At 48.3% G+C, this 71,108-nt stretch overlaps 2 protein-coding genes across 3 annotated transcripts in view; one reads left to right on the plus strand and one right to left on the minus strand.

Moving 5' to 3' along the window:
- Positions 1–6,288, plus strand: part of CDCA8 (cell division cycle associated 8) — a 16,804-nt gene extending 10,516 nt beyond the window's left edge. For both annotated transcript variants that reach the window (XM_063103717.1, XM_063103718.1), the window contains exons 7-11: positions 518–582; positions 1,558–1,653; positions 2,798–2,924; positions 3,707–3,793; positions 4,956–6,288. In XM_063103717.1, the coding sequence (XP_062959787.1) occupies positions 518–582; positions 1,558–1,653; positions 2,798–2,924; positions 3,707–3,793; positions 4,956–5,000 (420 nt within the window). In that variant the 3' untranslated portion in view covers positions 5,001–6,288. The remainder of the gene's footprint in view (positions 1–517; positions 583–1,557; positions 1,654–2,797; positions 2,925–3,706; positions 3,794–4,955) is intronic.
- Positions 6,289–14,083: 7,795 nt separating this feature from the next.
- On the minus strand, positions 14,084–55,374 carry EPHA10 (EPH receptor A10). The gene is made up of 17 exons (XM_063105691.1): positions 55,269–55,374; positions 53,068–53,132; positions 51,640–52,318; positions 45,551–45,706; positions 44,426–44,779; positions 32,366–32,499; positions 29,364–29,535; positions 25,326–25,434; positions 18,584–18,645; positions 18,306–18,431; positions 17,017–17,202; positions 16,481–16,542; positions 16,043–16,246; positions 15,585–15,734; positions 15,153–15,346; positions 14,399–14,554; positions 14,084–14,198 (listed from the first exon to the last, which is right to left on the minus strand). The coding sequence occupies exons 1-17, from the start codon at positions 55,372–55,374 to the stop codon at positions 14,084–14,086; spliced, it is 3,030 nt and encodes a 1,009-aa protein (XP_062961761.1).
- Positions 55,375–71,108: the final 15,734 nt, after the last annotated feature.

Raw genomic sequence — 71,108 nt, forward strand, 5'->3', positions numbered from 1 at the left:
GGATGGACACTCGAGGGAAGGTAGCAGGAGGAGCTCCTGAGGCAGATTGCTGAGAGACAGCCAGAGGACGTTGGAAAGATGGATCGATTTGGAAGATGGGAGGAAAGAATTGCCAGAAGATGAGGAGGGATTCCTGTCAGCTGCCTCCCAGGACCCAGGAAGGCGAGGACTGCAGCGCCTTCCTTGCACTGGGTACCTGGGATGCCCTGAGTGCCCTGCACAGCTGCAGTTTATGTAAAGTAGTGGGGGACAAGCTAGGCTGCAATCAGTTCAAAAGATTTACCTTTAATTTTGGCCAAAAGTCTATTTTGAAGACCCAGCCAGTAGAAATTCTTAGTTGGTCAGTTATTTTCTGAATTGGTTAAGTCACTCTATTCTGTGAGATAGACCTTCTTATATTTAGTATTAACTTTCCTTTCCAGAGCTAGTCTCCCTTCCCCTCCTTTTTTTTACCCTCCTTACCTTTCCCTTTTGTTGGGCTTTTCGTAACCTCAGTTTCATGTGATTATGAGTTCAGGTCAAAAGGTGTCCTCCATCCAAGAAGAGAACACAGTCCGTACAAGGAAAACGCAAAAGCAAAAGGTAATGGGTTTGCCACGTTTATATGTGTGTTTTTGGTTTTGTTAGAAAGCCACATACATCATGGCAGAAATAAGGGGTAAAAAGGGCTTTGGTGGCTGGTGTTCTAGTGAAGCTTAAAATCACTGATTTCTTGAGTGTCTGATCTGGAGGAGCCTATAGAAATGGTCTAAACCAATACCTTCTGCAGTTTTTCTGCTTACATTCTCCATCCTCCACCAATTTTTTTTTTAGTGCAAACAGGGAGAGTGAGACCCAGAAAAGTATAGTAAGAACTACATATGATGTTTAGTTGCCTGACATCCCGTGTGCAGAGCTACCCCTTAGTCGGTCACAAAGTGGCTGTCACCTACCTATAATTAGTTTCTTCAAGTGTTCCTACTGGTTCTGCCAAGTAAAGAATCACCAGGGGCTTGAACTGATTATTGATTATGTTGGACTCTACTGTAATCCATCTGGGGGGGAATGAAAAACAGCTTATGAAAGTAGTCACTGGGATGCCTGTCTGTGAAGGAGGGAACTCATTTCTCCCTGAGCAGTGGCAGCAAGACTAACCAGCTCCTAGCGAGGGGACAAGAATTCCAGCTGGGAGAGCCTTCATGTTGTTGAGAGGCTCTATTCTTCCTTGTGTTCTGTTAGCTTGATTGAGAAGTCAGATTCTAGAGGCAGACTGCTTGGGTTCAAAGTTTTGGCTCCACCCTAATTGGCTGTGTGACCTTGGGCAAATGACCTTGGACAAATTCCGTAAACTCAATATGCCTGTGTTTCTGCATCTGTAAAAGAGGATGGAAAAAAAAAAAAAAAAGAGGATGATAACAGTGCTTACTTCCTAGGGTTGTTAGGAGGGTCACATGTTGATGTGCGCAGGGCACCCAGAGCAGTTTCTGACATGATCAGCGCTCTCCAGGTGTCACCTGCCTCTGCTGTTGTCATCGGACCTCAGAGTTGGCGTCCCTGATGGACATTTTTTACCTGTAGGTCAAGCCATGGTAACACTATTACCCCAGCTGTGGGCCGATTAGAGTTGTCTATGGTGAAACCAACTCCAGGCCTGACACCCAGGTTTGACTCGAGGTGAGTATTGAGAAGAGCACTTGGATTTTGGTGGAAGCCCAATAATGAACATTACTTAGAGAGTGTTTAAAAAACTCCTGAATGCTTGGCCTGGGATGCCTTCTCAGAGGATGACAGCCATACAGGCTTCTCATTGTTTGCCTCTCCCCTGAGTGCAGGTTCACTAGCTTTCAGTGGCAAAATGATTATCTGATGAGAGGGAGGTGAATATTCTGCCTCTGATGAATAGAAGGCCTCTATATCACTTTTTTGGCCTTTAAAGATGGGTATGCATTCTCCTGTACCCTTGGTAGGAGTGAAAATTGACAACCACCTTTTTGGAGGCCAACATAAACGAGGATGTTCTTACAGTGTAAGTTAAATACTTTCCATAGCAGCTAGTTGACCAAACAGGAAATGCTGTACATCTGCTACAAAGGAATCGATCTGTATTTGCTGGTAGGGAAAGAGTTTCATGAGTACAGAGCATCCCCAAGCAGGTCACTGAACACGGTATACTGTATGGTCCCATTTGCTTTTATATATTTCATAGAAAGTTTCTGGAAGGGTAGATAAGGAATTAAAGAGTGGTTACCCCTGGGGAATGGAGGAAGAAGTGGTTATCTCTGGGGCTGGGAGAGTGAGGAAAACTTAACTTTCTACTTTTAATTCCCATTTTTCTTTACTATTTGTTTTTTCACATGAACATGTAGCAAAAGATGTTTAGAGAAAAACAGGTAGCAGCATTTTAACTGTCCTAGGATAGTTAGTTTGGAGGTCAGTATAATGATGTAATCGCCACATCATCCTTGCTTGACTCTGGAAAATTCCTCTTGTTAGCCCCTCGGAAACACATTAACAGTTTATTTCTGGCTTTGTAGATGGATCAATGACTTACACCCATATGGAGCTTTGGAGCTAAAATTCAATGGATAGAAGTTGACTTTTGCTAGATGTATGTTTGGTAATTACAACCTCCATTCTCCAGCTGTGTTTAGTCATTACTGCTTAAAACATTTTTTTCCCTAAATTTAGAACTTGCCTTCTTAGAAATGTATGATTTGGAAACTGCAGCTTGAGACCAGATGGGGGTTGGAAGGGCCCATGGAGCTTGGCCTCCTTCCATCTGCCAAGCCATATTCATAGAAATTTTCTCATTCTCTAGAGTCTTCAAGACCCCTGGCCTGCGCACTCCAGCAGCAGGAGAGCGGATTTACAGTATCTCAGGGAACGGCAGCCCTCTTGCTGACAACAAAGAGGTCTTCCTCACTGTGCCAGTGGGCAGTGGAGAGGTAAAGTATTTCCAAGGGAAGCCAAACCACAGTGCTGCTTAGTCAAGCATTTCTCTTCCCTGGGCCTTCGTCCATTGTTCTCCCTCAGAGTCCTTTCACTGGTATCAGTCCTGATCTCCACATTTCCGCAGGACTCAGAACCCAGTTTTCTTTCCCAGGTTAGAGGCCCAGGCTGGGAAGATCCTTGCAGTTCTGTGTTCTATCTTTTCATCAGCTGATATTTGCCCACCTGATTACAGCAGGCCCAAGATGTAAAAGATATGATTCTTGCCCTGGAGAAGCAGTTCAGTAGTCAAAATGAGTTCACAATCACAATGTGTTATGTGCAATAACAGAGATATTAAAAGCAGTGCAGAGGAAAGCACCATTGGGCATGCCCTTAGTCTAGAAAAGGGAAAATGAGCTGCGCCTTCCACTTTGTATAACTTTGAGGGATTCTGAAGCAGACTGAGCTCAGTTTCTCTGGGCCATGTACAGCAAGTTGCTGACCTCAGCCTCTCTGAAAGGAGGATGATTTATTTCAGTTGTGGCCTATAATCGTTTCTAAGCTAATCTGAGAGCCTTTGTACCCAGATAAGCCACCTTCCCAGTGATAGCACTGATGATGTCATTGTCTCCTTGAGCTAACACCCCTTCTGCCTGCCTTGCCACATCTCCATCCCAGCCAGTGTCCACCACCAAGTGTAGGATATCAAGGGGACCCCCTGGGGCACAGTGGGCTCCTGGATGGAGGTTCTATCCTAAAGGACATGCCAATTTAACCTATCCTTCCCTCTACCCAGAGCGTGCGATTATTGGCTAGTGACGTGCAGAGGCTCAATATTGCCCAGCTGGATCCAGAGGCCCTGGGAAACATTAAAAAGCTCTCCGTAAGTCTCAGATTCATCTCCACATGTAGGATGCCTCCAGTAGCTTTCATGGTTTAGCTTTATTTAGGATTGTCTTTTGGGTCTGGGCTAATGTTTTATTCTTAGAATTGTGTTGCCACCTTTTCCCCAAGGGATTTTGACTATTATCCTACTTACATAGCAGCCATTCTGTTCCTAAATTGGTGTTGAGTTTTGGTCATTCCCAGAGTGCCTGTCACACAAGTTCCACAACAGAATCAAAATTCCACCTCATTCAGGCAGTTAGTATCAGGGATATCAGGGCACCATTGACTGCCAGGAACTGAAACTTCCTACAATGGTTCGGAAATGAGAGAAGGGGCTCGTTGTAAGAAATCTCACAGAGTCAAAGAAAGAGCTGAACAGCCAGGCCTCCAGAGTGGTAAGGACCAGGAGCAGCAATTTACGGACTTTCACTTTGGCGTACCGATTCCTTTGGTGTCTCTGTCTATGGGGCATGTGCACTCATTTTTCCTGCACGTCTTTATTCCTCCCTCTCAGCAGATATTCTTCTCCCTGAGGTTGTTGGCTCTGCTCTCCCTTAACATTGATTTGTACATGGCTTTGGGTAACCACATCTCTAACTCTGACTTCATTGCTCCAGTAACCCAGCACGTTTCAATTTCTTGTCTTAGTTTAAATTCTCAAGAGGAAGAATTTAATTGGCTCAGCGTTGGTTAGATGAGTCTCCCTGGTCCAATCAGGCATGGCCTTGGGGATGGGAACACTTAGTGCAAACATGGCTGCCCAAGCTCACCCTTCTGTGGGGTCTGTGAAGAGTACATCCAAGGAAGGGAACAAGGCAGAGCTTTCCCAAACATGTCCTACTGAACATAGACCCAGTGCTAAGATCCCACACACACCCAGCCCCCCAAATCTGTGAAAATCATCCTCTGGCTGGACCTGTAACATTACTGTTCCCAATTATCTCATTTGATACCTTCACTATCTCATTTGAGATGTTGTTTTACTCCTTTGTTCAGATGAGAAACTGGGGTTCAGAAAAGTTAATTTGTGTGTGATAAAAATAGAGAAAGGAGGGGCTGACATCATTCAGGGCTGTGCTCAGGTAGACTAAGTGGCTAAGGGGGCAAGCATGCCATGTGCCATTTTCTCTAAATGACCTATCTCCTTTTCATTTTAGAGCCGTCTTGCCCAGCTCTGCAGCAGCATACGGACCCACAAATGAGAAGCCACACTTTACAGGGTAGACCTTCACTGGATTCTTCTGGAACCCTGAAAAGACTTCTTCCCTTCACGCTTATTGTTTGAGTGTGAAGTTCCAGAGAAGGGAGTAGTGTTCTTCCTGAGGAATTCGGGAAGGGGTAGACACACTGTTTCCACACCAGTTAGATAAGACTTTGTTTTTCATATGTCCCAATCCAAGTGACCCCAGCCACTGCCCACTGCGTCCATGTGATAGAAAATTCCCGTCGTTCTCTCAGTTGATATCTCCCTGTTCTCTGACCTGCTGCCTTCTGCCTATTGTCATTTAGCATCCTCTCTGCCCTGCCCGACCTGCGATGGAGGTGGCATAGAAGAACCCCATGTTCTGGGGGAGACTGCTTCCCACACTCCTCCGACAGCTCTCTGCATCTGGCATTTCTGCTCTGTGTATGATTGGAGATGGGAGTGTAGACTTAAAGAAGTGAGAGCTCTGAGCCAAGAAAGGGCAGGTTCAGAAAGTGGGGGGAACTGTACAGATCAGGCCTGGACAGAATAAGGTGGGTCACAGCAGTGATCCCAGCAGCAGAACATGCATTTCTCCCCTCCCACACTCATTCGGTTCTCGTCCTGTGGGGGTACTAAATGGGGCTTTGGAATCTTTCACCAGCTGTGCCCAGTAATTCTTTTCAAGCTGACTGTGAACAGCTTTTTGTGTTTATCCCTGTTTACCCAAGACCAAAAATTGGTTTTGAGGCAGCTTCCATGTGTTGCTTCTCTACCTCTCTAGTTAGTGAGAACTTGGATAATGGATTTGTAGGGCTTAGATTAGTCTAGGGTTTTGTGTGACTGGCCTCAGAGTCACTATCTCTGAGTTTTCCATGGTCCAGTGATCTCTGCCAGGTCTGTAGACTCTGCAGAGAGCACTTCTCTCTCAAGGGGTTCATCAGGGGGACAGATGTGACTTGTCTGATGGCCTCATTTTACGTGTTTGACATTGACTATTTATGCAGAGTCTGCAGTGAAATCTTTGGGCTTCAGCCAACCTCTCTGCCCCCAAATGATCATGGGCTGTGTTCTGAAAATTTGGGAATTAGAGTTCTCATCCCCGGGCTTGAGGGAACACAGCATTCTCATGTATGGCTCTTTGTTTTATTTGGTATTATTTCATGAGATGACCATTTTAATGTTCAGTCCCTTTCTAGTTGAATTCTGTTCAAGTTGCTTTATTCTCCTTTTCCTGAGACTTTTGTACATATTGTTTTCCTGAGTGATGGTATCTCTAAACTGATTTGTTCTAATCAGCTACTGAAAGGTCCCTGCTTTCAATAAATTCTTGTTTTGTTTTTTATCAATATTCAGCCTGCCTGTCATCTCCAAGCTGTGCTACATGGGATAGGGAGACAGTTTTGGAGCTGAAGCTACAGGAGTAGAGGTCTTTGGACAGTTGCTTTCCTCAGAAGATGTGAAAACCTTTACTAGGCAGAAGCTCTATGATGTCTGAAGGGGGGCACTTCACCCCAAGACCTAGGGCATTGGTAACCTCAACATCCAAGCTGCTTTCCCCCAACACCTTTGTTTCTTTGTGTTTTTGGTTTTTTGTTTTAAAAAACGTGACAAGTAAGGGGATCTTAACCCTTGGCTTGTTGTTGTCAGCACCATGCTCAGCCAGTGAGCAAAACAGAGTTAGAGATGTGGTCCATCCCTATGTAGGGATCCAAACCCATGGCCTTGGTGTTATCAGCACCGCACTCTCCCGAGTGAGCCACGGGCCGGCCCAACCCCCCAACATCTTTGTTCCATGAGCTAGAAATTTATATCTGGGAGGACAAAATCAGGGCATCTATAGTTTACCTATATAGTGAAGTCTCATTAGCTGGGAACAAAGCAGGGGCAAAGGTACGTCATTGATCATGTCTGTCACTTTCCACATTGCCAGGGGCTCTGCCTTCCTGTAACTTTTTCTGCTTTGAAAGTGATTGACATGGGACTAACGATGGAAGAGAGTTCTGTCTGAGAGAAGACAACCTGGGTCATTACTTAGCCAGGTTATTGGATGTTGACAGTGTAAAGAGAAGGAGCCGTTTTGGTCAGTGATAGCATTTGGAAGAAAGGTTACTCACTGCAAGTAAGTCACCCAATCTACAAGTCAACCTACAAGGCTTCAGCATCTTCCTTCATCATCAGTGCAGTGTGAAAAAGAGCCTGACATCAAGGAAACACTTAGGATCCAACATGCTTTACCAGAGCCGGGCTCACCCTGTTTCAGTCCATTTGCACCACTGCCTAAGTGAACCCAGTTGTAGAAATGCATGGTATGCAGCAGGTATAGAAATGTATGGTATGCAGCCTACTCGATGCCTGTGACTGAGAGACTGGCTTGGGAGGTAGAGTTCCCCGTTCCAGGATTTGGGGGTGGGGTGGTGGGGTGGGAGGGCAGGCAGGACTTGCTGGCTGGTACAGGGATCTTGACCTTGGTCTTATGACACCATGCTCTAATTACAATTTTTTTGTGCTTTTTACTTAACTGAGCTACCCGGTCAGCCTCCAGGAATTTTAAACATGAACTGAATTGTCATGGGACTAGGATGTTGCAAAGAAAATTGAAATCTTACTGCCAGCCAACAAACACTGTTTGGGTTGGTTTGTATTTTATTTTTTTCAAATTAATTGCTAACAATTTAAAAATTGGGAGATTGCACAAAGATTGCTAGACTCCAAAAATAAGATCTAGCAATGCAGGCCAACAGTCAGCTGGAGCTGAGTAGCAGCTTTCCTTGGCTCTTAGTCCTCTTCAGTTCAAAGCAATCCCCATGAGATTACTCCTGTCTTGATGTTACTGACCTCATCCCTGTGGACAATTTAGTTTGTACCATCTGAAGTGGAGAGAAAAAAGCAGAGCTGCTGTGGGTTGAAGGGAGGATGGGTGTCTGGAGTCCTCTCCTTCCCCAGGGCCCTTCAGTCACTTTCAAGGAAGGCCAGGTTTTTCCTTTGCCCTACAGGCTCCCTGATATTTCCAAAAGCCCTGCCTGAGGCTTCCTGTTGCAAGAATTCCAAATGTATTATGATAAATGTATAATTTATTATGATGAGTTAGATTAAATTACTCATGAAGAGCTAGTTTGAGGGGTGGGGGGACATATCACCTAAGCATTGTTTTTTCAAAGCATCAGACATACCTTTCACGTTGAAGGAATTCATGTGCCCCTTCACCAATGATAATGAGTTCACATACCAACATACGGCTCATCTCCACAATGTGTCCCTCATCCACTGAAAAAGTATGTCTTCATGTCTATGTGCACATACACTCTAAGCCTGTTTTCCTTTTCTAGACTTACACAATATGATTGTTGTTGACCCATACCTAAAATTCAGCACATCTCATGCTCAAGATTTTATAGTAGATAATGCATGTGGCTTCAGAAATGGAAGGACTGAGAGACACTATTAAGAGAGGGTTCAATCAGAATTGGGGGCTACATTGAGCTCCCCACTTAATGAAAGTCAAATCCAATTTGCCTTGGCTAAGGTGCCATCTCTCTTTACAGGATTAGGCATTTTCTCAGCTCTTTATTATCCCTGCCTTCATTCTCTTACCTATCAAACAAGTCACCTCTCTCCCCCAACCCCTCCCCACCAGCTGTAACCTGCACTTCTTGCCTTCTACGCTTTGCCATCATCTTTCCCTTAGTTGATATTAGAGTCTGTATAGTTGGTGTTTTCTGATCCTCAGACAATGGATATGTTGGAAAACAAACCCTTGGCACCAATATACCAGGAAAGCCCAGCTCCATCTGCAAATTTTCACTGCCCACAAGGACACACTTACTGCATGTCACAATATGCCAAGAACCATCTGGACTGATAGATGACAATCTCTAAGGATACACCTCTTCCAGTTGGATGCAAGGTCACACTGGCAAACCTCATCTTGACTCCCTTGACAGTGCCCCAGCTGATGGTCAAGGAGTGTTGTGGAGATGGAGAGAGGAGAAGGGGCAAGACGAGGCCTAAGTGGGAGGGCTGCAAGGTGTTTACAATGAGAAAACTTAGTTTTGGGTTTTTAGCTTCTCTCAAACTATTACAAGCCACCTTAGTCAAAACATATTAGTTGAGGCTGGGCTTGAGATACCCGTAAACTCCCACGAGGCTAATAGGCATCATGAGTTCCTCTATGAACTGAAACAGTTTCTGAGTTCATTCTGTTGTGTCAAGACCCCAGGGGGCCCAGCTAGTAAAATGGGGTGGGCAATATACTGAAGAGAATAGCGGGGTTCTTTCAAGATACTGGCAGACACTTCAGTTTAATTGGGAAAAGGTTAGAGCGTGGTGTTGTAAAACCAAGGTCAAGGGTTTGCATCCCCACACGAGGCAGCCGCCAAAAAAAAAAAGTTCTACATGACAAAAGGGTACAAAGAGATTTAAAGAGAGGATGCTATATGGTAGGGAGTTTTACTCAGGTCCTGAGCAGTGTAATGGGGTGATTTTAGGAGCTGAGTTTCTGAAGTCCAGAACTCAGGCACTGGTTAACAAATTCAGTGAACTCACTACCCACTTTCCTCTTGGGGGGGGGGGGCATCTCACAACTCCCTAGGGACTAGGTCAGGCAGAGCCATCTCCTGGACTCTCACAACACCTAGAATTTATCCCTATTGCCAAGACTTTTGTGCTTTTTACTTAACTGACTCCCTCACTAGACAGTAAGGTCTTAACTTCCAGTGCCATCCACCTTGTAGATGCCTAGTACATACTTGCTGAATGAGCAAATACCTTGTCAAACCAGAAAAGCAGGCTCACTGCCCAGAGAAGTCCATGTCAATTCCTGACCACATATTGTATGTCTACCTAGTCCCTCTCATTAATAACACCGATAATAAGTGAGCACTTCCTGTGGGCCAGGCACTGTGTTAATTTGGGGGCCCTCCGCTCCCTGGCTGCACACCTCTCCTGGGACAGACATCAAGCAGAGTGATGCTCCTACCATCTCTAACCCACACCCCATTCCCTCCTCCCCATGAGAAGGAGTTGGCTTATCTAATGGAATTGGGAGAAAGAAGGAATGACCTGTTTGAGTCTATGCCATCTGGCTTCTGCAGATCTGTGGCCCACAGGAAAGGTGTCCCCTGGCCTGTCTGCTCCCATTATGCAGGGAGCTCTGTGGGCAGCACTGCCGCTGCAGCCCGTGGCCATCTGCTCAGCCTGGGGCTGGGAGGGTCTAGTTCCAGGGAATGATGGGAAACACACTTTGTCTCCTATACCCTGTGCCTTATTGAAGACGTACAATATACACATTTCAACATCTATGAAATTGGGATGCATCTTCCAACCAGATGGGATGACATGGTTTACTTGGCTGGGATGCTTCTCTTAGTGGCACTTCTTACACTCAATGGCATCTTCGATTCAAAGAAACATGAAAGCAACATTTTCCAGTCAGCCTTATCAAAGGGCTGATATTTTGATCTCCATCTGTCCCAGAGAGTTAGTACTCGATCGGTTCTCAGCACATGAGGGGAGAGAAGTGTTATTTATTGCCACTACCATCCAATTCCCAGCACTAAGCACATCCCAGAGCCTGGACTGTGCAGATGAGGAAGACGCCTCCCCAGCCTGCAAACGTGAACAGCCCAGGCCAGGGAGAGGAGAAGCACTAGCAAGCCAACCGGGCAAGGCACATGCTCACATGGTGCAAGTGTGTCTGCGTGCGTGCCCACGTGTGCTCCAGCTCTCCTCAGCTCACACTTGTCACCGGCTTAGCCCACTCTCCCTGCCTTTGCTGCCCTCCTCCAGGGATTCCCAAACTCCACTCCGCAATCCTCTCATCTGGTCCTGCCCCCACAATTCAGGTCACTGTCATGGGTTGAATTGTCTCCCCTCCCCAGCTCCTACGTTGAAGTCCTAACCCCAGTAATCCCAGTAACCAGTAACTCAAAATGTGACGGTATCTGGAGATAGAGACTTAAAGAGATGATTCAGTTAAATGAGCCTATTAAGGTGGGCCCATATGGACCAGTCCAATATGACCAGTGTCCTTATAAAGGGAGATTTGCACACAGATGCAAAGAGGGAAGGTGATGTGAAGAGACACAGGGAGAAAAGTGGCCATCCACTGGCCAAGGACACAGGCCTGGAGCAGATCCTTCCTTCGCAGCCCTCAAAAGGAACCAACCCTGCGGACACCCTGATCTTGGACTTCCAGCCTCCAGAGCTGTGAGACAATAAATTCCTGTTGTGTAAGCCAGCCAGTTTGCAGTATTTTTTACAGTGGCTCTAGCAAATTAATGCAGTCACTAATAATATCCATACTGACAGCGGCTCTTCCATTCTCTTCTCACTTGGTTTCTCTGTATGTAACGCCAAGATGCACTCTTCCTTGGGCTGTGACATCACAACTCCTTCCTAGCTTCTCTTCCACTCCTCCTCACATTCTGTCTCCTGCTCCCCTTCATCCACTCGTCTCCTACTACTGGCGTTTCCCCAGGGCTCCCCTCTCCTCCACATGCCGGCCCAGTGACCTCCTCCTCACCGTGGCTTCAAGCCCCACCCGTGTGCCAAGGACCCCAAAGCTCTGTCTCTAGCCCATGTCTGTGCTCCAAGTTCCAGATCCAGATATCCACCTACCTCCTAGACATCTCTGCCTGCACATCTCACAAGTTTCTCAACAGTGTGTCCCAAACTGACCTCCATTTCCTGGCCCCCCGCGGCTCACGCACTGTCTATCTCAGGGAAAGGCATCATCCCCTCGAGGATGCCTTCCTTGGTTTACATGCTACACCTTCAGGTCACCCGGTACAGAAACCCTCCCGCACAAGCTACACCATGGTTGAGCAATTGTCACTCAAAGAGGCACCATATCACAGACAAGTTTTTATTACTTGCGTGTAGAACCCAAGAAATATAAAAACATCTGCAGAATTAGTCAAAGGAACCATCTCCCCAATTGGCCCCCTCCCTCCATGTGTGGGCTCAGACTGGGGTGATGGGGGGTTGCAGGCCACCTTCCTCTATCCAGTGCACAAGTTGCATACAAAAATAGATCTGTAGAGGGTTCCCAGAGAGCCATCACTGCATCATGCTGGCACCTGCGCAGGGCAGAGGCCTGGGACCCATCAGGATTCTGAGACCTCACTCCTCAGTGGAGGAGAGATCTACCCTGGACACCGAAGTCCTGCCAACACAGCCAGGGGCCCCTCTGCAGAACAGCTGGGGGAGGGGGAGGGGACTTTGACCTTAAGAGAATGACTGATGTGGCCAGAGATGGGGATGAGGCTCCATCTACCCAAGACAAGACGCTGGTCCCCACATCCCCTGGATGCTGGCCCAGGCTTCCCTGGGGGGAGTGGGAAAGGCAGAGCCTGGAAAGCACCTGGTAGAGAACCCCCCCAACCCTGTCGAAGGTGGAAGCAATTTCTTGGTCTACCCCCGGTACTCCCAAAGTCACTGAGCTGGGGCAGATGCTCAGCAGAGTGGGGAGCAGGGGGATGAGGGAGTCTGGAAGGAGAGACAGAGGAGATGCTGCAGGCAGGGTGAGGCCAAGGCATTGCTGTGGGTCACCATCCCACCACAGGGTGCTCCCCAAAGACGCACTGCACCTTCCAGCCCCTGGGCTCTTTCTCATGCTAGCCCCTCTGCTTGGACTGACTCCTCTCGCCCTAGGTCTACCATCTTGGCCTGCTGAAAACCCCATCCACCTGAAGGGAAGAACCTCCCTCCTCCCACCTGCAAGGCCCCATTCAATTTATGCCTCAGCTAAGAAGCTTTTCCAGACAGCCCTTGATATACACACATCAAGAGTGTCCATCCCCCTCCAGCTCACCCCCACCCCAACCCCTAGGGGTCCCAAGGGGCCCTGGGCCCTGGTGGAGGGTGTTCTTGTGTCAGGAACTTCTTGGTGCCTGAGCACATCCACTGCCTAGTCTGAGCCCTCCAAGGGTAGGCTCTGTGTCTCCTTCACCTCTTGCCTCCAGCCGTTGTCTCCTCTTTCCCACCCCATCCCACCCCACCCACACACAGCCACACCAGAGCAGACATATGTCAGGGGTGACCTGTACAAACTCATCCCTGTGGCCCAACCAACTCAGCTGCCCTCCTGCCACCCTATGAAAATCCTGGCCTCATGATCACCACCGTTTCCAGGGGCCCTTCTAGATAAGGAACTCTGGAGTTGGCTCAGCATGACCACTTGTGCCAGAGCTGCTCAGAAGCCACAGGGAAGAGGCGCGTCATGGGAGGCTGGGTGTTGCCTGAGGGACGGAGCTTCCCAGGGGATCACCTCTAGAGTGTACACTGGGCTGCGTCCAGCAAGAGTGTTGGGGCCTCAAGGCTAGCCCGAGGACTGTCATGCTCTTCCCAGATGTCCTGGCCAGTGAGTTCATAAAAGGAATGCAAATAGCGGCTGAGTGGGGCCCCAGGGAGCAGCAGGACCTTCAGTGGCCTAGCCAGGACTCTGGCCCTGCCCTGAACTATCAGCCCAAGGGAGGGGGAAGCAGAATCAGCTCCTGTGGCTACAGCCCTTGGGGTCCAGCCCTGAGCCCAGCACCACCTTTGTCTGCCTGGGCCTTGGGACCAGTGTTCAGATAGGTCCCAGCCAAGGCACAGGGAGCTAAGGACCCGGCCCCTCCATCCCAGCTGCCAGGCAGTGACGGTCATCGCCAGGTTGAATGGGAGCCCCACAGGAACCCATGCTGTCTGACTGGCCAGTGGGTCTGTAGGAAAAAGGGACACCCATAGGGTAGACCCTAGGCCCCAGTGGGTATGGAAGACAAAAGTACATGAGCCAGAGCAATTTAAATTTCCCGCTTTCACTCCCCATCCCTGCCCCAGCTCTGTCTCTGAGACCCTGAATCTCCTCTACTGTTATCTCAGGGGTCCTCCCCAGGGATTGGGACCTCTTTTCCAGGGACCTGAGTAACCAAGGTCTTGGGATCAGGGAAACGGGAGGAGCAGGCAGTGAAACGGGGATGTTATGGCCCCAAACCAGCGTTGGGCCCAGAAGGAGAAAGAGCTTGCTCACTCCCACACAGGTGGGGCACAGCTCCAGAATCCTTGGCAGGGCTGGGGTCTGGACCCCCTCTGGGGTCCGGCCTTGGAGGAACAGAAGCCTGCTCACACCTGCACCCCCTGGCCCTGCAGCTGGAGCACCCGTGCCCGCAGGGCGCTGATCCCACTGAGGAGGGCTTCTCGATGTTCAGCTGAAGAGATGCCCAAGCTGACCAGGTCCCTGGAACAAGGGCTGGTCAGACCAGATTTGCTCAGCCCCATCTGCTGCTCCTCCCACACAGGTCCTCTGCTCTCCCTCCCTTCCTTTGAACAGGGGAGGCCCCAGAATCAGGACAGGCTAGGGCTTCCTCCCATATAGGCAGGGGCAGGGACCCTGGGTTTCCCAAGCCCCAGGCCTTGACCTTGATTCCTTAGACTCACTGGGCAGTCATCTCAGTCACGGCCTCCAGGCTTCCGTAGCCAGCTGCAGTGAAGCTGTCCTTGTAGCGGCACAGGTCCAGAGCCTCCAGCCACGCACCCACAGAGCCAAAAGAGGGGAAGGTGGAGAAGGCACGGTCCGCCAGGGGGGTAGGAGGCCTGGGGATCAGAGGAGCTGTGGCCAATCGACAGCTGGGATCTCCTGAGGAAAGGCCCACTGGGAAAGACAGGGGAAAGGAAGGGCAACCAAGCCCTAGGGCTACACCTGGCTCACATGGGGGGTCCTATGCATTCCCAGAGAGGTGAAGCTTGCAAGACACTCAGGCAGGTGGAGAGCCGAGCCAGTTAAAGGTACTAGGACTATCTGGAACAATCCTGGGTTAGGATATACCTAGGACAGGATGGGAGGTGACCCGTGTTTGGAACAACTAATATTAATTTCACTTATTTTATTTACTGGAACTGCAAATTTCTTAGAACTATTACTATATATATTTATCCAGTCAGTGGTCATTGTACCTGGGATATGGGGGGCAAAATCCAGGACAAGCAGAAGAGACTAAGACAGATGTGCGGTGAGAGGTACCTGAGGCAGGTGAGAGTAACAGATCTATCTGGGAGAAGTGGTGAGCAGCTGTACATGGATAGGTGGGGGAGTACAGCTGGGGGAGGTGTACTTGGGACACATGGGGAGGCCATTCATGGATAGTGAGAGGATGGCTGAATCTGGTTTGGTTGGGGACAGATAGAAATGTACCTGGGACAGCTGGTTGTAGCACACTTCGGAGGTTCTGGGTCCTGCACCATCTTACTCAGGATGCTGTGGATCTGGGAGAACCTGGGCCGCTCACCTGGGTCCTTCTGCCAGCAGTCAAGCATCAGTCGGTGCAGTGGGGAGGGACAGTTCCTGGGGGGTGGCAGCCGGAAGCCATCCTCCACAGCCTTGATGACCTGGGCCGTGGGGGAGATCAAGCAGAGAGGAGGCTTTAGGTCCCCCCAACACACACACACACACACCAACTCAAGAAGGACTCAGGTAATGGCCAGGTAGGATCGGACGTAGACAGAGAAGAGGAGGAGCCTGGAGCTAGGAGGTCAAGGGTTAATGGGCAGAGGTCAGGGAGCTAGTGCCTGAAGTTAGAGGGAAAGAGGATCCGAAGTTAAGGAGCTGGAGCCACAGGTCACTCACATCTTGGCCAGACATGTCCCAGTAGGGCCGCTCCCCAAAGGCCATCACCTCCCACATGACGACGCCAAAGCTCCACACATCACTGGCAGAGCTGAAGTGGCCAAACTGAAGCGTCTCAGGGGCAGCCCACAGCGCCGGGCTCCGGCCACTCTGCACAGTAGGCAGGTCAGGGCAGGGAGTAGATGAGTCATGCGCACCCCACAGAGCCCCAGCTCCAGCCCCACCTGTCACCCCCAGGCAACCCCGACTCCCAGCTTCATGTCAGGGGAAGGCATGCCCACTGACCACAGGGTGGTGTCCACTCTGGTGTTTATTCGGGACCAACTGGGTGGAGGGACAGGGTGGGGGAGTGACTGTGACACAGCAGGGAAATAGCAGAAGTGGGGAGCGAGGGACTCCAGGGCAGCGTGACGGGCAACACGGGGACAGGCAGCCCAGCTGGGGAAGGGAACCCTCACCATGGTGGTGTAAACAGCTTCTGCTCGGTCCCGGGGCCCCCTCCCAAAGCCAGAGATCTTGCAGATGAGGCCATTGCTGATGAGCACGCAGCGGGCTGCCAGGCCCCGGTGGACGTAGCCTATCTCTGACAGATACTTCATGGCTGACGCCAACCCAGGCAGCAACCCCATCAGCTGCCCGGCTGCCAGCTGCCCCTCGTGCCTCTGTGGGGGCAAGGAGGGGATGGAGGCAGGGGCTGTGCACTCAGATCCTCTGGTGTGGTGTGACACCAGAGAAGTCACTTAGCCTCTGTGGGATTCAGTTTACCCTGTGACCACCAGGGCAGCCTGCTAGTGGGAATGATACTAATTCCAAGCCCCACCAAAGGGAAAAATGAGGGACCAAGAATAATGTAGTCATCAGTACCCACCCCCACAACCAGGGCCCAGGCCACTCACCCTGAGGAAGCCATCCAGGGCCCCGTGGCTCATGTACTCAGTGACAATCATCAGGGTGCTTCCTATGCCCAGGGATGGGAACACACACATGCTCGGGTGCCTGCTCCACCCTGTGTGTGTGCACATCCCCCCACTGGAGCCCCAGACTGCATCTAGATAGCCAGAACCAAGGCCAAGCTCCCCAGTCTTGCCACCTCCTGCCCGGCCCAGAATCCCCTGTGCCAAGGAACAAAAGAGGAGGCATCTGTAGGGGGACAAAGGCCAAGGTCAGGAGCTGCAAGTTTGCTAAGAAAGATCACCCCAGGTCAATGTGACCCACCCCTCAGGGTGTCACTACAAGTCAGAAGGGTCATCCCGGGTCAGAATGGCCACTCCAGGAGAGGGCCCCCTGAGTTGGTGAAAGCACGCTGAGGCCCCTGGCTGGGGTTCCCCCCCATGGCTGAGGGAACAGCCTGGAGGTACAGGAGCACCCCCTCCCACCCTACCATTTCCACCCCCATCCCTGTGGGCCAGGCAGCAGGAAGTGCAGCACCTACCTCGGGTGACGACACCCTCCAGCCGCACGATGTGGCTATGGTCAAACTGGCCCAGGGTGAGGGCCTCGGCCAGGAAGCTGAGCCTCTGCGAGTCGGAGCAGCCATCCCTCAGCGTGTGCACAGCCACGGGCAGCTCCTGGCGGCCAGGGAGCTGCAGGCAGCCATAGCACACCTCCCCAAACCGCCCTGTGGGGAAACAGCACCTCAGAAACCCCCTGGAGGCCACCTCCCTGGCCAATCAGGCAGGCTGAGCTGAGAAAGCGACTCTGGATCATGGGCTGTTTCTGGCCTGGGACTCAGAGCTTCTGAGTTCAAACCTGATAAACTGAGTATAGCAGCAGGGTGACTTGGGGCTTCACCTCTTTCCCTCTCTTGGACTCAGTTTCCTTCTCTGTGAAATAAGGATTCCTCCCTGCCCACCTCAGCAGGAGGTTTCCAAGCCTCAAAGAGAGGACATTGCACATGCCAGCACATCAAAGGTCATTAAACCCAGTGTGACCCAGGACAGATGACAATGACATCTATTCTGTCCCACTGCCCCTTTCTGGCTTCTGTCCAGAGGGTCTGGCAGCAGTGTCAGGGCATAGTGTCAGGCCTCTGAACAAAGCAGTCGCCTTCTCTGAGCACAGGAGGCTGAGGGTTTACAGACAGGGAGAAAGTCAGGCAGGAGAGTGACCCTTAGAGGGTCACTATGGGTCACCTACTGTGGGTAGGGTCACCTACTATGGGCATGCCCTGTGCTGAGTCCTGCGAAATCCCCACATCAGCTTCCTATAAGGTAGATCTCATCCCTATTTTGCAGATGAGAAACTGGGGCTCAGAGCAGAGGAGGGATGCGCCCCTGGTCAGTTGGTCAGTGGTAGAGCCAGAACTAGAATTCAGGTGTGTCTGGTCCCCAAGCTTGCAAAGGCCCTCCCCACTGCTCCAAGAAGGCTGGAGACTAAACTGCCAGTGGCAGTTTGCAGAGGTCAACCCGGAAAGGGCCTGAATGGAGAAGTCTCAGAGTGACCTTGAGGACCTGGAGAGGGTAGAAAGGCAGAGCCACAAACCCCTATGGCATCCCCTTCCCTGGAATATGGTGGGTGAGCGATTTCCTGGGTGGAGGTCGGGCTTGGTGTGGAGGAGGGGTTTCTAGACACGGGGCGGGGACTTGGGTGGAGGCGGGCTTAGAAAATAGAGGTGGGGAAGGCGTGGAGGCGTGGCTGGGGCTGGGGCGTGGCTTGTGGCGTGGGTGGGGCCTAGAGGCGGGGCTTCCGGTGGAGACAAGGCTTCCTGAATGCCCAGCTTGCCTGTTCCGAGGTTCCTGTTCAGCGTGACGCTCTTCGCATCCAGCTCCTTGGCAAACAGATGCACAGCCTGCAGCGGGTCCCCACAGCTCTGGGGGTCCAGGAACGTGCGACGTGTTGGAACTTTGACTGGGAATGCAGGGAGAGAAAGAGATGAGCCTGAGGAAAGGGGCCTCCATCGCTGGGGTGGGAGAGGGGGGTTATGCAAATGCAGCGAGGAAGAGAGCTGAGGAGTGAGGTAAGGGGAGGCCACCCCTCCCCAGCCAGGCCAGAACACTTACAGTGGAAATACAGCTCCTCTTCATCGTGGGTGCCCCCACCTCCTTTGCCATAGCTGCAGGGCCTGGGGGAGGGGTTGTGTGTGCAGTCATTCTTTCAGCCAAGTCCCCCCCAGCCCTTCCTATTTCACCAGCACCAAGGGTGGTACCTCTTTGTCCCTTCAAAAAACAAGGTCTGTGCCCCCAGGGAGAGACCTTCTTGTCCTGCTGGTTTGAAAGCATCTCCATAGTTTGACAACCTCCTCCCCATAGCACACATACCACCCTAGCCCCAGACCTAACCCCTTGCCACCGCCAACATTCCTAATTGTTTTCACTTTGAGACACAATGAAAATTCTTGCAACTCCAGAAGCACCCAAATCCACACCCCTGACTTTAAGCCTAAGGTGCCCCCGCCCACAGTTTGGTGAAAGAGAACGGATAAAACAGACCCTGCAGTCAGGGGCAGCTTCTGGTCTAGTCAGGAAAACTAACAGGGAGAGTTAACCACAAGCCTACTTGCAGGTGCCAGCAAACCAGAAGGGCAGTGCACTGTGGGGACACATGACCTGGTCCAGGGCCATCAAGGATGGCTTTCTGAGACAGAGGCAGCTGTGGACCAGAGGACTGCATCAGAATCAACAAAGCCACATGCTGGCATTGGAGCCCCCTAAGGCAGAGAGAGACTTGCTGGCCCAGATAAAGACTTTGGCTTTTGAAGAGATCCAATCAAGATGGCGGAATAGATGGTTCACAGCGTCACTCTCTCCCACAGATCAACCAATTTACAACTATAAAAATGTAACATCAGCCAAGCCAGGGCCGCTGGAGGAAGAGAGACCTATGGAGTTCATGAAGGCTGGAGAAACTATGATGACAGAAAGAAAAAGCTGCTTTGAGCGTTTCAGGCTGTGGCTGCTTTAAGGCTCGAGCTGATGAGTGCACGGAGCAGGAGCCAGCAGAAGCCACAGCTGTGCCATCCAGATGGAGTTGCTTGGAGGCAGCAGGAGAGAAGAGGGCCCCAAGACAGCAAGACCACTAATAGGGTTCCCATGGATCCATGCAGGAGTGAGGAGCCAGAACAACTGAAAAAAGGGAGCCATTCAGAGGCCATTGAGTCATTGCAAGGGACCGGCACAGGGCCCGTCGAATGGGAAGTGTTTGGAGCACGGGCAGTGGGGGAGACAGGCCCACCAGGTGAACACTGGGACACAGCAAGGACAGCTGATCTGCCCCCCAATCAGTACAGGACCACTCAGAGGAGACTGGTCAGGAATGCAGAATTGCATGGGGTGCAGTTTGACGAAAAAACTCAGGCCCAGATCAGAGATTCTACAGAATACAGATCCACCGGGTCTCTGGAGAGCTGGAAGTACCTATAAGGTCAACCATTAAACCCTGAGCTGCACAAAAAGCCTTCCCTAGGGAAACAGCAGCAAAGTAGCAATTTAAACAACCACACAGCTCAAGTACCGGTTCCCACAGGAAGTTCCCCCGTGTTAGAAGCAAAGGACAAAAAATTAGTTCTGGGCCAGGCACACCACCAGCACCTTGGGGCCTGCCTGGGAACTGGAGGCTTGGATCTGGGGACTGGACCCCAATCCCACTTCCAGGCAAACTGCACCAGTGCATCAGGGCCAGCCTGGGGACCTGAAGCATGGAGAAGAGGATCGGATGCCCCTCCCACAACCAGGCACACCACGCCAGCACCTTGGGGCCTGCCTGGGGACCTGAGGCAAGAAGGGGAACAGTCCTCTCTCCCACAACCAGGCACACTGAGCCAGCACGTTGGGGCCCACCCAGGGACCCAGGGTATGGAGTTGGGGACTGGACCTCTCTCCCACAACCAGGCACAACATGCCAGCTACTCGGAGCCCACCCAGGGAACTGGGGCAAGAAGTGGAATGGTCCTCTCTCCCACAAATGGGCACAACACACCAGTGCTTCAGGGCCCACCCAGGGACCTGAGGCATGGAAAAGGGGACTGGACCTCTCTCCCACAACCAGGCACACCAAGCCAGCACCTCGGGGCCCACTCACGGTCCCGGGACATGGAGAAGGGGACCAGACCAGCCTCTCACAACCAGGCACACCATGCCAGCACCTTGGGCCCTGCCCAGGGAATGGAGAAGGGGACCGGACCACCTTCCAAGGCACACTGAGCCTGCACCTTGGGTCCCACCCAGGGACCCAGAGTATGGAGTCAGGAACTGGACCACCCCCCCACAACCAGGCACAACATGCCAGCACCTCAGAGCCCACCTGGGGAGCTGGGGCATGGAGGAGGGGACTGGACCTCTCTCCCACAGCCAGGCATAACATGCCAGCAACTCGGAGCCCACCCAGGGAACCAGGGCAAGGAGAAGGGGAATGTTCCTGTCTCCCACAACCAGGCACACCACGCCAGTGCTTCAGGGCCCACCCAGGGACCCGAGGCATGGAGAAGGGGACTGGACCTCTCTCCCATAACCAGGCACACTGCACCAGTACCTCAGAGCCTGTCTGGAGTCCTGAGGCATGGAGAACGGGACTGGAACCTCTCTCCCACAACCAGGCACACCAAGCCAGAGCCTCTGGGCCCACCCACTGTCCTGGGGCATGGAGAAGGGGACTAGACCACACTCCCACAACCAGGCACACTGAGCCAGCGCTTCGGGACCCACTCAGGAACCCAGGATATGGAGTCGGGGACCGGACGACCCTCCCACAGCCAGGCACAACATGCCAGTACCTCGGAGACCACCCGGGGACCTGAGGCATGGAAAAGGGGACTGGAACCTCTCTCCCACAACCAGGCACACCACACCAGCGCCTTGGGCCCTGCTCAGGGACCCAGGGCATGGAGAAGGGGACCAGACCACCCTCCCACAACCAGGCACACTGAGCCAGTGCTTTGGGGCCCACCCAGGGACCCAGGATATGGAGTCGGGGACCGGACCACCCTCCCACAGCCAGGCACAACATGCCAGTACCTCGGAGACCACCCGGGGACCTGAGGCATGGATAGGGGACTGGACCTCTCTCCCACAACCAGGCACAACATGCCAGCACCTTGGGGCCTGCCCGGGGACCCAAGGCAAGGAGAAGGGGACCAAACACACCCCCACAACCAGGCATACCGCCAGTGCCAAGGAGCATGCCAAAAACAGCACCCCCACGTGGGTGGCCCACCACAGTTACCACAATAACCATGGCTGCTGCAAAAGCAGCTAGACGCCACAACTACCATGCAGATGGTCCGCCAACCACTGGAGTGCATTCACATAAGAAGAGTCACCAGCAGAGACAAAGAAAAGAAGAGGATGTCTCTTTCCACAAAACCCATTTCAGAGTGACAGAAGAAGCATCTGCTCTATGATAATATTGGGGGACCTGATCACATCTCTCAGCATTGGACAGATCATCTAGGTAACAAGTTAACAGAGTAACCATTATTCTTTCAGAAGGAGAGAAGAAATCTAGGCAATTAGAGGGGGGAGGGGGAGGGAATGGGCGAAGGGGAGAGGTTGGACAAGGGGCATAAAGAATAATTATGATTTGTAACAATATATGCTAGTAATACTGATTTAATCAACATATCTCAATGTTCAACCCCCAAAATATGTATAATCGATTTTGATTCAATAAATAAAATAAATTATTTAAAAAAAAAAAAAAGACTTTGGCTTTTAGGGCCGGCCTGTGGCTCACCTGGAAGAGTGTGGTGCTGATAACACCAAGGCCACGGGTTCGGATCCCTATATAGGGATGGCCGGTTAGCTCACTTGGGAGAGCGTGGTGCTGACAACACCAAGTCAAGGGTTAAGATCCCCTTACCAGTCATCTTTAAAAAAGGAAGAAAAAAAAAAAAAAGACTTTGGCTTTTATTCTGGGAGCAGAGGAGAGCCCCTGGGGGGGTTGGGGCAGGGGAGATCAATTGCATTTTAGAAAGACCATTCTAGCTGTTGAGTGGACGTGGCTGCTGTTGCCCCTGCAGGAGTCGGTAGTGGCTCAGGTCATGGAGTGATCATGGGCATGGACAAAGGTAAGAGGAATCAAGTGATATTAAAGGTGACAGGGGCCACAGGGTTTCCAGATTGCTGGAGGGCAGGAAGGAAGAGGGAGAAGTTGCCCAGAGGAGTTTATGGTGGTGCCATTTACCAAGATGGAGAGATGAAAAGTTCCCATTTAGACCTTTGAGTTTGTGGGGCCTGTTAATAAGCAGGGAGGATCAGTTAGAAGGGAGTTAGATGTGTGTGTGTCTGGAGCTTGGAAGAGAAGTCTTCTCTGAAGATACAAATTTGAGAGCCATGAGCATTGCCCAAGGAGAGGATGCAGCCTGAGAAGAGCAATTAGGAACAAGACTAAGGAACCCCAACATTTAGAGGTTGGGAAGAGGATAAGAAAGCCACAGAGGAGACCACAAAAAAATGCCAGAGGAGTAGAAGGAAAACAGAAGGGCAATGGGGCATAGTGATGGCACAGGAGCTGAGGAAAGGGGAAGGAAAGAGGGGAGGGGGAGAGAGGTCACATGAAGGCCCGAAGAGGAGGGATGAAGGGAGGAGTTTTCAAAAGAGAGATATGATCATATTTAGATACCAATGGGAAGGTGTAGAAAGGCTGTTGTGCCAGATGAAGTGGCCATGGGAGGGTATCAGCAGCACGGGCTCTGGAATCTGACTGCATGGACTTGCTGCCCAGCTTCTCCACTCAGTAGCTGAGCGACTGGGTGGCTCAATTTTCTCTTTAATGAAATCATGATAAAGACAGCCCCACCGGACTATTGCAAAGAGCTTTCTAAGCATGCAATAAATGTTAGCTATTATGTGGGGAAGAGAGGGGCATTATAAGTAATAATGTGTTCCCAAGATGGTGAGGGGTGAGGTTCAGTCATAGGTAGAAGGGCTGATCCTGGCTAGAAGGAAGGCACCTTGTCCAGAGCAAAGGAGGGGGAGGATGGGTGCAGAGGCAGGCAGGTTTGTAGATTTGGTGGAGAGAAGCTGTGGGACCATTGATGAGGCTAAAAAACAGGTGCAGTAGGTGTGACTGAGAGTCGGCTGCAAGGACAGGGCGTCTGCAGGCCAAAAGCAGAACCGGATCACATACATGGGGGTGCAGCAGTCTGAGGCGGGGTGGCCAGGAGGTTGGGTGGAATAGAAGAGAAGGTCCTTGGGAATGAGGAAGTCAAAGAACAGAGAGGTAAGGGGTGGGACAGGCCATCCACTGCCTACCAAAGTCACCCAGGCTGGCGATGGGACTTCTGGGAGTGAGGGGAATACCCAGAGAAGATCGGTAGAGATGAAGGGAAGGTTGAGTGGATGGAGGAGTGACAAGGGTTCATGGTTAAAAGAAAAAGAGAAGCTCCCACTGGACCACACCATCTAGGGAGAAGTGGGTAAACCAGGACGGACTGGGGAGGGAAACTGGAGGTGAGGGGCCACGGCACAGAGCAGGGGCTGCAGGGACGGGTGAGAGGTGCTACAGACAGTCTGCAAAGTCGGGATATGCGTGCCAGAGAAGTCTGCCTCTCTACCCCTCAGCACTGAGCTGGGCAGATTCTCCCCCTCTCAGTGCAGCATGATTCTGAGTAAGTTTTGAAATTCGCCACCAGCTTACTCTGCCTGCTGTAGTGCACCTGCCTCCAAGGCACTCCTGGGCAGCTTCCCCTGTCCTGCAGAGCCTCTGCCTGGAAGACATGCTCCTTGCTCATTTCTCTTTCCTCCTTCTGCCTCCCAGAGCCCCTAAGCACAAAGCTGGGACAAGACACTGTCAGCTCCTGGCTATCTCTGCTTTTCCAACAGGTCCAGCATATGAACCTTTAAGCTCCTTAAGGAAGGAACTCCCTACTCTTGTCCTGCCTTCCTGACTCACCTGGCCCAGGCAGAGTTGGCTCTCAGACCAGCAGGATATTGTCCTCTCCTCCTCAGTCACTTTCAGTGCCTCAGTCAAGGCCAAGCAAATGGCCAGTGCCAAATGAATGCGCACTGTCCCTCCAGCCCACATGCAGTTCCAGGACGCTGAGCCATGCTGAGATGTAGTTCCCCAGCGGGCACATTGCTCTCTTCTGCTCCACCCACTCCAGCCCATCTCACGCAGACTTTCCAACCTCTCCAATCTGCTGACCTCAGCCCCAGCCTGGGACCACCTGGCATGCCTCTGCGTGCAGCACAGCGTGGCCTGAGGAGAAGGAGGGCTATATGCTATGAGGCCTCTGCTGTGTGCAAAAGGACTGGAATCTTCTCTCAACCAGACTCGAGTTCTATGTCTTTCCCCCTCCTCCCATCCTCTTTCTCTGCCCATTCTCCAGCAAGCTGCTTTCTGCTGGCGGTGGGGGGCTTCTGGCTTATGAGTTCTCCTCCCTGTCCTCCCCCCTCCCACGCACACACACAATTTCTGCTTTTCTTCCCTTTGCCTGTGTTCAAGGGCCTCGAGATCCCTTGGGGGCAGGGGCTGGGGGGCCTCTGAGTGCCTCAGGAGAATCCTAATCACACTGGAACAGCTGGAGCATGATTCCATTCTCAGTGATGCCTTCTGACATTTAATGAGTTAAGGAGCTAAATCCCCTTCATCCCAGAGTGGCTGAACTAGCTGCAGTGCTGGCTGCAGCATGAGCAGTGAGTGGGGGAGAGCCAGGACTAGCCATGCCTGGGTCTATACAGCAGTGTGCTCACATGTGCAAATCTGCATGTGTGCAAAGCAGGTGCAGATAGAGGTGCCAGTGAGCACAGGTTAGTGCACAAGGACATGACCCACCAGGGGCCACCCAGGTGGAGACCAGCCACCTACCTCCTCCAAACAGCCAGCACGCTCATCACGGAGCCCAGGACAAGGAGGGCTGAGATGGTCACCACAGTGATGACAACTGCAGGGCTCTGGTCCCTGGACCCTGAGATAGCTGGGAGGAAAAGCACAAGATTGAGACAGGCAGGGGACCAGGCTCCTGGGCAAGCCCCAGGACAGATTCCTGTTCTCACCTCATAGCAGGATTCCCACAGCACCTGTGCCTCCCAGCAGCACAGGGACCAAGGCAGCCCACTGACCACAGTGGCACCTGGAGTCCCAAGAGCTTCCTCTGCTCTGAGAGCAGGGCACCTCCACCATAGCCCAGCTCCAAGAGAGAGGAGCAGGAAACCAGGCAGGTGGGGCCAGGCCTCTATTTATGCCTTTCAGATGGGCAATGAGAGACTTAGAGAGAGGGGTCTAGAAGACCCTAGGCCTTCAGCCCCACCCGTCCACCCATCCATCCATCCATCCATCCATCCAACATATGTGCCAAGCTGGCACTAGTACTGGGGAGACAGCTATGAACGAGCCAGAGTCCTTGCCCTGGAGGAGTACAAGGACCCGTGGGGGAGACAGAAACAAAAACCTTAACTGTAGAATGAAAATAGAAACAGAGAAATGAGCAGAGCTGAGCAGAGGCACAATAACTTCTTCCCAAGGCCAGGGAGGAAGGCTCCCAGAAGAGGGGTCATCCAAACTGGACCTGGAGGATTGACAGGTTTTTGCTGACACTTAGATGCACATGGTAGGTCTGGAAAATGGCAGGTCATCCCGCGTGGCTGGAAAACAGACTGCATGGAGGCAGAGAATGGCCAGAGGGCAGGAGGATGAGGGCACTGGAGGGGACAGAACCCAGAAGGCCTTGAGTGCTACACTAAGGAGTATGAACTTCATCCTGAGGGTCACAGGGAGCCAGGGAGCAGTAGATACTTCCTTCCTGAGCAGAAAAGGAATGAGGGCTTCTGCTGAGCTGGCGGTGAGGATGGAGGGGAGGTGCTTGAGAGAGGTGAAGGTTCGGAGTCACTATTAAAAATGGGGAAAGTACTGGTGGCCCTGAAGATTCCAGTAAGATTGGAAAAGTCCGCCACTGCAGGCAGCCTTAGCATGGGACAGGAGAAGGACGGCCCAAGTGCTGGGACTGACAGGGCAGGTGCAGCAAGACATCCAGGGAATGAGGGCTGGTAGAGCCGGTGACTGTTCCTGACGGGAGAATTTGCAGTGGCTGGGTAGGGACAGTGTGGGGCCAGGAGGGGCTGAGGGCCTGGGAGATGAGGTAGGATCCAGAGAGCTGCCTTTGGGATGTCACAGAGCAAGTGAGGAGGGACAGAAGAAGAAGGGAAAGTTAGATGCCAAGAAGGCCATGGAACCAGGAGGGCCAAAGTGGTCACCATGGTAATGACAACTGGAGGGATTTCAAAGCCCTGGGCTCCAGAGGCAGAGGACAGGGAACAAGGTTTGGCTGGTGGCAGAAGGGGAGAGGAGCTGCCCAAATGTGTCTGAAATGAGGCATCTTTTTTTTTCTTTTTTTTTTCTTAAAGATGACCGGTAAGGGGATCTTAACCCTTGACTTGGTGTTGTCAGCACCACACTCTCCCAGTGAGCTAACCGCCACCCCTATATGGGATCCGAACCCGTGGCCTTGCTGTTATCAGCACCGCACTCTCCCGAGTGAGCCACGGGCCGGCCCTGAAATGAGGCATCTATGTGTGCACAGAAGTGGGGGATGAGATAAAGACGGTTGTGGTGGCCAGCCTCTGAGATGGCCCTCCCGGGTCCCACCTCCTGGTGTCATTCCCCCTGAGTGTGGGCTGAACCTACTGACTCACTTCTGGTGAATACTACATGGCAAAAGTGATGGATGCCACTTCCAAGATTAGATCACAAGAGACGGCGGCTTCTGTCTTGGGTGCCCTCTCGCTCTCCCACTTGCTCACAGTCTCTGAAAGAGTCTAGTTGCTGTGCTGAGTAGCCCTATGGAGAGGCATGTGGGGCAAGCCACAGCATGCCTCCAGCAATCGTCAGGGGGACCTGAGCAGGGAGGCACATTCCTCTCCAGGTGAGCCCTGGATGATCACTGACATGGGTTGAATGTCTGTCTGCTCCAAAGCTCATGTGGAAGACTGGTCCCCAATGCAGCAGTGTTGAAAGGTGGGTCCTTCAGGAGGTGACTGGATCATGAGGGCCCTGTCCTCATGAATGGATTAACCTGGTAATGGGTTAATGGCTTAATGGGTTATCATAGCTGTGGACTGGTGGCTTCATAAAGACAGCAAGTGAGAACATTAACAAATGCTCTCATCCAGCCCATTATGTGCCACCCTGCGTTGCCACGGGACTCTATACAGAGTCCCCACCAAGAAGAAGGCCCTCAACAGATGCACCCCCTCGAGGCTGGACTCCCTGGCTTCCAAAACTGTAAGAAATTTCATTTATTTACAAATCATGCAGTTTCAGGTATTCTGTTATGAGCAACAGAATGGACTAACACAACCGCAGAGAACACCTTGACTGCAGCCATGGGACAGACCCTGAGCCGATGGCACCTAGCTAGGAGGCACCCATATTCCTGACCCACAGAAACTATGAGATAATAAATGTTTGTTGTTTTTAGCTGCTAAATTTTGGGGTAATTTGTACATAGCAACAGATAACTAATTCAGTGGTGAAGATGACTCTTCATCAAGGTCCTGATTTGGGGACACAGCTCAGTGGAAAAAGTGCTCTGCAGATTGGGAGAACCATTCCCCCATAGCAGGGCCACCGCCAGAAATGCTGGGCGTCTGAGCAGTCTCTACTGACTGAGAGGCACCAGATGAATGGAAATCATCAGCCCTTCTCAGCCCCCAGGCCCCAGCTGCTGCCCCCACCATGCTCCTTCCAGCCAAACCCACGAGCCTTTGTTCAGATGGCTTCCTCAACCCCAAATGCCTTCCCTGCCCCTCTCCACTTATTCAGATGTTCCCCAGCCTTCAAGACGTAGCTCTAATCTCCTCTTTCCAGCACCTGGCCGAGGGCTGGCACCAACAGGAAATCGAGCAAGAGTGCTGCCTTCCTTTCCAGAACTCCAACTCCCTCAACATTTTATCTTCACTTCCCTTTGGGCTCAGAGCTTGTCCTATCTTGGATTAGAGTCATGTAGCAGGTTGGAAAGAATTATTAACTTGACAGCTGGTGCCAGAATGCCTCTTAGGGGGAACTGCCTTTGTTCAGGAAAATACTTTGATGAGCTGCTCCGGGTAGATAGAGGTGAGGTCTGCAGGGCTGGGTTAGCAGCAGGCAGAACGACAAGAGAGAACTAAACTGCTCTGCATGCACCGTGAAAGGGAGTTGGGGGTGGGTGGGGGAAAGGAGGAACCACGGGAGGGGAGTGAAGGGGGTAGATAGCACAATACCACGGAGAAGTCGGGGATGGTTTAAGAACAGATAGCTAATGTTCAACTTTTGTTTTGTTTTTATAACAGCTTTATCAAGATATAATTTGCATACCATACAATTCTCATGTTGTTTTGTTTATTGCTGCAGTGCAACCCCCATCTTGACCCCTAACCTTCAGGGAAGGCTTTTTCACACTCTAAGACCTAGTGGGGAAAGGCACAGTACACCATGTTTGGGTCTATATCACGGCAGAGAGAAAGAACCAGAATGGGAAAAAAAATTTAGTGGTCACACCAACAGGTGACTATGACACTCTATAAATTCTTCCCAAGAAAGTGTTGAGAATTTCAGTGAGGGCACAGGATGTTTCTACAAGACATCGGATAGGTGCTAAGAGGCAGGGAGACACCAGCTGAGACATGGGTTATAGTGGCTCATGAACCCCTCTCCTGTGAGCTTCTCCAGGACAGGGACCCAATCTAATTCATGTCAGTGAATAGGCATTCATTAGTGGATTCCAAGTTCATTAATTAATTAGGCTGTAATTAAACTGTTCTGCAGGCTCCCTTAATTGCACAGATAATTCTCCCCCTCTATCTGTCTCTCTGCCTCAGCCCCATCCAGGTTCTCTGCCCAGGTCCCTGTCCACTTGTACACACCACTTACCTTCTCCAGGGGTCTGCACTTCGATGCTGGGGTTGAAGCTCTGGGCCTCCCAGGAGGGCCCCGGGGAAGCTGCCCGGATCTGAAAGACGTAGCGGGTAGCTGGCTTCAGGTTGGTGACGGTGACTGCAGGCGCCCCGGTCTTCACTGTGGAGTATGTCTGCTCACTCTGACCCTGGAGAGGGATGGAGAAGTGAGGCCCAGAGCCAGAGCTAGTTCCATTTTCCTGGGAGAAGGACAGGAGAAAAGGAGCAGGAGGCAGGAGAAGTGCCCTTAGGTGAATGTGGGTTGCGTGGGAGAGCCTGACCCAATCATCCTTGGGGACTCCAGAGATTTTTTCCACAGGATCCCCAGCCCTTCTCTCCATCACAAGTTCCCACCCCACACTCGCTGGTACTTGCAGCTGAGAATAGCCCCACCTCTGCATATGAGACACTGCAGAGAAGACACTAGATCCTCCCTTTCAGGGACTGCAGGATGACAGCCAGCAGGGCCTGGCAGTCCAGGGGGGAGCTGGGCCAGTGCCCTAGCAGTCCTGATGCCTCAGATAAAAGAATACAAAAATGAGCCCCAACACCTGCCCCCTGATGGCTCATGAGGCTGTTCCTTCCCCTTGTCACCTGATTTCCACAACTGTCCCTGCAGCTATTATCTTGCTTTTTTGTTCTGCTTCACAGATAAGGAAACTAGGCTCCGAGAGGTAAAGATGTGCCCAAGGTCCCCAGCTGGAGGTGGGGACCATAACAGCCAACACTGATGAGTGCCTGTCCCGCCGGCTCCAGTGTTACCCTTTACCAGCTCTACCTCCTAGGAGCCTCAGAGCAGCCCTGAGGAGTCAGTGTTTCTATCTCTTTTTATAGTGAGGTTCACATGAAGAAAGGCTCGAGGGGACACCTTCTGTGTCCCTGTAGGTCCTGCTGTTTGCTCCATATCATGCTGCACCTGACTCTACCCCAATACCTCTGATAATGGCAGGTGCTAGAGATGCTCCTCCCGTCATTTCATCTCTGCCCACGCTGAGTTAGAGCCCCTGCCACAGCCACCACCCCCGGAGGGGCACCCCCCACATCCTGTGGCCCCAGTTCTTTGGCCATGGCACACAGGAATCAGGGCAGACTTTGACCCAAGCTGGGCCAATCAGAATCTCCCATCCAGGCATTTGAACAATCTTCTGAAAGACAGTGGTGATGGCTGGAGGACCTATGGGCTGGGGCAGGCTGGCGGTGGGGAGGAGTGGGAGTAAGGCTGCAGCGACATGCGGTGAGCAAGCCCCTCTGCAGAGCAAGCTGGCTGGTGTGCAGACAGAAGTGGAGATGAGAGGCACTGTGGCTCCAGGGAGGAGCTGCCTGACATCTGTCCAGGCCTATTGACACAGCAGTACTTCCAGTCCGTGAGCTCCCTGAGATTTCCCTGAAGCCTTTCAGATATAGCCCCTTTTTGTAACGGTTGCTCTTTCTGAGGGTTTTTGTTCCCAGCAAATTCACATTCCCTAACTAGGGACCTGGGAACATCCACCAGCTCATCCTTTAGACTCTTGCCTATGCTCTGATCCCTAAGTGTGAGTTCAGTGAGTCTTTTCTAAGTGCCTGCTGCATACCTAGCTTTTTCCCAGTGTCCTTCGCTGCTGTCTCCTAAACATCAGTGTTCTGGGCTGGTCGGTCGGCTCAGTTGGTTAGAGCATGGTGTTGTAACACCAAGGTCAAGGGATCAGATCCCTGTACCAGCCACCAGAAAAAAAGTTTTTTTAATAAATAAATAATTAATTAATTAATTAAATTTTAAAAATCAAGGTTCTTCGGGGCTCTGACCTGGCCACTCTTCTCATGCATATTCCCCTTCTAGGTCATCTGCTCTGGTCCCCTGGCTTCAGCTACCACATCTATGCTGAAGGCCCCCAAACCCTCTCTCTCTCTCTCCAGCCCAGGCCTTTTCCTTGAGCATCAGACCTGCAAGTCCACCTGGATGTCCCACAAGTCCCCTGAATGCTACATGAGCAAAACCAAGCTCACTGTCCTGCCCCAAGCCTGCTCCTCCTCTTCAGTGGTCCTCCTTCTCTGCCAGCACACCCTGTCCTCTGGGACACCCAAGTCATACACCCGGCAGTGACTCAGGATTCCCTGTTCAGTCCCGAAACTCACAGCTCTCAGCAGACTTCTAGTATTCAAAAACTATTATCTGATGCAGCAAAGAAGTCCCTTCTGTCACTGAGGAGTGAATGAAGTTCTGATACATGTAGTGCTGAAGCTGAAAGAGGTTTCACTTTAATGAATATAGTTTGCACCCCGGTGAGAAACAGTTTAATGGTAGATTACGTATCAGATTTAAAGACAATAAATTTATGGGGAAAAGAGATAGCAGATTGACATGTAACTCCATTTGTCAAATCATGACTGAACGGCAACCATAGATTGACAATGGATACAAGAGGTAAGCAAATATCAGTAGAAGTATCCTACAGGAATAAATTGGCTATTTGAAGTTTACAATAAAGAGTATTGCATATGTTTTATTATTATTGTAAATGATGTGTTATACATCTTTTATATCAGTAAAATTATAATACTGCATAAACTCATTGTTCTGAAAGCTGGTGGTTAAACATTTACCAGCACAACACCAGACCTAGCCATGTGCTCCCAGGGTCATACATTTCCGTAAAATTTGAAACAAAGTGATATTTCTGTGTTCTTTTTCTTTAAAAGGCTTCAGCAAATGGCATGTGTAAGATTCAGCCTCACAAAATCTGGACCAGCCCCAGAGAAAGCTCTTTGTCAACTGTAAACACGAGGCCAAAGTGGTGAAAATGGAGATGATTGGTGATAAATGCAGACTTGAGGGGGGAGCGTGGAGCCCGGGCTGTGGAGGGGACAGGAAGAAAGGAGAAACTCAAGCCTGGGGGCCAGTTAGGGGACTGGTGGATATGTTCAGAAAGAGGGCGTGAAGAAGCAGCAGCCGAGCAGGCAGGCGAGGGGCAGGCTCCAGGTCTCTCCCAGACCCCGACTCACCTTCTCGTAGTATCGGATCTCGTACTCCGTGCCGTTCGCCCCAGGGGCTCCAGCGGGGATGGGCTCCCGCCACGACAGGGACACGCTCTGGGGCTCCACCCGGTCCCTGCGGATCTCATCCTCCTCCCAGGGCCCTGAAATTAAGTAACGTGCGATTCTCCACCTGGAGCGATTCTCCACCTGGGCAGGGCTGGGGGGGCGGGGAGAGGGGCTGGAAGGGAGGGGCACTCGGGGCTGTGGGGAGGGGCTAAGGGAGCTAAGGGGTGTGACCAAAGGGGATGTGGGGCGGGGCTAGGGAATGTCTGAAGGGCGTGGCCAATAGTGCAGGGGGCGGGGCTAGAGAGCCTGAGGGGCGGGTCCTGGCGGCTGTGGGGCGGAGCTAGTGAAGCCTGAAGGGTGTAGCCAAAGGGGCAAAGTCTGTGTGAGACCAGAGAGAAGTGAGGCCCCTCTCCCCCCACGGCCCTCTCCCTCATTGCCTCCTAGTGGGAAAAGGACGGACCTCCTGCTGCTTGACTACTTCCTACACCCCAGCTTCCCTCGTGATGGTTGGTTCTAATTCCCCAGGCTCTTTCTATCCTTTCTGTGGTTTGGAGACATAAGAGAGCACTTAGAGGCTAGGAGACCAGTTAATGGTATGGTCGAGAGGTAATACACTCAAAAAAGTAGAAATAGAAGGAAATTACCCCAACATAATAAAGGCCATGTTTGAAAAGCCCACAGTGAACATCATACTCAAGAAGGAAAGACTGGAAGCTTTCCCTCTAAAATCAGGAAAAAGGCAAGGATGCTCCCTCTCACCACTTCTATTCATCATAATGCTGGAAGTTCTAGACAGAGCAATTAGGCAAGACAAAGAAACAAAAGGTATCCAAATTGGAAAGGAAGAAGCAAATGTATCTCTGTTCACAGGTGGTATGATCTTACATGTAGAAAACCCTAAAGATTCCACAAAAAAAGTTTAAAACTAATAAACAAATACAGTAAAATTGCAGGACACAAAACCAACACACAAAAATCAATTGTGTTTCTATACATTAACCATGAACAATTCAAAAAGGAAACCAAGAAAACAATCCCATTTACAATAGCATCAAAAAGAAATAAAGTTAGCCAAAGAGGCTAAAGACTTGTACACTGAAAACTATAAAACATTGCCAAAAGAAATTAAACACAAATAAATGGAAAGACACCCTGTGTTCATGGAGTAGAATACTAATATTGTTAAAATGTCCATATTACCAAAAGTGATTTACAGATTCAATGCAATCCTTATCAAAATTCCAGTGGCACTTTTGCAAAAACAGGAAAAACAACCCCTAAAAATTGTATGAAATCTCAAAGGACCATGAATAGCCAACATCATCTTGGGAAAGAAAAACAAAGCTGGGGGCCTCACACTTCCTGACTTCAAAACATATTACAAAGCTACAGTAATCAAAACAGTATGGTACAGACACATAGACCAATGGAACAAAATAGAGAGTCCAGAAATAAACCTTCACATATATGCTCAAATGATCTTCCTCAAGAGTACTATGGGGAAAAGATGGTCTCTTTACCAAATCATGCTGGGAAAAGTGGATATTCACATGCAAAAGAATGAAGTTGCACCCTCACTTTACACTACAAACAGAAATGAACTCAGAATGGATTAAAGACTTGAACATAGACCTAAAACTATAAAACTCCTAGAAGAAAATACAAAGGAAAAGCTTCATGAGATTGATTCGGAAATAATTTCTTTTTTTTTTTTTCCGGAAATAATTTCTTAGATAAGACACCAAAAGCACAGGCAACAAAAACAAAAATAGACAAATGAAACTACATCAAACTTAAAAACTTCTACACAGCAAAGGAAACAATAAACAGAATGAAAAGGTAAACTACAGAATGAGAGAAAATATTTTCTAATCATATATCTAAGGAGTTAATATCCAGAATATATAAAGAAGTCCTACAACTCAATTACCAACAACAAATAACCGAATTAAAAAATGGACAAAAGACTTGAATAGACATTTCTCTAAAAAAAGATATACAAATGGCCAACAAATATATGAAAAGAGGCTCAACATCACTAATCATTAGAGAAATGCAAATCAAAACTACAATGGGATACCACCTAACAACCGTTAGGATGATCACTATTAAAACAAAACAAAACAAAACAAAAAAACAGAAAATAACAAGTGTTGGTGAGGATGTAGAGAAATTGCAACATTTGTGCACTGTTGGAAGGAATGCAAAATGGTGCAGACACTATGGAAAACAGTATGGAATTTCCTCAAAAAATAAAATGTAGAATTACCATATTGTTTTAGTCTGTTTTGTGTTGCTATAACAGAAATACCTGAGACTGGGTAATTTATAAAGAAGAGAGGTTTATTTGGCTTACGATTCTGGGACAGCTGCATCTGGCATGGGCCTCAGACTGCTTCTACTCATGGCAGAAAGTGGCAGGCAGCCGGTGGGTACGAGCAGATCACATGGTGAGAGGAAGCAAGAGAGAGAGAGGAGGTGCCAGGGTCTTTTTAAACAACCAGCTCTCACGGGAACTAATAGAGCAAGAACTCACTCATTAATCCCCCTTCCCCCAGGGAGAGCATTAATCCATTCATGAAGGATCCGCCCCCGTGACTCAATCAGTTTCCAACACTGCCACATTAGAGATCAAATTTCCACATGAGTTTTGGAGGGAACAACACATCCAAACTCCATCACATATGATCCAGCAATCTCGCCTCTGGGTGTCTATCCGAAAGAACTGAAAACATCTTGAAGAGATATTTGCTCACCCATGTTTGTTGCAGCATTATTCACAATAGCCAAGAGGCAGAAGCAATCTAAATGACCATCAATGGATGAATGGATAAAGAAAATGTATATACAGACAATGGTATATTATTCAGTTCTTAAAAAGAAGGAAATCCTGTCATATTCTATATCATGGATCAACCTTGACATTATGCTTAGTGAAATAAACCAGTTACAAAAAGACAAATACTGCATGATTCCACTTATAAGAAGTATCTAAAGTAGTCAAACTCTTTGAAACGGAAAGTAGAATGATGGTTTTCAGGGGAAGCAGGGAGGGAGGAAAGGTGAGTTGTTCCATGGGTATAGAGCTTCAGTTTTGCAAGATGAAAAAGTTCTAGAGACCTGTTGCACAATGGGCATATAGTTAACCCTAGTGTACTGTACACTTAAAATTGGTTAATATAGTAAATTTTATGTTGTGTTTTTTACGATGATAAAAAAAAAATATCGTGCACAGGTCACAACCCAAAGTAATCAAGTCATAATCTCTGTGGGGTGGGGCTCAGGTATTAGTATTTTTTTTCAAGGTTTCTTAGTGTCTCCAGTGTGCAGACAATTATGAAAACCACTGGTTTAGATAATGTCAGATGAACAGTAGTGCGCACGCGTGCACACACACACACACACACCACACACACACACGAAGAGGTAATAATGCCTGAGGTCACTGGGAGAAAAGAGCATGAGTTCACTTTGAGTGTGTTGAGCCAAGGAGCTTCCAAGAGAAGATGCAGGAAAGGCAGTGGGTTCCAGGACTCCAAAAGGGTGTCTGGGAGGGAGATAGAGACTCAGGAGCCATCAAAGGTGACTGGATGAAACTGCCCAGAGAAAATGCATAGAACGAGAAGATAAAAAGCTTTTAAGAAATAAGGGCCGGCCAGTGTCTCACTTGGGAGAGTGTGGCGCTGATAACACCAAGGCCACGGGTTTGGATCCCTATATAGGGATGGCCGGTTAGCTCACTTGGGAGAGCGTGGTGCTGACAACACAAAGTCAAGGGTTGGGATCCCCTTACCAGTCATCTTTAAAAAAAAAAAAAAGAAAGAAAGAAGTCCAAGAAGCACCAACATTTAAGAGAGGCAAAGGAAGAGAAGCTTGAAAAGGAGAAGCCAGAAAGGTAGGAGGAAAGCCAATGCAAACAAGATCACAGAAGCCAGGGAAGATGGCATTTATGAAGGCTCTCACCTGACTCTTCTGGTTATTAGCTGGTTATTGGTCCACAAGCAAGTGATTTCACTCTTTAACCCTTGGTTTCCTCACGTGTAAGATGGAAACAATAATGACGCCTCACAGACTTGCTGTGAGAATGTTATGAAGTAATGTATGTGAAGGGCTTAACACAACAATTCACACACAGCAAGCACTCAATACAAATTTGCCAGCAAGAGGAGCCAGTGGTCAGCAGTGTCACGTGCTGATGGTAAGACGAAGATTCAAAATGCCTGCTGAGGGCTGGCTGGTGGCTCACTTGGGAGAGCAGATGCTGATAACACCAAGGGCAAGGGTTCGGATCCCTGTACCAGCAATGCGAAGGTTCCTGGTGACTTCAGGGGATTGGGGGAAGTAGATATCAGATAGCAGCAGGGCAAGGAAGTGGAGACAGGGCACACCAGCCTCACTCTTTGTAAAGTGTATGAATGTGGCTTCCAGTCTTACATGGTACCCATCTAGCAGCCCAATCTTGAGTCTCTCCCAAATTCCAATTAAAACATAAAGATAGAATTGAAAACCCACAACATCACCATAAACTAGACTTGACAGCTGATTGCCAGAATGGGTGACAGGGAGTGAAGTGGCATATTTCTAACTGTGATAAAGCCAGTGGAACTAGATCAAAAGGTGTAATTGTAGTGAATCCCCACGCTATGCTTCCCACAGAGTGGCACTGCCTCCCATTCTAAAAATAACTTGAAAAATCCTTTATACCTCCCTCCAGTGTGTGATCCTATAAAAAAGCAAGTGGACAATGTACGACTGTCACTCTACCACATGGTTGCTTTTGAGGAAAAGTGCCCTTCCCTATCCCCCAGGAGTGCCTCTCAGCCTAAATTCACTTTGAGATGGCAGCTCCCAGAAAAGACCTGGGCACAAAGGCAAGAGGACTGATGAAGCATTCTAGGAGGTGGCGCAGTCCCTTGTAAACACAGGTGGGGGCCAGAGAGAGGAAGAGGCTAGGGTTGTCATTTTTGAACTGCATTTGTTGAAAGCATCAGATGGCCAGGATATAGAGGTAGGAGATGGTCCCATTTCAGCCCCACAGAGATACACTAGATGAAAGCCTGATAAACCCTGGGAGTGGAGCTGAAAGCTGAGCCCAAGCACCTGCTCTCTTGCTGTGGATTTGTAATGAAATTCAGCCAGCACCCAGGTGGGGACAAGAGTACTGCAGACACTCCTGGAAACCTACTCAACAGGCATGGCCCCCTTCCCTCCTGGCAGAGCACAATTGTCGATTCAGGGTCTTTGTCTCCCCATAGATGTCTCGGGTAAATTCCAGTTGTTCTAAGACATTCATGTACCCTCATTCTCTTTGCCAGTGAGTGGTTTAGGGTTGAGTTTACAATCCAGTTCTAGCCAACAAAAGAAGTTAGCTAAGGGGAAAGGGGTTCCTGGGAAAGCTTTCTTGCTTTTAAAAAGATACCTACAAGGAAGAAACAGTTCTTTTTCTGCCTCTGGATAGTAAGGATGTGATGTCTAAAGCTGCTGCAGCTAACTTGCCACCACAGGGGAGCCAGCCGATGTGATAAGGAAGGCAGAGAGGAAAGATGGAAAGAACCTGGGTCCTTGAGGACACTGCTGAGCTGCTGGATTATCCAAGCTCTAACTGTAGTATTATGTGAGCTAAGAAATCATTTTAGTCAAAATCAATTGGGTTGAGATTTACTGTTACTTGCAGCTGAAATCCTCACAACAAAACCAAAGGGCAATTCACGCATATTAATATTATTTTTTGGCAAATACCAGCTATCTCCTTATTCAAGAACAAGTAAATAGAAAACACCAAGAAACTGGGCATATGAAAAATATTTCAGAATAAGGGAACAGTAACATTATTCTGAAGACTCAGGAGGAGCAGATCTTTAAAAGTGATTTAGTATGACAGTAGAGGAACAAGCAAGGATACTTTTGGCATCTCCAAGAACAGGAAAGTAAACACAGCCTCCACCAAATAGGTGCATAGGGCCATGAAGAGAAAACAGGTGGAGAAGAAAAGGAAAAAAGATGAGATGAGATGAAAGTGGAGAAGGTGAGAAAGGCTTGTGGGGAAACTAAAAGTGCATGAGCAAATTTGAAATATTTAAAAGAAAATTCATTACGAAGATCTTTAACAAAATCACAAGCAAAATGGTAGCTTACACCTCTCTGAGTTTTTGGAACATCAAATAGAAAATAAGAAGAAAATACAAGAGTTGAATGATATATTATATCTAAGACATATAGATGGTCCCCAACTTCTGATGGTTTGACTTTATGATCATGCAAAAGTGATATAACCATTGTTTTTCACTTTAGTACAGTAGTCAATAAATTACATGAGACATTTCAATACTTTATTACAAAAGAGGCTTTGTGTTAGATGGTTTTTCCCAGCTGTGGGCTAACGTAAGTGTTCTAAGCACGTTTAAGGTAGGCTAGGCTAAGCTACGATGTTCAGTACGTTAGGGGTAGTAAATGCATTTTCAACTTACAATATTTCAACTTATGGGTTTATCAGGAACATAACCCTATCCTAAGTCAAGGAGCATCCGTGTGTGTGTGTGTGTGTGTGTGTGTGTGTGTGTGTGTGTACATATACAGGGGAGGAGAGACAGAACTACATTACAAAATAACCCACATTGTTTTACTTATTTATTTATTTAGGTGGTTGGCCAGTAAAGGGATCTGAACCCTTGACCTTGGTGTTACAAGGCTGCATTCTAACCAAATGAGCCAACCAGCCAGCCCAATGCAGACTGTTTTAAAGTAGCCATGAAATAGTTAAAATTTTTACCATACCTTATAACACAAAGAAAGCCTCAATAGTTATTTCTTTTTTTAAAAAAAGAGTAAAAATTATACAACCTCTTTCTCTAACTATGGAGCAGTAAAATCAGAAACAAAAAGATAAACAAAATAAAAGCAAGTCATCTGGAAATGAAAACACATCCCCTAAAATAATTCACATCAAAACTACAATATTAGAAGAAAACATAGGTATAACTCTTCATGACCTTGGATTAAGCAATGGTTTTTCAGAGATGACACCAAAAGCACAGGCAACCAAAGAAAAAAGAGATAAATTAGACTTCATCAAAATTAAAAGCTTTTGTGGTTCAAAGGATATCCCCAAGAAAGTGAAAGCCAACCCACAGAGTGGGAGAAGATATTTGCAAATCATGTGAATATATCTAATATTGCTTGTATGGATTGAATTGTGTCCACCAAAAAAGATACGTTGAAGTCCTGATCCACAGTACCTCAGAATGTGACCTTATTTTGAAACAGGGACTTTACAGATGTAATCAAGTTAAAATGAAGTCATTCAGGTGGGCCGTAACCTAATATGACTTATGTCCTCACAAAAAGGAAAAATTTGGACACCGAGCTGTCTCCGTGTTCTATGTGTGTCTATGTCGTGCGTAGGAAGATGTGAAGACACAGGGAGAAGACAGTCATGTGACTGGAGTTATGTATCTACAAGCCAAGGAATGCCAAGGATTGCCAGCAGACACCAGAGACTAAGAGAGACAAGGAAGGATTCTCCCCTAGAACCATCAGAGAGAGCATGGCCCTGCTGACACCATGATTTCAGACTTCCAGCCTCCAGAACCATGAAACAATACATTTCTTTTGTTTTAAGCCACCCAGTTTTTGACACCTAGTTATAGCAGCCCTAGGAAACTAATACAAGGGTCTGGTATCCAGGAAAAAATACACACACACACACACACACACACACACACACACACACACACACATACATATAAACTCACATCTTAGTGACAAAAAGAAAACTCAGCACATGAACAGATGTTCAACATCACTAGTCATTAGGGAAATGCAAATCAAAACCACAATGAGACACAACTTCACATTCACTAGGATGGCTATAGTCAAAGACAAGTAATAACAAGTGCTGGTGAGGATGTGGAGAAACTGGAACCCTTGTACATTGCTGGGAGGAATGTAAAATGGTACGTTGCTTTGGAAAACAGGCAATTCCTCCCAAAGTTAGTCAGTTCCTCAAAAAGTTTAAAAAGTTACCATGTTATTAGCCAGCTTAGGCTACCATGACAACTACAGACTGGGTGGCTTAAACAAGAAAAATGCATTTTCTTACAATTCTGGAGGATAGAAGTCTAAGATCAAGATGCCATAAGATTTGTATTCTGCTGAGGGTTCTCTTCCTGACTTGCAGACGGTCACTTCCTCGCTGTGTCCTCACATGGCCTTTCCTCCGTGCACATGTGAACAGAAAGCTAGCAAGCTGTGGTGTCTCCTCCTTTTCTCATAAGGACACCAGTCCTATTGGATTAGGGCCCACTCTTATGATCTCACTTAACCTTAATTACCGTCTTATAGGCATTACCTCCATATACAGTCATGCTGGGGTTTAGGGTTTCAACATCTGAATTTGGGGGTGGGGGGACATGATTCAGTCCACAGCCATATGATTTAGCAAGTACACTCCTGGGTATATACCCAAGAGAACTAAAAACATATGTTTATACAAAAACTAACATACAAATATTCATAGCAGCACTAGTCATAATGGACAAAATATAGAAACAACTATTGGGTATTTAAACTGTTCCATCAACTGATGAGTGGATAAACAAAATTGTGGTATATCCATGCAATGGAATATTATTTGACCATAAAAAGGAATGAAGTACTGATACATGTTACAACATGGATGAACCTTAAAAACATTATGCTAAGTGAAGAAGCAAACATGAAAGTTCACATACTATATTATTCCATGTATCAAAATACCCAGAAGAGGCACATCCATAGAAATGGAATACACATTAGTGTTTAATTTTGGCTGGAAGGGGTGGAGGGTATGGGGAATGAATGATAATGGGTTTCCTTTTGGGGGGATGAAAATGCTCTAGAATTAGCACTGGTTGCACGACCACGTGAATATATGAAAAACCACTGAATTGTACCCTTTAAAAGGATGAATTTTATGAATTTTATGAAGTATACCTCAAAAAAAGAAACCCTACAATACTAACAATGTGATAATATTTTGTATAAAAATGTATTGGATATGAGCAAAGCTATACTCAGAGGAAAATTCATAGGTTTAAAAAATTAAAACAAAAAATAACTAAGCACTGTACTCACCTAAAAAATACTTCAGAATAAAAAAGAAAAAGAAAGAAAAAAAATAAAACAAGCAATAAAAGTAAAAGACAATTTTTTTAAAAAGACCAGGAAAGGGGCCGAGCCTGTGGCGCACTCGGGAGGGTGCTGCGCTGGGAGCGCGGCGACGCTTCCAGCGGCCGCGGGTTCGGATCCTATATAGGAATGGCCGGTACACTCACTGGCTGAGTGCCGGTCACGAAAAAGAAAAAAAAAAAAAAAAAAAGACCAGGAAAGGAGGATAGTATTAATAAAAATAAAATGACAAGTACGTGACAAAAATAAAGAACAGTGGAATTGATAGATTCAAGGACAGATTCCTTGTCATAACCAATAAAATAAGATTCTAGCAAGGATAATTAAGAAAAAAGATATATTGTGAGCCATCCCATGAAGAAAAAGGAAAACAAAGGAAAAAAGAGAAAAGAGAGACATCACAAACATACAACTCAATGAGAAGGTTAACTACAGATACTAAAGAAGGTTTTAAAGTATATATACCTAATAATAAATTAGAAAAGATGATCAAAAGATTTTCAGAAAAGCACAAACTAATAAAACTGATTCAAGAAGAACTTACAGAAAAGATTGAAAATATCAAACTTTCCCCCCTCAAAAGGTGCAGGGCCCAGATAGTCTCTCGGGCAGTTTTTCATGCCTTCGAGGAATATATAATTATGCTATTTAAACTGTTTCAGAGCAGAGAAACAGAAGAAATTCTTCCTGATGTCTTTTCCAAAGCCAGCATTACCATAGCCAAAACTTGACTAGGAACAATAAAAAACACTAGACTAATCTCTCTTATATATGTAGATGGAAAAATCTTAAGATATAAGAAATGAACTCAGCAAAATTAAAAGAATAATATACTCATATCCAGCAGGGTATAATCCAGGAAGGCAGAGAGTTCACAACGAAAAATCCATTAATAGAATTCATCATACTGACAGGTATGCTTAAGACAGCATTTTATAAAATTAACATCCATTCCTGATTTTGAAAAAAAGTTCAGTGAAAAGCAAAGGCATCATATAGCCCAGAGATTAAAAGCACCGGGCTTTGGTGGCAAACAGACCTGTGTTCAGTAACTGGTCTCTCTAGGCCTCTCCAACCTGTTTCATCATTTGAAAGGTGAGTATAAGGGCTGGCCCATTACCTCGGTTGGTTGGAGGATGTTGTTCTAACACCAAGGTCAAGTGTTCAGATCCCCGTACTACCAGCCACCAAAAAAGAAAAAGAAAGAAAAAGAAGATGAATATCAATGAATTAATGTAAAAAATTATATTGCACGGTGTCAAACACAGAGCAGCATTCAATCAGTGGGAGATTCATATTTTCACTAATAAAATGGAAATAGAAGAATATGTCCTTTATATGATTTATAAATCCATATGTATCAAAACAAGTTAAGATTGTTAATAAGAAATGCCAAATAAGAATTGGTATTACATATATTGTACAAAAGGGATTTTATAGTAGATAGTTAGAGATTTGGATATAGAGATAGAGATAGAAAAAAAGTCTGGAAGTATATACTCCAGGATACTAATAGTTATTCATGTCTGAGTGATAGAAATATGGCTTTTTTTCCTCTTTCTAAACTCAATTTTTTAAAAACGTAAATGCAATAATTAGTGTTATAATATTTCTCTTAGAAAAAAGGCGATATTAAAACACAGTAGAGGTCATAAAGAACAGAACTGTTTTTCCGGAAAACCAAATAGGGAAATCTCTCCCCAAAGGCAGAAGAATTAAGAGCGAAAAATGATAAAGGAAGAGACAAGACTTGAGAATCAGAAAATGATGTACAACCTAAAGCTTAGAGATATTCTTAAGAGAGATATTAGAGTTATCAGAAGTTCTAATCAAAGAAATAGCTGAAGAAAACTTTTCCAGGAATAAAAAGTTGTGCAGATCAAAAGGTTTACTGTATTCCAGCCAAACTCCATGAAAAGAAATTCATACTGGTTAAATTTTCTTTTTCATCAGGAGGTTAAGAAATTATTCAAACATCGTGTTGTATACACATAAATACCCACGTTATTTACAAAAGGATGAAAATAACCCTAGCCTCAGACTTCTCTGCAGTACAACTACCAGAAGACAGGGAAGTAGGGTCACAAACCAAGCATATCTCCTCAGCTACGAAAAGACTCAGAAACCACACCACTCATTTATCTTTCTTGCAAAGGACTCTTGAAAGATGACTTGAAGGTATTCCCCCCGCTGAGAGACAAGTCAGAAGTAAACGTCAAGAATGAGGAGGGTGGGGTATAAAAAGGCTGTGGGTCTTCATTTATTCATCTCATTTGCAGACGCAGAAAATTATTGGCCGGTGGATCCTATCGCCCCTACAGTCTGACTCTACATGCTTTCCCGCCCTTTTCCAGGACCAGAAAAGGGTGGCCAATGCAGCAGGGGGACACACGACAGGACGCCTCTTTCTGAGACAGAAGGGAACAAAGTATGATTCTGCTTCCTACTGACATTTTTGAAAAAGAAAGGCAAAAGATCTTGCACCTCTTTTTCCCTGGGAAATCAGAGGCGAGGCAAAGTGCAGAGCTGGGTGTGGGACGACGGCTTTCCGCGAGGTGACCAGCAGCAAAGGGAGCGCCCGCTGGCTCCTGCGGACTTACTGAAATGCTCACATCCTCTTTGGCAAGTAGCAAGGAGTCACCTGCATCCTCAGTCCCTCCCCGGGGACCTGGGGAAGGCGGCTGACTCTCGGTGGGGGACACTTCGTCTCCTGGAGAGATGCTGGGTGCTCGCACAGATGGCGGTTGATCTGGGGTGGGTGGCTGCGACGGGGCTCCCGCTAGGACGGAAGGGGATGGCCCGGGGGGCGCGGGTGCAGAGGTGCGGGGGGTCTCCCGGGCGCGCGCGCGGCCTTACCCCCGGGCCCGGTGGAGACGGTGACCTGCGCGTAGGTGGTTCCCGCGGCGGCGGCGCCGGGGCCCGAGACGCCGTTGAGCGCGGCCACGCGCACGGTGTAGCGCGCTCCGGGCCGCAGGTGGAGCAGCGTGGCGGCGCGCTCGCGCAGCCCGGCCTGGCGCGGCACGAAGGCCACGCGCGGCCCGCACGGCTCGCACGCGCCCGTCGGGCCCTCGAGGCCGCAGCGCAGGCACAGCAGCGAGTACGTGACGTCCGAGCGGCCGCCCGAGTCGGCCGGCGGCAGCCAGCGCAGCCGCAGCGCCAGCGGCGAGCGGCTCAGGCTGTACTGCAGGTCCCGCGGCGCCGACGGCGGCCCTGGGCGGCACGGGGCGGGGCGCGGTCAGCGGGCGGGCGGGCGGGCGGGGGGCCTGGCCCGGACGCGGGGACCGCGAGGGCGGAGGGGCGGGGCCAGGAGACAGGAGGGGACAGGGGCTCATCCACCCCCCAACCCCCCACACTCAATGATGGGGGGAGCACGAAGGGGCAGGTGAGGGGGGAGGGACGGGGGCGGGGGAACCGGGGCTCATCTACCGTTCGGGGGGGGGGTGGGGACGGGGACCTGGGGTCGGCCAGGGAGGAGGGAAGAGGGGCGGTCAGCGAGGGGTCGGGCGTGGATGAGCCAGGATGAGGGCTCATCCCCGTCTTGGCTCATCCATTCCCCGGTGAGGGGAGAGCGACGTGGCGTGGGGGCCGGGGAGGGGGCGGGACGTGAGGGGGGGGTCAGTCAGTGGGGGGGGCCGGAGGAGGTTCGTGAGGGGACCAGATGGGGACATGGGGACAGAAAGCAGAGGGCGTGAGGGCGGGTCCCCCTCCTGTCGGATGGGCAGGCTAACGGGCGAGCAGGGCAGGGGCGCTCCACTCGCTGATCCGCCGAGCATCCCAGCCTCAACCCTCGCTCTGGACTTTCCCGTCGTCCTGGTTCTTCCAGTGCCGGCCCCGGCCCCCCTCCCCACCCGGGCTCCCCTCCCTCCACCCCGCCTTCCGGGTCTCCGCCCCCCACGCCCGCCCTCGCCGCCACCTGGATCACGCCTGTCTTGGCCGCCCCCACCCCCCTCCCTCCGCAGGGCAGCCAGGAGGGAGACTCACGGGTGCAGGAAGCCGAGGGCGGGTCGGTGGGCGAGCGCGCGTAGCTGTCCTGGCACACGCAGAACGTGGAGGCGTTTTCCAGGGCCCGGCTGTGCTCTGGGCACGGCGAGCAGAGGGGCCGCCGTGGGGACACCTTGTAAAACCCTGGGGGACAGGCTGCGGGGAGGGGGCGGTGAGAAGGAGGGGCTCCCCCACAGCTTCTCCCCCCACCCCTTTCCTGCCTGCCCCCATTAGAGCGGGGTTTATCTCCTGGAATTGTGATAGGGAAAGAGGGGGAGGACTCAGGTGCTCCAGCACTGCCCCACGAGGTGGCAAGGCAGCTCCCGAACACCCAGTATTACCTAGCCCTTAGTAAACGCTCAATGTGGGCAGGGAACATTGAAATCTTTTACTTCTGTTAATTCATTTAATCCTGACAATGGCCTGTGAGGTGCGTACTTTATCCCCGTTTTAAAAATGAGGAAAGCAAGCCTCCTGGGAGAGGTTAAGCTGCCCAGCGTCCCACAGCTTGTGAGATTCCAACCCCAGCCAACTGGTTGCGCAGCCACAGGGCGCTGCCCTAATGCCCCCTGGAAGAAACTGAGCCAAACTAGGCAGTCCTGATGGGAGCAAGAGAGTAGAAGAGAGGTGCCTCAGCGCTGGTCCACAGTTACCCAGGGACAGACACACACACATTCCCACTTACACAGAGACAAACACTGACACAAATACACACACACATTGTTGCCAAAGCTCTTCCCCTCCCCCACCGTCATTTGGGGTTAGTGTATCCTAAATGCCCAACTTGGTTCCAGTTTGAAAGTGGAGCCAGCCAGGTGGAGGGGGTGGAGAGAAGAGGGACAGTGAACGTTCCCTGGGCCATGCGTCAGACCTGGCTGTAGTCTTGACAGCTACTCAGTTACTTTGCTTCTCTGGCTTCCTTCAGCTCACCCAGAACAGGGGTTGTTAAGAGCACGGGCTTTTCTATCTGAACAACCCGGGTTTGTAGCTGAGTCGCACCACTTGTTTGCTGTGTGGCCTTGGGCATGTCTGTTGACCTCTCTGAGCCTTGTGTAGGATACCTACTTCAAAAGGGTTGTTGGGGGATTAACTGAGTTAAAACGTGTAAACCGCGTAGCTGTACTGCTTTACGCAATAATGGTAGTCATTACTGTTCCTCCCTCACAGGCCTGAAGCAGAAACTGTTAAACACTCATTTTAAAAAATTTCTCACCAGCTGGGCTAGGGAGGAAAGCAATGGCTCCTGGCCCCTCCTCTCTGAGCTTGGGTGGTTCTCATTTTGTTCCCTACCCCACCCCACCCCCTTTACTTTAGTTGGTGATGGAAGGCTGACTGCTCTCCAGCTCCAAGAAGACATAGTACAGCAGAAGGGATGCAGACTAGCCCTCAGGAAGAACTGTCAGCCTGTCTGGGAGAAGAGGGGAGCGGGCTGAGGATTTCCATTGTCTGGAAGGCTTAGACTTGGGAGGGTCCTTCTTGCCTAGAGTCCTGGGCAACACAGCTTTGGGGAGGGCTTCAGCAGCCAGGAGCCTTCAGAAGTCTCTGCTTTCAGAACAAAGCGTGGGCCCAGTTAACACTGTGGTCTAGTGGGCAGAAGTGACCCAGGCTGAGACTTGGAAGGCTGGGATTCTAGTGTTAGCTAGACCACTCTTTGTGCCTCACTGGCCTCAAGAAACCATAAGCCAAGTGGAAACAATCACCATGGCCTTCCCACCTCTATTGTGAAAAAAGAGAGATGGTGAGGGACCCAGAGAGGTGATTGCAGGGTCCTCCAGCAATAGGGAAAGCATGCTGGAGGCTCCCTTCTCCTGTGATAGGAGGGAGTCTGTTCTAGAGATGGGTGGTCCCAGCAGAGACAGCAGTGGTTAGTATGAGAGGCTCTGTTTAGAAGAGGTGTGTATTGAACAGCAGACTCAGAAAGGGATTCCCAACAGCGACTGCCAGCCCCTCTCTTCCTCGAGGTCAGAGTCAGAATTTCAGAGGTCATCTAGTTCAGCTCTCACCTGCCTGGTCCTCCAGCAGCTCTCCTAGCAGTAGCCACAGTCTTTGTTCATACACATCATAATGGGGAGTTCGCCCCCTTCTGAGGATACCTTTGCTGAACAATGCTGACAGGGAGTGCTTCTTATGATGAGCCCAAATTAGCCTCCCCCTCATGCCACCCCATCACAGAGTCTCAGGGTGCCCTCAGAGAACATATTCTTGTGTCTCTTGGCTCCTAGGCAGTCCTACAGAGATTTGAAGATACAGGTTATATGCCCTGATCTGCCCCTTGCCCCAAGAGAAACCCCAATTCTTTCACTAATTCTTCTAGAGGCTAGGAGAGGGGAATAAGTCAGGGTCACTAAAGAGAGAAACACAAAGAAGAAAATATTTTTGCTCTGTCCCCTCCTCCACAACCATCTGCCTTTAGAGAGGTGTCAGTACTTAGCTGCAGAAGATACTTGGAAGGCCTTGGCTTTCTGAATACAAATCTGACCATTTCACTTCCCTTCCTAAGACTCCCCGCCCCCCAAGTTCCCCACTGCCAATAACTCTACCCACACCACACTGAACTCTTCCTTTCACACCTTTGGGTCTTGTTCTATAACTTCTTAAACCCCTTTTCTCCTGGCAAACTTCTATACTTCTCCAAACCCCAGTTTAAATAACACCTCCCTTGTGAAGCTTTTCCCGATATCCTCTCCTGCTCTCCGCTCCCCAAGGCAGAGCTGATGGCATTATAAGTGGCCTTTCTCTAGTCTCAGCTCAGCACAATTCAGAAATGGAATCGAGTTCCTAAGTACCTCTCTCTCTCCCCCCAGAGTGTGAATCCAAACCTCCTCCAGCCCCTGATCCATTCATCCAACAAATATTTTTGATCATTTACTATGAGCTAGGTGCTGTTGTAGGCTCTAAAAATATACAGCAATGAATAAAACAGGCAAGGATCTTGCTGTTCACTGGTACAGATGCTCTCCCTCCTACCTCCCAGGGAGAAGAGACACCAGCAGTTGGTAATCCCCTCAACACCTGGCCATCAAAACCCATGAATACCTACATCCACACCCATCTCCCTTCTTTCTTCCAGTCCTAGAAGAAGGGGTGAGCCTCCTTCTGTGGAAGGCCAGCCCCTGCATCTTCCCTCTGTATACCTTCCCTTTTCATCCACAAAGACTGAATTCTACCAGTCCACTTCCCTCCAGGTTCTCACACTGCTCCTCCTTTACGGGCTCTTTGCAGTGACACAACAAGGAGTTGGGGCAGTAAAAGCACTCCATTTCAGATGCAGGCAATAAGGGCACTGACTACAGAGTATTTAAAAACAATACTGAAACTGACTCAAAGTTGGCCTGCTTTTTATTAGCAACTCATGCCAGCAATTCTAATCCACATCAGAAGCAAAGTACTTCCTCCTGGGGCAGACCAGTCCCACCACCCCACACTTGGTACCCCACTGCATCTTTCCCTTCAGCATACAAAGGAATCTCTCCCATCTGCAACAAAAGTCTTCTCTCAACCAGTGTCTTCAGGACACTAGCTCTTCTCCTCGCCCTTCAAATCCAGGCTTCAAGACTCCCTGACTCCACCTCCTCAATGTCCTTCATCCCTCAACCTACTGCACCCTGGTGTCTCTCTCCATCACTCTGCTGAAACTGCTCTCAGCAAGGCCACCAGCTGGACATGTTATAATCCTTGACTTACCTGACAACTTACCAACACTGCGGATCACCCTCTCCTGGCCACCTCCGTCTCCCTTGGCTGTCGCGATACCACACGCTCCTAGTTCTCCTCCAATCTGACCAACCCCTCTCAGTCTCTTTGATGGGCTGTTTTTTCCTACTTCTTAGACATTGCTGTTCTGTGAGCCTTCACTGTTGACCCTCTTGCTTTTTACCCCTCACATTCTCCCTGGTCTGTCTCAATCACACCCACCACTTCAAGTAGTATCTCTGTGTTGCTGAGCTCCAGAACCACTTTCTAGCTACCTCCACTTGAACACACCATGGACACCATAAATTCGATGTGTGCACCTGCATCCTGTGTTCTGTATCCCAGCAAATGATTCCTCTGTCCATTCAGTTCCCAGCAGCATACAAGTCAAAGGGAAGTCCTTTCTCCTCCTGCATCCTGTGGTCACCGAGTGTTGTGAATGCAAACACATGATCACACCCATTCTCACCTCTCAATGATCTCTGCTACTGCCTTAGTTCAGACCTTGTGCTCTTTTTCCTGGACTATTACACCATCTTCCTTCCTCATCTTCTGGCTTCTAATCCTTCCCTCTCCAATCCTGTCCGCAATTGCAGCTCAAATGATCTTTTGAAAATACAAATCTGAACACATCAGATGCCTGCTTCAAATCCTCCCCATTGGTCTAAAGCATACAATTTAAGCTCTTTATCCCAACTTTCAAGGCCCTTTATAATTTGCAACCCCTAGCCCCATCACTCTTCCCACCCTGACATGCCCTCTGCTTTAACCATGCTGACTTTCTTACCTAGCCCCAGCCATGCTATGTCCCTTTCTGTTTCCATGCTTCTGCACACAATCCCTAAGCTCAGAATGCTCTCAGCTGCCTGGGGGAAAAAAGGTCTTTTTGCCTTCTGTGGGATGCCCTCTCCTTCTTTAGATTGGGATCTTCCTTCATGCTTCCTTAGCTCTTGGTTGGTAGGTATCATACCCTATGACAGCCACTCGTTCACCAAATGCATTTCCACTGAGCATCTACCATATGCCATATCCTGTTATGGACACAGGGGATGCTGAGACTAAGACCCAAAGCCTGAGCTCCAGAAGTTCCTAGTCTAGTGGTGGAAACACATATAAGTAGGTCACTGCAAACCATGGAGTTAGTACAGAAATAGAGGTTACAATGAGTGCTGGAGAGCACAGAGGTGGATCCTAACCATATCTGGAGAGCTCATGAAGGTCCCTGCCTCCCAGTCCCTTACTAAACCACACATTTCCCCAGGGAAGAGATGATGATATTATATACATATAATGAGCCCTCAATAAATGCAGCTGGTATGTCCTCAACTCATATTGAATGGGTGATTGAACAAAGGAGTGAGAGCAAGCTCAGTTACTTTCTCCTCTGTCGTCTCACCACTCTGTGTATCCCTCTGTTATAGCATATATCACCCCATGTCATTTAAAAAAATTTTACTTATCTCTATCTAGACTGTGAGCTTCTCAAGAGCTGGGGCTATGTCTGATTCATTTCTGGTACCCAGAAAAAGACTGGTTTTGGAAAAACGTCACTTGATCCTTCTACATTAAGTGCACACATCCATAGCCCCATCCTCATCCTCACTCTCTAAAGCCACAGACAGTGGAGAGAAGAGGTCTGTTCCTAATGCCACCACAGACCCCAAAACCGAGTGAAATCCCCAACATATAGGACCTTCCCCAGGGGGCACAAAGATTCTAGTTCAGAGAGTTGGGTGGAATCTTAGTAGTTCTCTGGTGCAACCTTCCAATCTCTCTCTCTTTCTCTCTTCCCCCCACACACTAAAAAATCCCCCCGCCAGCCTCTGACTTGCTGGTCGATAACGCAACCAATCCCACTAGATCGAAGCTTGGGCTGCTGTAGGGTTCTTCCTCGTGCATAGGGGAGGCAGCGTGGTGTAGTAGAAAGTACTTGAGAGTTGGGCAAACCTGGATTCAAATCTTGGCTCCCCATTTCCTAACTCTGCAAGTGAAGTATTAATCTCTCAGAGTCTCTGTTTCCTCATCTGTGAAACAGGGATAATGATGACGTATTTTATTTTATTTATTTATTTTATGGCTGGCCGGTATGGGGATCCCAACAGTTGACCCTGGTGTTATCAGCACCATGCTCTAACTAAGTGAGCTACCCAGCCAGCCCGGATGACGTGTTTTATCAACGCGAAAATAGATGAGAAGACCTGTGTGAGGTGCCTGTCATAGTGCCTGAGATATAGGTCTCTAATGCCCCCTTATGCGGAGCGAAATTCACCTACTAATTGAACCCACTGGAAGCAGCTTCTCCACTCCCCCTCCTGCTTCTTTCATTTAGGGCACACTCTTCCAATTGCCACCTGGGCGCTATACTCCCAGCCTGCACCCCCCAGTATTCTGGATACCTTCGCAGATGTCGCCACGCTCCTGGAATCCCGCACTGCAGCTGCAGCGGCCCACGGGCACCAGCCACTCACCGTCGGCGCCGCAGTGCATGCGCGGGGGGCTACCGGGCTCCCCTTCCGAGTGCGCCACGCACGTTCCGGCCACTTCCACCAGTGTAGAGAAGGCACTCTCGGCCGCGGTGGCTGGGAACGCCGCCAGGCCCCGCACAGTGGCACGGCACTGCTTGTAGTAGACGCGCACAGAGACCAGCGCCACGCACGCGCCCACATCCTGGAAGGCCAGGTGGAAACCCCGCCGGCTGAGCGGGCCGATCTCTCGCACCTCTGTGTTTAGTTTCATCTTGCGCTCGCCCAGGTCGCCCTGAGTGAAGCTCTCGTCCGCCGCGATCGTGTCAATTTTGCGGGGCCGGTTGCCGCCTAGGTGGGGACGCCCACGGCCCAAGTCGGCCTCGGTTTCCAGGTAGTAGACATTGAAGGTCTCCTTGCAGGTGCCCGCGGCGCCAGGGATGCTGCTGCAGTCGCGCAGCGTGAACTGCAGCTCCACGAAGATGCGCTGCCCGCGGCCACGGCTGATCCAGCCAGTCTGCAACCAGTTGTCCTGGTTGGGCTCCAGAACATTGCACACTTGGTATGTGCGGATGGGACGGTCGTGTTCGTCCACGCCGCTGATCTCCTCCCACTGCGGACGAGAGTAAAGAGGCGGACAGCTCAGAGCCAAGGTACTTCCAGGTCGAGCCCCAGCAGTGACTGGGACTGAAAACCTCCGTCTCTATCGTTTCACCTTCTCCTGCCTCCACTCCCACTATCATACACACCCGTGAAATTATAAGATGCAGAGCTAGGAAAAACTGTGGAAACAAATGAGTCCAATTCTTATGTTTATGGATGGAGAAACTGAGTCTCCAGAGGGAGAGTGACTTGATTAGGTATGTGCATCGAGTTTGTGGTAGAGCTAGAAATGGTTCCTGGAATCGCCTGACTCTCCACCCGGTGCCCTTTCCGCTATACCAAGCTTCTGTTACACCCTACATCACCCCATCCCTACCCCAAGTTCCAAAGCCTCTTTTAAGACTCTAAGTCTTGTATGCTCTGTCAAACAGTCACCAACCACTGCTTGGAGGATCTATTGTATGCAAGGCACAGTCCAGCATTAGCTCCATCCAGATCCCACATTTCTCTTCCTAGACACAGCCAGCTCTCTCCTCACTTATCTTTTTTTTTTTTTCTTTCTTTCTTTTTCCTTTTTCTCTGACTGTCTGACTGAAAACTCCACGTTTCCTAATAAGCCACTCTGGCTTGAAGCAAAGCTGCTAGAGACCACATACTCTGAGAAGCACTTTGATCTGATGTAACCATGGAGAGCTAAAAGGGCTGAGTCCTGGACTGCCAGAGGATCCCTGGTACAGGGAGGGACAGTTTTACACTTACCCCATTACTCGGCAGTGCAATCCAGCCCAGCTCAGCCTGGGAGGCTTTGGAATCCAAGAGGATGACTAAAGAGAGGGGAGAACAAAGATGTCAGCAAGCCAGAAGCTCAGTTTAGCAGAGGGGTGGGATTATTTAGTGAATTCACTATGAGTTTGCTAACTGAGGGGATGAAGAGTGTGGCAAAGGATCCAAACAAGTTTTTCCCACTCCATAAGTCCCAAGGAGGGCATGTGAGTAGCTTGAGTCCAGAGAGAGGTAGCCACAGTGATATGGGAAGGAGCCTGTATTAGTTTCTTGGGGCTGCTATAACTAATTACCACAAATTTAGTGGCTTAAAACAACAGACTTTTTCTTTTACAGTTCTGGAAGTCAGAAGCCCAAAATCAGTTTCACTAGTCTAAAGTCAAGGTGTCAGCAGGACTGGTTCCTTCTGGAGGTTCTGAAGAGAGAATCCATTTCCTTGCCCTCTTTAGCTTCTAGTGGCTGCCTGTTTTCCTTGGCTTACGGCACCCTCCTCCACCAAAGCACATCACTTCAATCTCTGCTTCTATCATTACATCACCTTCTCCTCTGGGACTCCTACTGCATCCCTCATATAAGGACCATTGTGATTACATTGGGCCCATCCAAACAATCTAGGATAATCTCTTCATTTCATGATCCTTATTCACATCTGCAAAGTTCTTTTTGACACTTATGGTAACATTGATAGGTTCTGGTGATTAGGACATGGACATATCTGAAGGGTCATTATTCAGCCTCCCACAGAGTCCATGGCAAATACTGTAAGGCTGGCTTTCAAACTGGAGGGTGGCAGTGAGTCAATGACCCTCCCCAGCCTTCCCAGTTTCCCAAAATTATAGCCAAATGTCAATTAGAGGGAGAAAATGAACATAACATATGTATGCACCCAAAAATCCAATCAGGCTCAGAAGTTCTTCTGAGGTCTGGGGGTCACCAGGCATGGCAGATACTTGAATCTTTTTAGTTTGGCCTCCAAGGACTCTGGGAAAAACGAAGTGGAGACAGCCTACGAGCACAGGCGAAATAAAAATCTCTCATATCCTCAGCCAGTCCCTTTCCGAGGGACTGTCACCTCCACTGCCTTTGGAAGAATATCAGGGGTCTTATATATATATAATCCATGGCCCCTCCTACAACAGAGAAGCTGGGAGTCACTTTATTCGCCCAGGAGTCATCAGATCAGCAGTCTGCATCCTCTCAGCATTGGTCACGGAGAAGCACCGGTTTGGACAGCAGAACCGGCAGCCCAGAGACAGGAGGCCAGGCCATCCCCAAATCTTGGAAAATCTTCACTCCAGTACTGGGAGAGGCTCATCTGGAGCTTAAGCAAGAGGGTGGGCCACCAAGATGAGGACTTCTGAAAAGACGTGGCTCCAGAGGCGTCAGCGACAGTGGGCAGCACCGCTGACAGCGTGCCGGTTTCCGCACAACTGACAGCACGTCTGAATTGCATATTAGAAGGCATCAGCGATCCAGTGCCCCGGACCAACCCCGCGGTCAACGCCTCAGATTTCAGCTCCTCAGGATTCTGCACCTGCATCTGACGCCTCTGGTTTCAACTGAACGTAGAGCTCCCCCAAATGCAGAATTAGAGGTAAGACGCGGGCTCTGGTATCGCCGACAGCCACAAACCCGGCAAGGTTGACCGCGCAGGGAAGACTGCGCTCAGAATTCAGCACTGCGGACAGTTCCACAACCAGCACGTCGGACAGCGCCGGACCCAGCTGCCTCGACCGCATTTCACCTCCTGTTAGCCACACAGTGGTCCACCAGCCCCCGCTGTTCGGCCTCCGTCCCGTCGCCCCCTACTCCGGTCTCACCTCCGCATCTCCCTGTCTCCTCTGCTCTCTTCATCTCCCCGCCCCCACACCTCCTACCTCCAATCACTCAGCCTGTCCGTCCCTCTCACCGACCCATGAACCACAGCCGCTGGCTCCCGCGATTCCCGGTCTCTTTCTTCCCAAGCCTCCCAGGTCTCCAGCCCCTAAACGCCTCAACGCCCCTTCCCCATTGCTTAGCCATCTTTTTCTCTGTCTCTCCAGTTCTCTGCTGTCCGCTGCCCGCTTGCTTCAACCCCGAATACAGACTCTAGTCTCTCCGGCGACTCCTTCTCCCAGCACCACAGCCCCCTATCTTTTGACACCCCAGGCTCCGAGCACAGCCACCAGTCTCCTCACCTTCCTCGGCGGTCCCGGGCCGCCCGGGTCCCAAAAGCAGGGCGAGACAGAGCGGCATCAGGCTTAGGACCAGGCGCCGCGGGTGTAGACCGGCGCTGGTCTCCATGGTCCGCAGGCAGAGCTGTCAGTGCGGCAGCGGCTCAAGCCGCGCCAGCCCAGCACCGCTGAGCAGTGCCCCCAGACCCCAGCCCGGCTGGGGGCGGGGCCTCGCCGGTCACCATCATCCATGGGGACCAATCACTAGGCACCACCGCGGGAGGTCCACCAATCCCTGCCAGCGGAAGGTGCGGAGGTGGGGCTTCATAGGCCAGGGGTGGTACACCCAACTGGAGGGGGAAAGGGAAGGGTCCCGCAGATCTCCAAATTGTGGGGGCGGGGGGACACTAAGCACGGGCGGGGCTTCTGTGGAGGGGGTGAGCTGGCGTCGGTCGTTCAGACCTCTAAACCTTAGCGCCCTCATTCCTGACAAGTAGGCAATGTGGGCGTGGCTTAAGGAGAGGCGACACTAGGGGAGGCAGACACTTGCAGCCTCTGAGCTAGCCTGGAAGCTCTCTTGTTCCCAGGACTTGGAGGGTGTGTGGAAGCTCAGAGTCCTCACCCTAGCTCTGGGGAGCTCTCCTATCTCCCAGCCTTTGGTCTCTTTCTGTGTCTGCAATTCCTGGTGTCTCATAGCTCTATCACCCCCCCTTCTCTCCTTGCCCTCATTCACACACACACACACACACACACACACACACACACACTGGCAGGAAGGAGGGGCTGAACTCGACCCCAGGAGCTACTTGAGAAAGGAGAGCAAAGTGGGAAACAGTATCCCACCCTATCAGCAGCGCTTCCGAGGCTGGGAAACCATGTGGATGCCGGGATGCGGGCAGTGGTCCATTTTGCATGAACGATCTGTTCTTCAGGTTCATGCTCCTGCTGTCAAGACACAAGCAGCATACCCCGCAACCACCCCTTGCGCAGTCTGCTCAGAGTCTGGGGTTCCCGTCTTTGATTACCCCACTCCACCCACCCCAGGAGACTGATGAAGAGCGGAGTGGTCGGGAATCCAAGGCATCTGCAAGAGAGGCAGAGCAATCCTCGCAGAGCTCAGCCAGCGCTGAAGAAGCCGCAAGGAAACGTGGAACACGACCTCTATCTAGTGAAGGTCATTTATGTGCAAGCCGAGGATTTAACACTTTGGTAGTGGGAAGGGCTGGGGCCCACCAGGACGAGGGAGGTGGTTATTGAGCGCCACCATCTGGGCTGAACTTGAGCCGAGAAAGCTCTACCCACCTTGTAGCTTTTCAGACCTCCTTTCTTGGGGGACCCACTCCCTCTTCCTTTAGAAGCTATCATAGCCATAGCAGCCTTGAGAATAAGTCCTCTGTCTACTTGGCCTATGTGGTCTGAGTGTCTGTGTATTTTGCATGTATGTGTGCCTCACCCCCCCCCCCAACCAATGTTAACTGGCACTCAAGTCAGCGCCATGCTCCGTGCTGAGGATAGTTCAGTGAATCACGCCATCTCTGCCACGGTCCACACCTCTCTGAGCACCGAGTGTAATGAGAATTCCTGGCATCATAGACCACTGGCCATTTACAAGCCATTTTCATGTGTCATTTCTGTGTGTGTGTGTGTGTGTGTGTGTGTGTGTGTGTGTGTGTGTGTGTGTGTGTGTGATGTGTACACACACTTGCTCACTCACAGACATACTTGCTGGACAGTAGCAATAAGAGGAATAGGTGGGAGGAATTGGTCTCCTTTGCCCTTAGAAAGAAAGACCATTAGGAGGGGCTGGAGCTTGGACCCCGGGAAACTGAAACCGGCTGAGGAAGCAGAAGGAGGTGTGGCGTCTGTCTGGTTCTTGGATGCAGGCAGGGACTCTGAAATCAGATCTACCTGAAGAAGGATTCTTACACCCCAAACTCCTTCCCATCTTTATTCTTCTCACGTTCGATTTCCCCTCCCCCTCCCCCAGCGCTGGGAGATGGTATTTTTAGAAGCTGCTTAGAGACCTAGGACTCCTTTCACTTCAAAATGAGTCCTCACTCCACCACCCCTCACTCCTCTCTTCAAAACCGGGTCCCATCCCCTTAGCAGTCTCTAAGGCTCCAGTCATGGCTTCTTGCCGAACACCAGGGACTTCAGCTCAGAGGTTCTGACCCTAGGTGCTAAAACAAAATACATACTCCCTCTGAGCCTCGCAAGGATCTTTCAGAAGCCAAACAGATGAGGAAGATTGTCTGGGGAAAACTACATACGATGCCCCGATAATCTCTTGGCTGTCAGGAGTCTTACCCTCTCCCACCACACACACCTGCAGGCACCTGGGAGAAATTGCCAGACTGGACCCTAGGAATAAGGGAAAGATGAGGAAGAAACGGAATGAAATAATCCTTCTCTTTCCTCCTCTGAACAATTCATTTATAACAAAACCAGAAGGGGGAAGCCACAGTGAATGCAGAAATATGCAAATCAGCTGGATCTTAATAACAGTTGTTCCAAAGGTGGAACCCACTCTACCAGGAGGCTGCGGAATAGTCAGCTCAGTGAAGAAATTCTGGAAGGCCTTAGAAGCAAACTAAGCCATCGTTTATCATGACCTTTAAGTGCTGGGGCCAGTCAACCAATGGCCTGGGCTGGATCCCTCCCTGTAAGAGTGACGCTGGGGATAGGGGTTAAGAAGGGGGTCTCTGTTCGTGGTGCTGAACCCTCAGCTCTCCAGCAAGCTTCGGCCTGTTTTCTGTCCGTGGTGCTGAGTCCATCAGAGCCTGGACCCTCTATGTTCAGCAGGACCTGGGACTTCACGGTTGCAGCGTTCTGATCGTCGACCCAGGGCTTGGTGCCTATTTTTCCAGCCTCTATAGCCAAGTGTGTGACTCCAGGAGCTGAACAGCCTTCACTTCCTGATGTAAAGTGAAGGGGCCTAGAATCCACCCAGAAACCTCATGTTTTCTCTTCTGCTCCTCCCAGACCTCTACTGAAACAGGATGGAAGGTATGCTTCTCTCTACCTTTACCTCACTATCTTCTAGGGTCATGGCGAGAACACCTGTTGGGGTGTTAATTCAATACCAAAAATAATGAAAAGTGTTTTTCCAGAGAGCAGATCCAACTTTACCACAACCTCCATATTCAAGTTAGTATAAGTTACAAATCTAAGGACTGAAATTTTTATCTCCTCCTTTTGCACGGGTACAGAAAGCACAGTCAGCCTGGATGGATAGGGAAGGTCATATTCTTCATGGAGAAGGCTAAGATTGTGTCAGAGAAATCAGGGCCAACACTTGCTCTCAGGAAAGAGGACAGGGAGCGGGAAAGAGCAGTGGGGAGCTTTATTGCTCAAAGGGAAATCTTCAGTTTGTCTCTTTCCTCATTCACTTCATCTCTCTTTCTCTAATTTAAGAAATAAACATGTCCAAGATTGGTTCTTTTCTGGGATAATAGACTCACAAGCAAAAAGATGGTGGTTATAAGCAAGCATTTAAACTCTATTTTTCTTAGATAAAGGAAACCTAAAGCATTTAACTTGCTAACTTCAAAAATTAAGCAGAGAAAATCTTTAAAATTGTGAAACATAACTACTTAGCATTTATGAGCCACCACTTCCTCCTCTTTAAAATAGAAATAAAAATGCTTTTCAGAGTTAGTGTTAGGTTAAAATATAATTTTTATATATGGCCCTGCACAGTGCTTGACACATAGCTGTGGTACATATTATCATCCAAATCCATGGTCAATTAAGGTGAAAACAAAAAAAGAAAAAAAAAAAGAAAAGAAAGGTTTAGTGATAAGATGAAGTAGAAAGAGACAGATATATAATTAGAGAGAGTCATGGAGGAAAAGACAGAGTGAGGGATAAAGAAAGAGACAGCTGGTTGAGATAAATGTAGCTAGAAGACACAGGAGTCTGAAAGAAACGTGCTTGAAGAGACAGGAGTGTCATCAGGGCAGGCTGGCTGGACAGTTGCCAAGTGACATCAAAGGTGACATTTACCTTGGTGAATTCATCATGGTCCAGGCTTATAAACTTGACTTTAATTTAACAGCATTAAGAGCGAACCTATATATTGGGGGATTGGGAAGTAGATCATACTAACTCAGCTCCTATCCTGCTGTCTGTGCCAAAGAACCAGTGTATTAACTTATGATGAAAAATGGAACTGCCAAGGGGGCCAGAATGCTCGCATTGCCTTGTCCAGCACATTTTTTCCCTGTAGGAAAATGTGCACAGAAAACAAATTTATGATGTGAAGGCAGCTTTGAGAGTGTGAGGGGAGGGAGTTGGATGGTTTAAATATTTGATAGCATCAGGCTCTGATAGCTTTGTGCCTCCACATCCCCAGTAGGGATAAACCTGCCACTGGCACCTGAGTGACTGTAGTACGGATCAGGACTGGGAATGGAATACCAACATGTGCTTCTCTATTTATTTTTTCACATCCTAGCTCTGTTTCTGAGCAGTCCATTTTCAGATTGAATTAGTCGTCTAAAATTTAAATTACCAAAGTAATATAAACTAATAAAAATATTATAAGTAAAAAGTGAAAATATCCATTTATTCCACCTGAAAGTTCCATGCCAAAATTTAAATCACATTAACAGATTGATATGTATCACTCTTGATATTTTCTACACACACACACACACACACACACACACACACACACACACACACACACACACATACACACACACTCCTTTACAGAAAATGAATATATCTATTAGTGGGATAAACACTGTTGATTATCTACCCAATACCTCTCCCCTCTCATATTTTATATTGCTGTCAAAACCCCAATTTTATTTGGATGTTCATCCACTGTAGTTCTTTGCTCAGGAAGGTGGCCTTCTCCCCAGCTTCAGGAATGGATGAAGATTGTTATTGGATAATCATTTTCATCCCATTCCATGTGGCACATGATAAAACCCCAGCCTTTTAAATTGGGAATTATAGAAAAGATTTCCCTCATAATAAAAAGAGAAGGATGACAGGCAATGTCCCACTTCTCTTTTGAATGTCATGTCTGCATTTGACACCTGGAGCTGCTACAGGTGCCTTGACATCATGAAGGGTGATATCTCAACAATGTCAGTTAAATTTTTTCAGTTGTATGTAACAGAAGCTGCCCCCCCCCAAATGCCTTAAACAAAAATTAGATTTGATTGATTTACATAACAGAATGGGGTAGATCTGTGTAGAACAGTAAGATTTCGTACTGGGATTGGGGCTGGTAGAGTGCTAGCTAATCATCAAACCTGGATATTCTAAAAAGGAATTCAATTTAAACCCTAGAACTGAAAAACATAATACCTAAATTTAACACAATAGGTGGATTTAACAGCAGATCAGACAAAGCTAATTCTATGATTAATCAGCTGGAAGATAGTTTCAGTGTAAAATATGAGACTGAACTATAGAGAGAGGGAAAATAATGAAAAATATAGATAATAGAAAAAAAGATAAATAGGACAGGGTGAAAAGGTCTAAATACATCGAATTATAATCCTAGAAAGAGAGAATGGGAAAGAAGCAATTTGAAGACAGAGTAGTTGAAACATTTCCAAAACTGATGAAAGACATCAAGACACATATTCAAGAAGCACTATCAATCCCAAGCAAGATAAATGCAAAGAAAACTAAGCACTTCATAATAAAACTGCTAAAAACCAGGTTGACTTGTTGGCTCAATTGGTTAGAGCATGGTGTTGATAACACCAAGGTCAAGGGTTCGGATCCCCTTACTGGACAGCCGCCAAAATCAACAACAACAACAAAACTGCTAAAAAAAAAAAGTAAAAGTATTAACTTCAGAGAGAGAAAAAAAGTGACAGATTACCTTTAAAGGACCAGCATTGAGACTGACAACCAAAGGGCAGGGGGAAGTAAAACAGTAAAAGAAATACTAAAGGGAGTTTTTCAATAAAACTAAACCCAAAAGGAAGCAGGAACAGGAAGAAAGAAATAAAAAGCAATGAAAAGGGGAAATACATGGGTTAAAATATATGAACGGTGACTTTATAAGGCAATAATGCCATGTGGATTCTTAAATACATGTAGAATTAAATTATATCTCAAAAACAGCACACACTGTGGGAGCAGATAAATGAAGTTAAAGTATTTTAAGGTCCTTGCACTGCCTAGGAAGTGGTAGAAGAATTAACTTATATTAAAAATTTTTTAAATTTTTTTATTTTTAAACAACAAATATTTATTATGTCACAGTTTTAGAGGCTAGAAGTACAAATCAAGGTGTCAGCAGAGTTGGTTCCTTCCGAGCGCTGTGGGAGAAGGATGTGTTCCAGACCTTTCTCCTTGGCTTGTAGAAAGCCATCTCTTTTCCTATGCCCCTTCACATTGTCTTCCCTCTGTGTGTATTTTTTTTTTTTTATTGAATCATAATTGATTACACATATCTTTGGGGTTCAACGTTAACATATGTTGATCAAATCAATATTACTAGTATATATATTGCTACAAATTGTACTTATTCTTTATGCCCCTTGTCCAATCTCTCCCTACCACCCCTCCGCCCCTCCCCCCTCTGATAACCTTGATTTCTTCTCTCCTGAAAGAGCAACTGTTACTCTGTTGATTTGTTGCCTAGATGACCTGTCCAGTGCTGAGAGGTGTGTTCAGGTCCCCCAATATTATCATAGAGCAAATGCTTCTTCTGTCACTCTGGAATGGGCTTTATGGAGAGAGACACCCTCTTTTCTTTGGTCTCTGCTGGTGACTCTCCTTGTGTCAATGCACTCCAGTGGCTGGCGGACCATCTGCCTGGTGGTTGTGACATCTAGCCACTTTTGTGGCAGCTGTGGTTATTGTGGTGGCTGCATTGGGCCACCCACATGGAGGCGATGTTTTTGGCATGCTCCTTGGCACTGGCAGTGTGCCTGGTTGTGGGGGGGCCCTATCCCCAGATTCATGCCTCAGGTCCCCAGGCCAGCCCCTGAGGCGCTGGTGGTGTGCGTGGGCCAAAACTAATTTTTTGTCCTTTGCTTACCTCTAAAATGTGAGAACTTCCTGTGAGGACCAGTACTTGAGCTGTGTGGTTTAGCTAAATTGCTGCTTTGCTGCTGATTCCCTAGGGAAGGCTTTTTGTGAAGCTCAGGTTTGGGGGTTTTTTGGTTCATTATTTTATTTATTTATTTAAATGTTAACTTCTCAATATACATTGTAGTCAATTTTCATGACTCTTTACCTGTTCCTCTTTCCACCTCCCTCTCTCTCCTCCCCCACTATATCATATCTGTTCACTTGTCTTAAAAAGTTCAAGGAATTGCTGTGATTGTTGTGTCTTCTTCCTCACCCCATGTTTGTTCGCGTGTTTATTTATTTATTTATTTTTAGCTCCCACAAATAAGTGAGAACATGTGGTATTTCTCTTTCTGTGCCTGAGTTGTTTCACTTAATATAATTTTCTCTAAGAACATCCATGTTGTTGTGAATGGTAGTATTTCATTCCTTTTTTTTTTATAGCAGACTAGTATTCCATTGTGTAGATATACCACAGTTTCCTTATCCACTCATCTGATGATGGACACTTGGGCTGGTTCCAACTCTTGACTATTGTAAAAAGAACTGCAATAAACATTGGAGTACAGGTACCCCTTCTGCACAATGATTTCCATTACTCTGGGTATATTCCCAGCAGTGGAATAGCTGGGTCATATGGTAGATCTATCAGTAATTGTTTGAGGAACCTCCATACCATTTTCCATACAGGCTGAACCATTTTGCAGTCCCACCAACTTATGAGAGTTCCTTTTCCTCCACAACCTCTCCAGCACTTATCATTCTCAGTCTTTTGGATATTAGCTGTCCTAACTGGACTGTGATGGTATTTCAAAGTGGTCTTGATTTGCATTTCCCGAATGCTGAGTGATATTGAGCATTTTTTCATGTGTCTGTTGGCCATTCATATATCTTCCTTTGAGAAATGCTTATTCAGCTCCTTTGCCCATATTTTAATTGAGTTACTTGTTTTTTTTGTTGTAAAGTTGTTTCAGTTCCTTGTATATTCTGGATATTAATCCTTTGTCTGATGTATATTTTGCAAATATTTTCTCTCACTCTGTTGGTTGTCTTTTCACTCTGTTGATTGTTTCTTTTGCTGTGCAGAAGCTTTTAAGTTTGATATAATCCCTCATTCTACCTTTACTTGCCTGTGCTTTGGGGGTCCTATTCATAAAGTCTGTACCCACTCCTACTTCCTGGAGTGTTTCCCCTATGATTTCTTTAAGGAGTTTTATTGTTTCAGGATGTATATTTAAGTCTTTAATCCATTTTGAGTTGATTTTGGTATATGGTGAGAGGTATGGGTCTAGTTTCATTCTCCTACATATGAATATCCAGTTTTCCCAGCACCATTTGTTGAAAAGACCATCTCCTCTCCAGGGTGTGGACTTGCTGCCTTTGTCAAAGATCAGATGGCTGTTGGTGTATGGGTTGATTTCTGGGTTCCCTATTCTATTCCATTGAACCATGTGTCTGTTTTTATGCCAGTACTATGCTGTTTTGATTATTATAGCTTTGTAATATAGTTTAAAGTCAGGTAGCGTTATTCCTCCAGCTTTGTTTTTTTTTTTTTTTTTTTTTTGTCCAGGATTGCTTTGGCTATGTGTGGTCTTTTATTATTCCATATAAATGTCTGGATAGTTCTTTCCATCTCTGAGAAAAATCTCATTGGAATTTTGATGGGGATTGCATTGAATCTGTGGATCACTTTGGGTAATATGGACATTTTCACAATGTTAATTCTTCCAATCCAAGAGCATGGGATATCTTTGTGTCCTCTTTAATTTCTCTCAACAGTGGTTTGTAGTTCTTTTCATAGAGATTTTTCACATCCTAAGCTCAGGTTTTTAATGGTTGATCTTATAGGTACTTCTGGCTCTCCAGAGACCCAGTGCACCTGGGTTATGTAGAAACTCTGATCTGGGCCAGGGTCTTTTCATCAAACTGCACCCCATGCAATTCTATATTCCTGACCAGTCTCCTCTGAGTGTTCTTTCACTGACTGGGGTGCTGGTCAGCTGTCCTTGCCATGCCCTAGTGTTCCCCTGGTGGACCCATCTCCACCACTGCCCATGCTGCAAACACTTCCCGTGGGACAGGCTGTACACTGGTCCTTTGCGATGACTCACCAGCCTCTGAGTGGCTCCTTTTTTTCAGTTGTTGTGGCTCCTTGCTCCTATGTGGGTCCATGGGAAACCTATTAGTGGTCTTGCTGGCCTAGGGGCCACCAAGGCCCTCTTCTCCCCTGCCTCCTCCAAGCAACTCCATCTGAAGGGCATAGCTGCAGCCTTTGCCAGCTCCTGCTCCATGTGCTCAGCAGCTCCAGCCTGGATGCAGCCAGGGCTTGAAACTTTCAGAATGGTTTTTTGTTTCTCTCATCATGGTTCTCCCACCTTCATGTACTCGGTAGGTCTCTCCTCCTCTTCCCCTGAGCTCTAGCAGTGCCAGCTTGGCTGTTGTTGCTTTTTTTATAGTTGTAAATTGGTTGATTTGTGGGAGACAGTGACACTGGGGACCATCTATTCCGCCATCTTGACTGGACAATTTATATTAAATTTTAACAAATCAAGAATTCATGTTGTAAATACCATGGTAATCATGGAAAAATAGTAACAAAAATATGTTACTAAACAAGCTAATGCAGGAAAAGGTGGGATAATAAAAAAAATTAGAAGAAAAAAGAAACAACACATGGGAGAAACAGAAAACAAATACTATAATATCTTTAAACTGAAATGTATAAATAAATATTTTAAGTATAAATGGACTAAATATTCCTATTTTAAAATAAAGACTGTCAGATTGGTTTTTAAAAAGGAACTTTTATACTTCTTTTTATTAAAATCTTACATACAAGGATACAGATATGTTAAAGTAAAAGGTTGTAAAAAGACATACTATATAAACAATAACTAAAAGAAACACAGTTAAACTAACGTTATATAAATTAGACTTTAAGGCAAGAAGCATTACTAGATACTGCATAATGAATAAAGTATCAATAAACTAGGAAGATACAACAATTCCAAATTTGTATGGATCTAATAATGTGGCCTCAAAGTACATAAAAGCACATCATACATGCCACACCTCCATGTCTGCAGTATAAAGAGCCCTGGGCATCCAGGAGAAGAGAATTTGTGCAAAGGAATGAACATGAATGGCAGAAGGCATCTGAGGATATTAGTATAGGATAAGAATATTAGTCCATGTAATTAACTGCTAGCTGCTGCAACAGACAAACCCCAAAATTTCAGTGACTAATTCAACCAATTTATTTCTGGCTCTCATTATACGTCCAACATGAATTGGCAGGGACTCTGCTCTATCACAGTCCTCAGGGAAAGAGACTGACCAAGGCTTTGCCATCTTGAACCTGCACCACCAGCAACATGTGATGGGGAAGAGTAGGATGGAGAAAACGCACACATTCTTAACTACTTCTGCTCACACATCATTGGCTAGATCCAGTCACATGGCCCCATCCTAATTGCAGGGAGAATGGGAAATGTAGGAGAGCACATGAATATTGCTGCGCACTCTCTCTGTCACAGAAATTCTTCAGATCCTCAGAGGAAAGTATATTCTTTCTTGGTATATGAGATTATTTTTAGATTGTGTTTTAAGAATTCTGTTTTCTACCTTCCTAGTAGTTTCTCAGTTGTTCCACCTTTACATTAGCATCTATTCATTTCTCTCTCTCTCTCTCTCTCTCTCTCTGGGGTTGGCCGGTATGGGTCTCTCTCTCTGTCCCCCTTCCTTTCACTCCCTTCTTCTTTCCCTTCTCTCCCACCATAGCATCTTCCTTTAGCTGCTTCAAAACTCCTAGGAGAGGTCCCACAGTGATCCAGAGTTAAGAGAAGCAGCTGTCCCCCACCTGTAGCCTTACAATGTGATTCAGACCATGGACTATAGACAACTGTTCGGGCACAGCCCCTTCCTCGCCCCTCACCCCAAACACTTGTATCAATATTAACAAGGCCAGTAAGGAGGAGGCTCCATGTTTCCATGGAAGTAGGACTGTAGCGAGACTCAAAGACCAAACAATGAGTTAGGACTTAAATCCTCAGTTGGGGGCATTTATTTTGGTTCAGCACCCTCTGACAAAAGAAATGGAGCTGACATACCTCCCCCCACAATGGGGCAGGGGGTTCTGGTCAGGAACAATATACAGAACATTACAACTGAAAAGGACTCAGAGCTGCACTAGTCCAACTGCCCACAGTACAGATGAAGAATCTGAGGCACAATAAGGAAAGGGACTTTGTTGGGTCCAAGAAAACTATTGAAAAGCTGAGACTAGAACAAAGGACCCCCTTTTAATTAATTCAGACTCAACTGATTTGGGACCTGAACTACATCTACAGAATCCCTCACCTTTGCCATATTCTGTTGGCTAGAAGTAAGTCACAGTACAGCCCACACTTGGGCGGAAGGGGTGGGGATTGTAGAAGGGCATGAACACCAGGGAACGTGAATCGTGGGGACCACTCTAAGGTCTTTCTGCCACAGACAGAAACATTCAGACTAACTCAAGTGAAGGAGAGAGCAGTTGTGGGATGGAAACATCTCCCAAGAATGAACTGGGCAACCTGGTGGGAAACGGAGTTAGGGCTGGAAGCTGTCACATACTGAGGCAGCCACTCTCCCCTTTTTCCACTTGCTCTCTTTTCTTCCTTCCCCCTGGGATCAGATGATCTCCAGTTCATTCTTATAGCATGGTTGCCACATTTTATTCTTTGAAGATGGACTGTTTGCCTCTGCCTTCTCGTGTCATCTGGTCTGTCCATGCCGTCCGCCCAGGTTGTCATGGCACTGTGGCTTTCCTTCTGTGTGAACTTTCAACTCACCTCCCCAAAGCTCTCACTGGCAAATTCTTGGGGGATGAATCTAACTGCTCAGCCTGGATTAGATGTCTGTTACTGGTCTAAAGAGCTGTGGTCTGGAGGACAGAGTCACAGGGTACAAGGATGGTCACTTAAGTAGGGGTGTGTGAACGACGGGGTGCCTCAAGTCATGTCTTCTGTTCCATTCCACTGCATCCCTGCCAGAGATCTCAGCCTGCCCAGGTAGCTGCTCTGTTCATTGTATGTAAACTCCATGAAGATATGAACTCATTCTCTGTTCATTGCTGTATCTTTAATACCTAGAACTATGCCTGGCACAAAGCATGCACTTAGTAAATACTGAATGAATGAATGAATGAATGGGACTTTAATAACATGATTCAATATTCCCTTCCAAAATCCCTTTCCTAGAAACTAAAATGTCCCAGGGAAATAGCCAATTACTTTTCTTCTGAACTGCAAAATCTGATTGTAGATTTCACCACTTCCTTTTTTCAGGGTTAAGGGTTGAGCTAAAGGGAAGAGGTATATGTGAGTTTGTGTGTGTTGGGAGGGGGGAATTGATGGGGATAATTAGTCTTGGGTGGACTGAATTGAAAGAAAAATCTAGAGGTCAGGGCGAGAAAGAGGAGCAGAAGAATGAGGGGAGGATGTAGCATCTTTCTGTCTTGTGGAGACCAGAGTGATCGCTTATCATAGCCTGTCCTTATAAGGACATCTCTCAAGTCTAAGAAACCATCATGAACTTTGATCCTCTTGGCCCACCTTGATTTCAGGGACAGTTTCTTTGGTAGGCAAAATTATAAAGATGTCCCCCACCCCCATTTCTGTCCTCTGGCTATTAGATCGAACACCAATTTAGTTATTGTTGTGGAGGGAATTAAGGTTACTAATAATCTGATCTTAAATTAGGAAATTACTCTGGATTATCCAACCAGGCCTAACGTATCACATGAGCTCTTAAAAACAGAAGAGGAACGTAAGAGAGATGAGGCAGAAAGGGAGGTCAGGGAGATTCGAAGTGTGAGAGGGACAGGACCTGATGTTGCTGGCTTTAAAGATAGAAGAAGGAGTCACAAGCCCAGAAATGTAGGCAGCCCCTAGAAACTGAGAAAGACCCCCAACTGACAGCCAGCAAGCAAATGGGGATGTCAGTCCTACAATTGCATGGCACTGAATTCTGCTAGTGAGCTGGAATATAGATTCATTCCTAGAGCCTACAGAAAGGAGTGGAACCCTGCCGATACTTATTTTGGCCTTGTGAGACTCTGAGAGAACCAACTAAGCCACACTGTGCCTGGGCTTCTGACTTACAGAAACTGTGAGATAATTTCTGTGCTGTTTTAACTGCTCAGTGTGTAGGACTTTGCTGTGACAGCACAGAGAATGAATACAGGTAGGGTGGACAGTCCTGTGTGAGCTTATACTTACCTTGCTCTGGCAGTGTCCCACTTCAGACATGCAGTGTGTCTGTCTGTCTTTATGCCTGCCTCCAAAACTTCTCAGATGTCATGGGAGCCTGCTTAGTAAAAGGAGACCAGAAGTAAAAGGAAGTTAACATCCCTAGAGAAAAAACTCAGCAAGTGGAGGAGGGGAGCAAGGAGATAACAGCTTCAGCCTCGCATCTCCTAATTCTGGGAGGCATTTGCACTCTCCTCAAAAGGCCTGGTGGAATCCAGTCCCCGTTATCTATAGCAGCAATGTCCATAACGCAGCATTAGTTTGGCTTTTCTTTCTTTCTTGTCTAATTCTCCTCAATTCCTTACTCTTGATTCCTGAGATTACCTTCCAAATGATCTGCCTGCTGCCAAGCCCCTTTCTCAGTCTCTGCTTGAGATTGATAGGCAACCAATGGCCGGCCCTATCAGCTCATCTTGCTTAGAATAAAAGAGTAACTTAGAGGAAGGACAGTCCAGTGTTTCACACTGAAACTAGGCCTCAAGGAAAACTGAAATCAGGACTCTAGTACCACTAAGTTTCTCTCTCTTCCTTGTCCCCTCTCCTCTAATGGCATTACCTTTAGAAAGAATTAAATCAGGGCCGGCCCATGGCTCACTTGGGAGAGTGTGATTCTGATAACACCAAGGCCATGAGTTCGGATCCCTATGTAGGGATGGCCAGTTGGCTCACTTGGGAGAGTGTGGTGCTGACAACACCAAGTCAAAGGGTTAAGATCCCCTTACCGGTCATCTTTAAAAAAAAGAAAGAGGGCCGGCCCGTGGCTCACTCGGGAGAGTGTGGTGCTGATAACACCAAGGCCCCGGGTTCGGATCCCATATAGGGATGGCCAGTTCGCTCACTGGCTGAGCGTGGTGCTGACAACACCAAGTCAAGGGTTAAGATCCCCTTACCGGTCATCTTTTTAAAAAATAAATAAATAAATAAATAAATAAAATAAAAAAAAAGAAAGAAGTAAATCTGTCCTCCACACCAGAGAGAAAAAATCCCAGGAAGGATTGTAATTGCTCACCTTTGGATTAATGTCCATGATTGGTACAAGGGGAGACAGGGTGCTATCACTGTCTCATCTTGGGTCAGAGTTGGAGTCCTGGATCAAACCATTAAAGCCATGTGGCAGTGTCAAGAACTCCAGTCATGGTCAATGGGGGCTACCATTGTGTTTCAGGGCATTCCCAGAGATAGCAGAATGATCATGAGCTGGGAAAACCTTCCCACTAGTTATCTAAAACCAGGACAAGCACTCCAATTCTCTTTACTTCCTCTTTAACGATTCTTTCTCAGTTTCCTTCCTATGCTCTCTCCTTCCTCTGCCTGACCTGTGAATGCCAGAGATCCTGAGAGTTTCATCCTTACTTGTCTTCTCTTCTCATTTTTACTCAGTCCCAGAGTCACTTCATTCCTTAGTAGACATTATGGTATTCCCCTCAACATTTAATCCACTCTAAAATGTTAAACTAATGTAGTCTTGGTAATTCCAACCCCCTTGGCTGCAAGTTTTGGGGGGATGAAAAGGTCCGAACCAGATTAGACCAACGAGATTCAAGGAGATGTTTGCTTAGGACTTCTGGGAAAGAGAAATCAGTCATACTGTTGCCTGTCGGATGGGAGAAGAACCAATTGCCTGTAGCATCCATTTTGTGATATGAGGGGAGCTAACTTTAGTATGAAGTCAATGGTGGGGACAGCAAGGCAGTGAGATGGAAAGATCTCAGGTTCCTAATGACATTGTAGGGCCAGTGAATCTACCCACTCTGCCCTACTAGTGGACTCCCTGATTTGTGAGTTGATACATTCCTTATCGCTTAAGCCAGTTTGAATCAGGTGTCTGCAACTGGAGCTGAAAGCATTCGACTTCATTCACTCTCACCACTGTGAATGCTCTCAAGCTCACTTTCCTGGGCTCCAGACCTACCAACATTTCCCAACCTTGCTGCTCCTCTTCCTGGGTTCCCTACAAGTCATTTACCTAAGAAATAAGAATTGGGTGCCTCCTATTATATCAAACTCTGTTTTAGACATTGCTGATAGAGCAGTCAATAAAACAAAGTTACTTATGAACCAGTGAAGTGAAGGCATATAATAAATAAAACTATTTTCTGAATGAATAAAACAATGAATAATGCAGAGTAGGAACTCAAGCAGTGTCCAGTGAATATCACATCAAAGTCTGGTGCTCACTCAACAAACAGCCCTAGGGTTTGGGTGTCAGATTCTGTTCTCACAGAATCCTGGCCTCTAAAAAGGTAAGAAAGTCCTAGGGCCTGCCCCCTGGAACTCAGTCCAGAAAGGATGGCAAGCCCTGTGCGAACTGCTTTTCTTTTTTTGGCGTCTGTCAGTACAGGGACCGATCCCTGGACCTTGATGTCATCAGCACCACGCTCTAACCAACCAAGCCAACCGGCCAGCCCGGGAACCACCTCATCTACTCGTCACTGACTCTAAGAGCTTCTCCAAGGAGCGACAGCATGGGACGAGCCCAGGCCTGACACCGGGCGGTCTGGGCAGTGCTAGAGCTTTAGGGAGCCCG

The sequence above is a fragment of the Cynocephalus volans genome, chromosome 8 (genome assembly GCF_027409185.1).
Source record: "Cynocephalus volans isolate mCynVol1 chromosome 8, mCynVol1.pri, whole genome shotgun sequence".
In the NCBI taxonomy this organism is placed as follows: domain Eukaryota; kingdom Metazoa; phylum Chordata; class Mammalia; order Dermoptera; family Cynocephalidae; genus Cynocephalus; species Cynocephalus volans.

What these genes read in the sequence shown, in the direction of transcription:
- EPHA10 (XM_063105691.1), bottom strand. Translation starts at nt 55,374, where the DNA reads ATGGAGACCAGCGCCGGTCTACACCCGCGGCGCCTGGTCCTAAGCCTG. An exon ending in GCCCGGGACCGCCGAGGAAG is followed by an intron (nt 53,133 to 55,268) that starts GTGAGGAGACTG and finishes CCCTCTCTTTAG; the next exon opens with TCATCCTCTTGGATTCCAAA. An exon ending in GCCCTCGGCTTCCTGCACCC is followed by an intron (nt 44,780 to 45,550) that starts GTGAGTCTCCCT and finishes CGTGCCGCCCAG; the next exon opens with GGCCGCCGTCGGCGCCGCGG.